This window comes from Electrophorus electricus, chromosome 20 (genome assembly GCF_041902795.1).
Source record: "Electrophorus electricus isolate QZ-2024a chromosome 20, ASM4190279v1, whole genome shotgun sequence".
NCBI classification, from domain to species: Eukaryota; Metazoa; Chordata; class Actinopteri; order Gymnotiformes; family Gymnotidae; genus Electrophorus; species Electrophorus electricus.
In genome coordinates, this window is record NC_137516.1 from 16799948 (window position 1) to 16872036 (window position 72089).

Here is a 72089-nt window from a genome sequence, read left to right on the forward strand (position 1 = left end):
AAAATTAATCAAATACTACTCTCTAAATACTTGTGAATAAATGGGCAAAGGTTTCCATGGACACATTACAAAATCTTGTAGAAAGCCTTCCCAGAAGAGTGGATGCTATTACAGCTGCAAAGCAGTGACTTCATTTTATTGTCTGGATTTAGAATGGGATGTCATAAAAGTGGCTGTAGCTGTAATGTGTAGGTGTCCCAATACTTTTGTCCATATAGTTTATATAAACACACACACACACAGGAAGGTAGTGACAGGGACAAACACACATAGAAGGTAAATATGCAAATACAAGGTCCAAAGGCAATAAGGCTCTTTGTGTTACAAAATATTACTTTGCTTCAGAGCACATTGTGATTGCAGGAAGCGATATCATAAAAACAGTTCCTTACATGAATACATTTCATCGGTCATAACAGTTTCCCCTGCAGAGAGCCTCATAAAAACACAAAGTAGAAAAACAGGAGGGTCTTTATTCATCATGGAGAGAGCACTCCTCATCCTCACCTTAGTATCAGGTATGTGAAGGTTCAAGAGGAAATACTCATAAACACATAATCATATAATCTATTGAAGGAAAATTGTTAGAACTGTAAAATATGATCTTTTAAATTTCATTTACAGGTATATTTTGTGAAGACCAAATTGGACCAAAAGAAGAAATCTTGAATATTGCATAGGAAGAGTCTGTAAAACTCAGCTGTTCATATGAACCAAGCAGTGAATATGTTTATCTTTACTGGTACAGAAAACATCCTCACCAAGCATCTCAGTTTTTAGTGCGGAAAGGTGCTCGGTTATGGAGTGGATCTGGGTCTGCCCCACCTGCTCGGTTCCAGTCAACAACAACCAGAACCTCCACCATTACAAAACAAAACTTTGGCAGATTCAGCTCTTTACTACTGTGCTCTTAGAGTAGGGGCCCAGTGATGCAAAGTTTCTGAGAGGCTGTAGAAAACAATACTACACAATCTCCTTTGTATTTGTACATCAAACCACAGCTGGTTACAAACAAGGAAACCCATTACAAGCATGTGGTAACACAAAAAAACTACTTAATTCTAGTGTTCATTGATAGGTCAGGATTTTGATAGTTCCCAACTCACTCTCATTCTTAAGTTCCATGCGAAATGTTATTGATTATCTTCATATTGATATTCAGTATTGTTACTGCTATATCATCATTCAGCCAATGACAATGTATTTAATAGAGTGATGCCAATTTTTTTTTTGTTTGTTTGTTTTCTTAACTAAACTATATTTGCAGGAACAGTCTACAGTACAGTGGTGTTGTTAATATCCCAGTGCTATGTATGGATGTGATGGATGTGTATCTGGAGTATATACATGAATGTGTATCTGGAGTATCTATATGGATGTGTATCTGGAGTTTCTATATGGATGTCTATCGGGAGGTTTCCCACAGTGAGTGGATTTCATAACCTCTCTGTGTTCCAGTCCTCCCCTCTCCACACACCAATTTAATGTATGTGTGTGTTTGTTTGTTTGTTTGTGTGTTTGTGTGTGATCTCTCACACCAAACTCTTCTCCGTTAAATCAGCATTTGATTCAGAAGGTCACTTGCAGGTGCAGAGCAGTTTATATGAATGTTTTGAATGCACACTGGGGTGAGGTTTAATCTGAGTAAGTTGCAAGTACCATGTACCTTGGTATTTGCTTAAAATAGGAAGTAGCCTATGTTCAGTCCACAAATCATACCAATTTAATCATTTTGGTGAGGATTATTTAAATATTGTGATTACTTCCTGGTTTTGTGTACAATGGTACTCCTCTATCCTCCCACAGAGAAGTTGCTGTTGGCTACATTTTTTTACACTAGTCCAGAATGAGCAAACCAAACATTCACACTAGAGAATGCTTCTAGCACTTTTATGTTGAAGTCATTGCTTGGATGGAAGATGTGGTAGTTAAACTTTGTATTGTGAGAAGATTAAAACCCCAATTTTGAAATATGAAAGATAATATTTAGTTGCCTGTTTTCTGATGGACAGGTAATTAACAAAGCAATCTAAATACAATTTTTTGTTTGGCAGCTTTAGCAAGAACATCTTCATGGGCATATCTGCCAACACAATTACCCATTTTCCAAATGTCAATGTCATATCCTCAGGTTTTTGAAAAATTGTAGTCTTGCTAGTGTGAAAAATATCTAATTGCTACCAGCATTGTAAGATTTTTAATCAAACTAGTTTACAGTTGGTGCACTAGTGAGGTGAAGAATGCAAAAAATTAAATCCAACTCAGCAGGCAATGAGAGTCAGCCAGGATGGTAGAGAAAAACAGATGAACTTCACAGACACCATTTGTATACAACAATGGAGCCACAAGAACAACTTAATCCTTAAGTTAGAATTCTTCTTTATTCCTTCTTTTCTCCCCCCTCAGGGAGTTCTATCCTCCAGTGATGATTTTCTCTTATTTTATTATCTGGAGGAAGTGTCATTCCTCCAATCATGGTCCTCTTTCTTACCTTCTCATCTCTTATCAACTCCCCCTTTCTTGAAAACAAACCTCATAGTGTATTAATATCTGTTTGATCATCACTTTTCTCTTGTCATTATTTATAATTAAATTTAGGCCCAGGCCCTATATTGGGCATAGCAGATTTGAGCCTATGTGAGTGTGCTGTTGTGGGGTGTGTGTGTGTGTGAGAGAGAGAGAGAGAGAGAGAGAGAGAGAGAGAGAGAGAGAGAGAGAGAGAGAGAGAGAGAGAGAGAGAGAGAGAGAGAGAGAGAGAGAGAGTGAGTGAGTGAGTGAGTGGGAGTGAGTGAGTGAGCATGAGTGCATATAATGTTCTACTGTATCTGTTTTCCTGATTTAGGCCTCAGGACTAGCAGAGTTATTGCATAGAACTTAAGCCTTAGGCCCTGGGCCTCTTTTCATATTTATATTTGATATTTCCCTTTCTTGGAAAAAAAAAGCTAATTGTGTATTAATATTAATCATCACTGCTTAATCTTCTTAATCATCACTATTTGTCCTATAATTATTTAAGATCCAAGTAATTAAATTTAGGCCCAGGCCCTCTATTGGGCCTAGCAGATTTGAACCTATGTGTGTGTGTGTGCGTGTGTGTGTGTGCTTGAGAAAGAGAGACAGAGAAGATAGTAGATAATGAATGTAGATAACCACCAAAACCATTTGACAAAATACACCAGTCCTCAATAAATGATCTAATTTATTATTAACAATATTCACAATAAACCATTATTGCACCAGGCAATGTAGTCTGATAACAAGCCTTTTTTGCCAAGCAACACAACAACAAGGTGACGCTTTGAGGCAAATAGGATGTGGGGAAGAGGCACAACAGACATTTATCAAACAGACATTTATTGTTTACACACCAGCGATACGTTTAACACAACACGCTCGACTTATATATATTTCAAACACCAGCAACGCATACTACAACACAGGAGACATATATACACACAAAACAATTACACATAATTCAGAACAGGTGGACGACATGAGAGGACCTGGCAACAGATGAACACACGAAGATGTTTCAGGAGAGGGAGGGGCCATAAAGTGACAAACAAAGATTAGTCTATTCAATGAAGGACTGCATTAATCCAAAATCCATTTATTGTGGCAGTGAGGTTTGCAAATATTGAGAATGGCTTCCAACATGGCCCAGTCAATCAGCCTTTTTGACTGAACTGTTTGTTTATAGCATCCAAGAACAATTAATTTTTAGTTTATTATTTATTTTAGAACATGTATCAAGTTTTCAGGCATCATGAAGTTACTTTAGTGATGAATATCATATATTTTGAGTGTGAATGAGGGCCATATTCACATCCTGACCATATGCTTTAGTTTTTGGTAGACAAAAAATAGTCACGTTATCGAAATGGTAACTTTCATGAGTTAAGAATGATTAATCATTAATAAATTAGTTAAAAACAGGGCATTTCCTTGTTAATCAGGGTGGTGCTCCAATGAACCATATCAACTGTGATTTATTAAAGTGTTAAAACCGCTACACATGGTTCAACTATAGTGTACATCGCATATACATACAAATCAACCAAACACTGCAGAATCTCTAGAAGATAATGTGTATATTCAGATTAATCTGAATTACAAACCATGGTTCTCCAGTGAGTTCAGGAAACCAGATACAGCCAAAGAAGAGAGATGCAGGAGTGGTGACCTCAGTGGATACAAAAAGACCAACTATACACTCAATAAGCCAGTGAGGACTGATAAACATAAATACAGAAAACACTGGAACAGCAGGCATGTGTCCTGTACTTAGGGATTGTTTAATCTACTGTATAGATATGTGTATATTTTATTAATAACATTATGTTCAGTTTATAGCATGTGCTGCCATGTTGTCTGTATTTATCATACTTGCACTGTCTGCTGCAATTTTGTATCAAATGTCATATAAACCTATTTTTCATTCTGTAATCATTTCAACACCTCTGCTGAGACAGACTGACACATTTGTATTCAACAGTATTTTAGCACATATGCAGAGCTTCTATGTGTTTTCATGATTTCCTAATTACCAGTTCAGTGTTCAATTGTTTGTGGTGGAATTAGTTGATACTATAATTACTGTTCTGTGCTGTGTGAAGATAATGATACAGACCAGTCTTTGTCAGTGTTTGCTCGTGATACAGATTAATTCTGTAAACCCTCCAGAAGAGGGCAGAGTTCATCTAGAAACTGCAGGTGATGTGACACTGGGTCGGTCTAAGGGAAGCTGAAGAAAAGAAGAAACTGTAGCAGAAACTGAACCTGCAAATCAGTCATGGCATATATTGGTGGACAATGGGTTCTGTTTCTCATTTTAGGTAAGATGCACATGATTACTGGACATTCTGCATTAGATCAACATATAACATCAACATAAAAACTGGGGAAGGTTTCAAATAATACAGAAGGGTATTCACTTACTAAACCAAACTAACCCTAAAATACAGCCCTCTTGTCTTTGACTCTCTTCAGCAGGTTATAGTTCTGGAGAGGGAATAGGACCAGTGTCTTCTACTGTAAACGTCCTACAAGGAAATCCTGTTACCCTCTCCTGCCTGTACAATGGATCTGCTGCAACTGATTCTCTGCTGTGGTATCGTCAGTATTCCAAATCCAGACCACAGTTTCTATACTTGGTTGATGAAGCTAAATTTGAACAAAAAGCTGAACCCCCAGTACCAGGAATGTCTGCAGTAGTAAATGAGGACAAAAATTGTGTGGATCTGAAAATCTCCTCTGCTGCAGTATCAGACTCTGCACTGTACTACTGTGCCCTGCAGCCCACAGTGACAGGAAACCCAGCTACACTGTACAAAAACCTATGTGAATAAACTTCATTGTGAATGCCTGTGGAGATGTGAATACATTTCTTGGTTTGCTTTAATGCAAGAAGAAATTTACAGCCATTGAAGGATTTCTTTAAAAACAAAATTGTGTTTCTCAAATATCAATAAAACTAAATACATAATACATACTAAATAATAATGATACATAATAGAACTAAAAACTTACAGATACCACAAGTATTGTATTCAGATATTTTATTTATTTTAACAAAAAGAAAGTATACATTCTATGGGCATGCATATATATATATATATATATATATATATATATATATATATATATATATATATATATATATATATATATATATATATATATATATATTAGTTTAGAATGGGATGTCATAAAAGTGGGTGTAGCTGTAATGTGTAGGTGTCCCAATACTTTTGTCCATATAGTTTATACATTGCCTGGCCAAAAAAAAAAAGGTCACCACTTGCATTTAACTAAGCAAACAGGTTAGAGACTCCCATTGGATAATTACTGCATGGGTGATTATGTTTCAGCTGGCAACAAGTTATTTAACCCTAACAGATGCAGTGAGTAGCTTCTCCTTTGTTAAAGAACCATGTCGAAAGACATGCAGGTGTAGTGACCTCAGTGCATACAAATGGATGAAGTATAAACTCAATAAGACAGTGAGGACTGCAAAGCACAAATACAGAAAACACTGGAACAGCAGGCATGTGTCCTGTACTTGGGGATTATTTAATCTACTGTATAGATATATGTGTATATATGCTCTATATTACTGTGCCCTGCAGCCCACAGTGACAAGAAACTAAAGTAATCTGTACAAAAACCTCTGACTGAGTTAAACAACAATAGTCTCACCAAAACTTTAATGTTACCTGACATTTTACATATATTACATGAAAATATTCTTAACCAATTTTTTCAATTAATTCAGTGTTTGAATAGTTAAGATTCAGTTTCATGAGTTATTTCACTTTTATTGGTCTTAATTGTTACATCCTGCATGGAAGATGCACCATTTAAACACCACACACACTGCACTGAATCACCAGACACTTAAGATGTTTTTATGCACGCTGGTGGCAGGAGGCTCAGTGGTTAAAGTACTTGCCTGTTAATCGGTTGGTTGCTGGTTCAAGCCCAAAACTATTAAGTTGCCACTCTTGGGCCCCTGAGCAAGACCCTTAAGTGTTGGGTAAATATATGTTACTGCAATAAAGATTTCATTTTGCAAACTTTTACACCTGACCTCATGTGTCTTTACCTCCTAGTGCCTTGATTCAAGAATAATTGGAGTTACAATCACAAAAGTTTCATTTACTGAAAGCCATAACATATGGATTTTATGGCCACTGCCATATTGAGTCTTTTGTGTGTATTTTTGCATTCTCATTTTTATTTTACAGGTTGTTCAGAAGATGTTGCAACAGGGGGCTGATTCCTATCAGTTAGGACTGACAGCTGTGACTAGTCAGCGGGTTTGTTGTCTATTAGTTACATACTCATGTTGGGTTTGTACTGGTCCCCCATGGTATCTTGAGTGATAGAGTCCACATGGTCATGGTAGATGCAAGGTTTGATGTGGGCTATGAGCCTGTACACACAACTGACCTTTTGATTTGAGGTAAAGACCATGATATACTCTTGGGTTTTTATATTTCAAACGGATGTTTCTTTTAATATCATTCTTATGCCAGACAAATAACAATGTCAGTTCAAAGTGTGGTGAACATGATGAGATCAGTTCTTTCAGTTGTACTCCAATGATTTGCTGTACACAGTTGTGTTCATGTACTCAGGTGAAGAACATTAGTAGCTGAAGTAAAGGATCTGAGCACTTTACATGTATGTGACAAGCAACAGATGCACTAATGATGCAGCAATAAGAACTTTGTCCTTTTAAAATGAATTACTTTTATAGCAGCTGTAAATTCCTTAAAATATCTAATAGTTTGCTATATTCAAATTATTTTATCCTATGTCTAAACTACTAAGAATTAAAAGTGATCTCTCACACCAAACTCTTATCCATTAAAACAGCATTTAATTCGAAAGGTCAAATTCCTGGTGCAGAGCAGTTCATATGAATGTTTTGAATGCACACTGATGTAAGGTTAGCCTTTCACTGAACAACTGTAAGTACCATGTATCCAGGCATTTCACTAAAATAGGAAGTAGCCTATGCTTGATCTACAAATCATCCCCATTTAATCCCCATCCCCATTTTAAACCTAAAGAACAGAGTTGCAATGTACTTATTGCAAAGTACATTGCAACTCTGTTCTCATCGCTAATGTTGGGACACACCCAGTGTTTATAAATCACACTGTAATATTGATGCTGGTGCAATGTCATTTATAATCCACATTAGATCAACAATACACCCACTGCTGATTCAGTTTGATCATATTCACAATGGAGACACAATTCTTCTTGATTTACATTATGGCATCAGGTACTGGCTATTGATTTGGTTGAATAATTTGTTTGAGAACCACAGATTCAAAATTAAATTATGTTTATTGCATTTTCTAACAGGTGTGTTTTGCGCTGATCAAATCGGACCAAACCAGAAGCAGAATACTGAGGTTTTTCACAAAGAGGGACGATCTGTTACACTGGAATGTTCATATGATTCAACTAATCAATATGTTCTTCTTTACTGGTACAGACAGTATCCTAACAAAAAAACACAGTATTTACTGCGTAAACCTGCTCGGTCAAGTACACTTGCTGAGGACAGATCAGACCCACGGTTTTCATCAGCTACCTCTTACACATCCACTCAGCTCACTATTAGTGGACTAACTCTGGCAGACACAGCTCTCTACTATTGTGCTCTACGCACCCAGTGATATAAAGTCTCTGAGAGCCTTTACAAAAACTAATACACAATATTTGCTTTGAACCCGAGAAGCAGCTAAACCACAATGCTTGTTAGTTACACCTGGAAAAAAGGGTTGGGGTGGTATAGTGGTTAAACATCATAAAAAGATCTTTGAACAAACATATTTTTGTATGACATGCTTATTATTTGAAATAAATTGGTGTGAGTGAAGTTACCAGCAGAAGACATCAGGAGAAGCATAACGCTGTTCACTAAGGAATAATAAAAAAAACAATATCTATATCTATATCTATATATATATATATATATATATATATATATATATATATATATATATATATATATATATAGTGAAAGAACAGTGTGTAAGATTTAGGGGGATTTATAACCAGGAATGAAATATACAAAACAAGTTTTCATTATTGTATAAACACCTGTAAGTATGAATAATTGTTTTTCTTTGAATGAGTTCTTAATATCTACATATGGAGCATGTTGTCTTCCAGCAGATACCACATGGACTATTTACAGTAGTCCAAAATGGACAAACCAAACATTCAACAGACCCTTTATTGGGCCTAGCAGATTTGAACGTGTATGTGTCTGTGTTTTTTTGAGAAAGAGAGACAGAGAGCGTGAAAATGCGAGTGCATGTCACGATCTATTGTGTCCATTTCCCTGATTTAGGCCTCAGGACTAGCAGAGTTATTGCTTTGAACTTAAGCCTTAGGCACTGACCTCTTTTAACGCACAGCTGTGGGGAGGAGCGTCATAAAGCTTTATAGAGATAAAAGGATGTAAGAGTAAAGAAATATCTCAGATTATCACTCTGACAAGACCACTCATCATGTTCACCATTACACTCCTGTGTGTTTGGCTTTCACAGGGTGAGTTTAGACTAAATTGTTTAAATTATACTAATTTCATCAGTGTAAGTGTAGAATATGAGTTAAATTATGTGTTGTTTTAAAAGAGCATCGTGATAGTCAGACTTATGTAACTATGGCATGAACTAAACCTGTTATCTTTATGGTCTCTTCTCTATGACAGGTGATTCTATGGTAGAGCCAATAGATCCACTTTCCCTCAAAGAAGCTGTGTTTCAGAGTGATAATGTTACTCCCTCCTGCAGCTACAAAGAGTTCAATGGTACTGTACAGAATCTCCACTGGTGCCGGCAGTATCCACAATCCAGACCAGAATTCCTCCTTTATATCTTACCAAGTGGAACTAAAAGTGAACCTCTCCCACCGCGTCTATCTGCCAGTGTTGATAAAAATCTGAAACAAGTGGATCTGTTGATATCCTCTGCTGCAGTATCAGATTCTGCACTGTACTACTGTGCCCTGGTGCCCACAGTGACAGGAAACCCAACTCCACTGTACAAAAACCTCCCACACAAAGAAAGTTTTAGTAGAATAAACTAGTGTAGGTACACAACTGAGATTTGGATGCCTTCCCCAAGCTGTGAAACTTTGACATTTGCACATTTCCATAGAGGACTTGAACAAATTAATTATACGCTGTATAGCTGAGCCATTTTGGCAGACATAGAGCACTCTGTCATGGAGTCAGGAGTTGTATTCTCCACATGCTCGGTTCCAGCCGGCAACTACCAGAACCTCCACTGAACTCACTGTTACAAAACCAACTTTGGCTCATTCAGCTCTTTACTACTGTACTCTTAGAGTAGGGGCCCAGTGATGCAATACTAGACAATCTCCTTTGTATTTGTACATCAAACCACAGCTGGTTACACACAAGAAAGCCCATTACAAGTAAATGGTAACACCTGCAAAAATTACTTCATTCTGGTGTTTGTTGATAGGCCAGCCTGTTGTTACATCAATGTCAATTGTTGTTGTAATGGTGAGCAGTAAGGAGGCAGACGTATATGCGGAGAAGAGCGAGATTTATTATGGGCAAATCCAAAATCAGAGTCATTAGGGCAGTCCAGGGTCACAGAGCCTATACAGAGTGGACAAGGATACATAATCAAACGAACAAAACACACAGAGGCAAACAGAGAAAACAAGATATAACAGAAGCTAGGAAACAAAGGCTAGGATAACAAAAGAGGCTAACAAACGAAGGCTTTGAAAGAGATGAGCTTTCAATTATCGAGACATTAAACCAAAGACAATGAACCTAACACAAGCGCAACCAGCAAATAAACATAAATGCGCAGATCAGATTCAAAGAAACATAATGAACCACCAAGAGCAAAGGCACAAGACAGGGTTTAAATACATAAACTCAACAAGACTAGAAATGAGGGACAGGTGTGGAAAATCAAACGAGGGGCGGAGAAAACGAAACTATGGCATGGAACTAAAATACACAAGACAGGGAAAAGCAGGGAGGGACTAATCATGACGTATTATTTATTATCTTCATATTGTTATTATGTATATTTAATATGTCATCCTCAAAGTCTCAGGGAGACATTTTTGAGAAAGTTAAATTGATTCCTCAACCATGTTTTTTTTTACTTAATTAAGACTATACTCTGTGAATGAACAGTCTATAGTGATATTGTTAATATTGCCGTTCTATATTATACATGAAGTTCCATATTCTACAAGAATGTATATCTGGAGGTTTCTGCTTTAATATCAGTAAAAAGGCATGAATATAAATATCAGAAACAGGATTGAATACAACTGCAAATTATTATCAGATGTGCAATAGAGAGATACATTGATTGTTTTAGCTGTTATTTGCTTTTGGGCAATTAGCATACTTTTATCATTCTAAATTAAATACTGATAATATCAGATTTTTGAGTTATTATGTGGGTTATCTGATATTCCTAACTGTAATCAAATGTCCCCAGTAATCTAAACTCTAATGAACAAAAAAATCTAAACTTTGAATTTCAAATAAGCAGAAATAGACTAAACAAACCAGAGTCTACATGTGGATGGTACAGATAATTTAGGTTTGCTACTGGACTTCCTGCTCTCTCATTGGTTACTTAAAGGAAAAGGAGGAGGAGCTGAAGTATGATGTACAGAAAGAATGTCAATGTGAGACTTCTAAGTTACTTCTAAGACAGACGGCAAAGTATTACACAATGTTTCTCTGTTTATTTATGCTTTTAACAGTACTCACAGGTAAGACTTGGTTCCATTTACAATATATCACTTACTTACATGTTTATATATTACAAATGTTTACATGTAAATATGTATTGTTAAAATATGATGTTACAGATATTTTGTTACCTTCAATATGAACCTGTTGGAGAAATCATAAATCTGCATTGTATCAGTTTGTGTGAGTAACTGAAGATCTTTTTCAGGTGACAGCACACAGAACAGCATCACCTCTTTATCTTCTGCAGTCAGTTTTAAAGAGGACCAAACAGTTACACTCTCCTGTAACTACAGCTACACTGGGTCTGCGGAAAATCTGCAGTGGTATCGCCAATATTCCAATTCATGGCCTCAGTTCCTTGTTTTAGTGACTGAATATGGACAAAATCAAACAGCTGATTCTGATCCTCGTCTGTCTGCTCACATTCATAAGAGTGTCAAGCGTGTGGATCTGCAGATCTCCTCTGCTGTAGTATCAGACTCTGCACTGTACTACTGTGCCATGGAGCCCACAGTGACAGGAAACACAGATACACTGTACAAAAACCTCCCACTACAGAAATAAAAACTTAAATAGGTATGATATGTTCAGAAGAGAGAACGCTGTATATTTAAAATGAAGGCGTCATCATATATCTAGGTGGCCTATAGTAACATATCATCATCATTGGTGTCATAAAGCTGTAATGGGAATCTTGCATGTAATCTCGCATTCAACAACTGAGAATGATATTAGACTGATTATATGCATCAAATACTTTTTGCTAGTCTATTTCCCAACTGCATTTCTTTAATGGACAAAATTATTTGTATGATATAATTAGATCCACACTACTTTAACTTAATAATGAGAATCTGCTTTAACATAATAATGAAAATAGTCAGCTGAGCTAATGAACATTTTGATGTATCAACAGAACACATTCCACTATCACCACACTATGATGATAACAAACTACCACAGGGGGTTAGACTTTATGAAGATTTGCATTGTTACTGAAACTGAACTGCACAGTGTGAAGGAGAATCAGAACATGCAGTAATACTGTACAACTAGAGGAGGGACCAGTGTCCTGTGACCCTGTTCATCAGCTAATGTGAGAGCAGAGCTGTGTCATGCTGCTCTCTGTTCTTTCTCTCCTAACACTTCTTCAGGTACAGTGAGTGACTTAAGCCTTCCCCTGCACCATAATCAACTGACAATTCATCAAATATAAATCCATTTTAAAAGGAACTAAAACCTTTCACCACTTTCATGTGGAGATCAGTTGGAGATTCATGTGATTTGACAGGAGACAGAGCAACTGCTGAGCATCAGCAGTTGGTTTGCTTTAATACAACAAGAAAATTAAAGCCATTGAATGAAGAGAACTAAGGATTTTCTAAAAAAAAAAAAAAAAAGGTCACATGTATAATTTAAAGGTTAAAAGTACAGATACCACACATAATATATTCAGATATTTTACTATTTAATTATTTTTATTTAAACTATTTTAACTATTTAAATAATAAATAAATATATTCTAATAGCATGCACCTACATTTATTCACTGAGAATATAAAATTCTGAAATGTGAAATTGTAAGTAAGACACCTGCCATAAGATGGCAGTGCTCTATAAGTTTCAGCACCTTTAATATTGCCAAAAAGTGATATTTTAAATCAGTACTTTATCAAAATCAAGGCACCATAAGGAGAACAGATTAATTTATTGTTTATCCCTTATATGCGCCAACGCCCCCTAGCGGTTCCGCAAACGGGCATACTCAAATAAATTACTTGATAAAATCGAACAGTACATTTATCAATATAACATTTCTTAGGACTAATACAAGTTCCTACTTACCGATCTTCAGCCGTCTACATGTATCCGTTCGCCAGAAATTGCACGCTGAAGACATCGTGTTTTTCGGGTCAAATTTCCACAAAAACGTGCCTGCCCTTTTATGAGATGAGCGCAAGAACAGCATCAGTGACAGTATTAAATTATATTGGTAACATTTTTTATTCAATAATTCTGAATTATATTCAGCAGTATTCACATTTTTAGACCATTTTAATGGTCATTGTATGTTACGTTGGCTTGCTTTGTTTTAGTGCATTTTTATGTTCAGTTTCGTTTTCGTTCCTCTCATTAAATGTTTCAGTTTGCATATTCACCCCAGTTCCATTTACCTTTCATTTAGTAACAAAACAACTGTTATGGCCACATCTAGGCAGTAAGGCAAAGAGTGATTATATCGCAGAACAAATGGACAATGGAATGAACAATGGAAATGAGGAAACGAGGTAAAAAAACTCATTTGTTGCTGATTTGAACATAAAGCAGGAGTGATACAAATGGAACAGCTAATGGAATTAGCATCAGGAGTGCCCCAGAACAAAATAAAACAAAACCCTTTAAAAGAAAGAACCCACTAGCTAATCATGTACAAAAGAAGCACAAACCGTTTCACACTGACTTCCTAACACATAAACACAGGACAAAACCCACACCCAATAAAAATGGCAGACACTCCCTACCTTCATTAGGATCCATACCAACATATACTGGGCACTATTTACGAATACATACCAATTTATATATATATATATATAACATCAGCCGACGTAATAAGGCAAATACAAGGTCATACACAAGTTCTTAAAGTAATTACACATGAATGAATGCTAAACCGAACACAACACAAACAATCACGAACAAGATCATCCTCCACCTGTCTCAGCCTCAGCCTGTCCTGTCCTCCCAATCTCGTCTGGAAGAGTTTTTTTTTTTTGTTAGTTTTTTATTTTTATTTTTTTTTTTTTTTGTAGAGCAGGCGGGCGACGCAGGGATCTGGCACTGAACGGAGCGGAGTTTTGATTAATCTTGGTGCAATGTTTGATTGGCCAAAGCACAAAGGAAAATCTATCTGAAATCTGATGAATATCTCTACACACACACTGTAACGCTCTTTACATCAAATACACTCTAGGCTATGAGGAAGCAGAACAAGACATCAGAGCCCACGGTGTACAGTAGGCGACAAATAGAGAAATTCTGATGGTATTCCAAGGATGCTTATTCACATGAATCTCAGTCTCGAGGGTGCATATCCTACATCAGTCAACCTCAAACACCATAGATGCATTACTCATGAAAACAAAGAAATGTATGTTTATGTAAACATGTACAAAACAGGCTCCTACATGTCATACTATTTATATCAATGCAAACAAACAAACAATCATACAAACAAACAAAAGCATGCATGCAAATTCAAGGTACCAAGAGCCAATAAAGAGCTCTTGGTGTTATAGAATACTACTTTACTTCAAAGCATATTGTGACTGCAGGATATGATGTCACAAAAAAAGGTCCTTACAGGAGTACATTTCTACAGTCTCTCATTACAGTCTCTCATTAGAGACTTACAGCAACACAAAGTTAAAAAAAAAAAGTGTTGAGTTTTACTCAACATGGCGAGAGCACTACTCATTCTCACCCTAGTATTAGGTTTGAAATACAAACTTAAAGAAGAAATACACAAACACAATCATTTAATCAACTCAATGTAAATGATTAGAATAACTGTAAAATATGATTTTGAAATTTCATTTCCAGGTATATTTTGTGAAGATCAAATTGCACACCTTGATATTGGTTGTTGACTATGACTGTGTGCTCTATGTCTACACCGTATGTCTGTACTAAATCAAACGCATATCCACCATGTGTGTGAGTTCTCTTATATGTTGGGTGAAACCAATTGATTCTAACATACAACAGGCCAATCTCAGAGGATCTTGGGCACTATGAAAGTGAATATTCAAATCATCAACAATAATGTTGTTGGCTCTTTTTCTACAGTGACTATATTACAGAAGAAATCTGCAGACTCGTTAATAAATTCTGAATAGGGTCCTGGTGGCCCTATATATCGCTGTGCCACACTGGGACCAGAGCATACTACAGCATCGGACATTGTCTTCACTAACTGACATACCTCTGCAAAATTATTCTTAGTAAACTCTGACCGGCGAAGGCATATATCGTTAGCTCCTATGTGACTGACAGAGAACAGATGCTTGTCTAAGACCTTACATTTTAATGTAGTTCTTTCGATGTAGTTTTTGATGGTAGAGTAGTCTTCAATGTCTAGTGGAAATTGCTGATTTCCAGGTAGAATGTAGTTAAGCCAACCTCTGAGTGTGCACCCACAAAAAATGCATGACATGCTCTGCATATAAGGGGTAATACTCCACATATAAAAGATAATAAAAGATAATGGTTTCAAATTTTGCATATATGTAATCCCATGCAAACCACTCAGTGCATACAATATATTTATATATTTCCACATTTTCTTATAATTAGTAATACATTTTGCAAGCTAGCAAAATATCTGATAAGAATAAATCAAATCAATAAAACAAATCAATAAATCAATAAACTTTTTAACATTTTATTTTAACAGCCCTGTCATCATTTTAATCAGGTAATGTGAGAGCAGAGCTGTGTCATGCTGCTCTCTGTTCTTTCTGTCCTAACACTCACACTTACAGGTACAGTGAGTGAGCTAAGGCTTGCACTGCATCATAACAAACTGATAATTCATCAAATATTAAAGGAACTGAAACCTTTCGCCACTTTCATGTGGAGGTCAGTTTGATAATTTTGTGATTTGACAGCAAGTAGAGCAACTGTTGAGCATTTGTACTGGGCTGCCTGCTCTCATTGGTTACTAAAAGGAAATGGAGGAGGAGCTGAACTATGATATACAGAAAGAATGTCAATATGAGACTTCTAAGTTACTTCTAAGACAGAAGGCAAAATACCACACAATGTTTCTCTGTTTATTTATGCTTTTAACAGTACTCACAGGTAAGACATTTGTTCCATTTAACATATATTCTTTATTTGCATGTTTATATATTACTAATGTTTACATGTAAATATGTATGTATTGTTAAATATTATGTTACTACCTTCAGTATGAACCTGTTGGAGAAATCATAAATCTGCAATGGATCAGTTTGTGTGACTAACTGAAGATATTTTTTCAGGTGACAGCACACAGGACAGCATCACCTCTTTATCTTCTGTAGTCAGTTTTAAAGAGGACCAAGCAGTTACACTCTCCTGTAACTACAGCTACACTGGGTCTTCGGAAAATCTGCAGTGGTATCGCCAATATTCCAATTCATGGCCTCAGTTCCTTGTTTTAGTGACGGAATATGGACAAAATCAAACAGCTGATTCTGATCCTCGTCTGTCTGCTCACGTTTATAAGAGTGTCAAGCGTTTGGATTTGAAAATCTCGTCTGCTGCAGTATCAGACTCTGCACTGTACTACTGTGCCCTGCAGCCCACAGTGACAGGAAAACATCATTCACTGTACAAAAACCTGTTTGAATAAACTTCATTGTGGATGCCTGTGGAGATGTGAATAAATAGATGCGAATTCTTGGTTTGCTTTAATGCAAGAATAAATTTAAAGCCACTGAATGAAGAGAACTAAGGATTTCTAAAAAAAACCCCAAAAAAACAAACAAAACTTGTATTTCTCAAACTTCAATGTACACATAATACATACTAAATAATAATAATAATACATAATGGAACTAAAAAGGTTCAATTTAGATACCACAAATAATGTATTCAGATATTTTAATTATTTAGAAAAAGAAATATATATTCTATGAGCATGCAACTATATGTGTTTATTCCCTGAGAATTTGAAATTCTGTAAAATTGTAAGTAAGCCACCTGTCATAAGGTGGCAGCACTCTGTAAGTTTCTGCATGTCTAATATTGCCAAAAAGTGAAGTTTTAAATCATGACCGTGTTAGAATGAAGGCACCATAAGAAGAAAGGGGGTGATATCAATTAATTAATTGTTTATTCTAAAATAATGATAATGTATATAATGCTCACACTTCCCTGCAAACATTCTTGGTAAAATGCAATGATGATGAAGAGCAACTATTGTATATTGTTATTTAATTTGGAAGACGTGTGAATGAAGATTCTGCACACACACACGCACACACACACACACACACACACACACACACATGCTACTGGCTCCAGTTGTGCTTTTTCACCTGACTGTTGAAAATTGTAGCATCTTAAAAAGCAGTTCCATTGTTCACAATAATTAATTTAATGAATAACAATGTAATTATTAGACAGCTTCCAAATCCTTCCCACAGTTTTATATTGCATATTATTACAGTACCGTGTGCTCCATTAATTTAAAAAGTTGAAAAATTAGTTGTAAAAAAAGCTCTAAAATTAATAAAATACTACATTCTAATTACTTGTAGATGAATTTCCATTGAGACATTCCAAAATCTTGTAGAAAGCCTTCCCAGGAGAGTGGATGCTATTATAGCTGCAAAGTGACCAACTGCATTTTAATGTCTATGGATTTAGAAGGGAATGTCATAAAAGTGGCTGTAGCTGGAATGTGTAGGTGTCTCAATACTTTTGTCCATATAGTTTATATAAACACACACACACAGGAAGGTAGTGACAGGGACAAACACACACATAGAAGGTAATTATGCAAATACGAGGCACGAGAGCCAATAAACTGCTCTTTGTGTTTCAAAATATTACTTTACTTCAAAGCATATTGTGACTGCAGGACATGATATCATATCAGATAACAGATCCTTACAGGAGTAGTTTTTCTCAGTCATTACAGTTTCCACTGCAGAGAGCCTCACAAAAACACAAAGTAGAAAAACAGGAGGGTCTTTTTTCATCATGGAGAGAGCACACCTCATCATCTCCTTAGAATCAGTTACGTGAAGGTTAAAGAGAAAATTGCCATAAACAAAATCATATAATCCATTCAAGGAAAATTGTTAGAAGAACTGTAAAATGTGATCTGTTAAATTTCATTTACAGGTATATTTTGTGAAGACCAAATTGGACCCAAAGAAGAAGTCTTGAATATTGAGAGGAAGAGTCTGTAAAACTCAGGTACATTGATTTATTTTAGTATATTATTGTAACGATTCCAAAACATGGACCGGAACGAAGGAACAGACGAGGGGTGGCAAAAACTAATCTAAGGAACGAAACCAGGAAGTGCAGGTAAACAGAGGACAGGGAAACCATGATACCAACGAGGGACACCAGGATAGCAGAAACTCCTTACAATTATTAGCTTTTGTGAATTTACCTTATTTTGTCATTCTAAATTTAATAATGATGATATTGCACTTTTGAGTTAGGATGTGGGTTAACTGATATTCCTAACTGAGAACAAGTGGATTTCAAGAGAAACATTTTGTGATGAGCAGTATGAGGTGGTGTAAGGGTGGAGCTCTGTACCGCTTGGAAAAATACATGAATTTCATTCATCTTTGTCTTTCACTCACTTCACATGTCCATCATCATGCTGCTCTTTGCACTTTCTCTCCTACTGACACTTTTAGGTGAGTTTACCTATCATTTGATTTACATTTATGTGTATTTATATACAGATTTGTATCTTTTTTAACATAATACATGTACAGAAATCGAAAAATAATTCAACATAAATTTAAATTAATTTGTGTGACAATTTTGTTGAATATTGATTTAAAAGACTACAAAATATTTTTATTTTTATTTTACCCAGGGGAGATCTCAACACAGAAAATCGATGCACTAGAAACAGTAAAACGTGTCTCAGAGGGTGATCCTGTTACTCTCTCCTGCAAGTACAGTGTCAGTGGTAATAATTATGCTCTTCAGTGGTATCTCCAATATTCCAGATCTAGACCAGCGTTTATAGATTATATCCTCCCTAGTCAAACTGACAGAGACTCTGTTCTTCCTGGTATGTCTGTAAACCTTGATAAAAACCAAAGCCGTGTGGATCTGCTGATCTCCTTTGCTACAATATCAAACTCCGCACTGTACTACTGTGCCCTGGCGCCCACAGTAACAGGAAACCCAGCAATGCTGTACAAAAAAACCTCCCACCGTGAAGGTATGATTACATGCTCATAAATTAAAGCTCTGTAGTTGTTGGGTCATATAGTTGCTTAGAGAATTTCAAAGAGATGTCATAAATAACACAAAATCTAAATCATAAATTTAAAGCTTTGGTATTTGTTAGATAATTTTTCCTTACACTATTGCTGATTTCCTTGCAGATGTGATTTTATTGTAGTCACTCCATAGCTATGAATAATCAGCTATTTTGTGCTACTCTTTTCCCTGATTCTATTTACCTTTCTGTTCAGGAGAAAATATGTCTGTATGACATCATGTTCAGATATGTAGGTCTTACATTAATATAATCATGAAAATATTTGGCAGATCTAATAAATATTTTGATAAAATATTTTAAAATATTGTTTCCTATCAACTTGCTGATGACAGAAATCTACCAATAGAGGGCAGACTTTATGTAGATTTGCAGAGTTAGTGAAACTGAAGTGGGCAGTTAGAAAGAGAACCAGATTTGAAGGGTTTTAAACTTGCACAGTAAACTCCAGCAGTGTTTAAGTCATATAACATTGCAGTCCAGCCTTTGGCTGTTGCATTGCAAGTCAAACACCAAATTTACTAATTTTCTAAAATAATTCTAAACTGTCTGCTGCAGAATCAGTTTCTGTGTCATGCTACTTTCCTAAAGACACTATTGAAAGGAAGATATGCCAAACTGCACAGAAACTGCACAATACCATAAAGCTGATGATGAAATATTTTTAAACCTACTGAGTTTCCTCAATTATAACATGACAGTTTAAATTGTACCCTTCTGTATAATGCTGACACCTTTACCAATCACTGGTTATGTAAAACTTCTAGAAGATAATGAATGTAGATGACAACCTTTTAACTATGTTTATTATGTCCTGTGATTAACCCACCAATTCCAGTGTCTAAACACCATATGACTGCATGACCACCTTTACCAAATACACTACTCTGGGGTGAAGGTAAAGGTCCAGTCACTGACTGTTGCATTTATCATGGAGACTCCAGCGTGGGAGCCTCCACTCCAAGTCTTGCACTGCTGTCATGGCAACAATTGCAATCAATTACATGACACACTTTGACCTGCTCCAGGAGCAAGAGAGAGAGAGAGAGAGAGAGAGAGAGAGAGAGAGAGAGAGAGAAATAGAAAGAAAAACATCAAGGGCCAGTCATAGTAACTCTGGCCATATATCAATTACATGATACACTTTGACCTGCACTAGGAGCGGGAGAGAGAGAGAGAGAGAGCGAAAAACATCAAGGGCCAGTCATATAACATACATAAAAGGTTTTAGAATTTTTATATAACATATAATCCAATGCATATAAATCAGAACATACAGTGTCTTTACATACCCTGATAGTTAAACTGTCTCTGCATACAGACTGATCATCTTATATTTTGGTTAGTATGAGGGGCATATTCTTAATTCTGATCAAATGTTACTTGAGAGAAATATATTGTTAAATAATGTTACTACTCTCAGTTAAAACTCAACAATCTCAACAAAATCTTATTGAAAAACAGAAGTTATTAATCATTGTTATATTTTACATGAAAATATTCTCAACCATTTTGTTCAATTCAATACAGTGTTTGTGAATATTTAGGATTCAGTTTCAAGATATATTTCACTTTTATAGCTTAATTGTTAAATCCTCCATGGACGCTCTCCCATTTAAAGACCAAGCACGCTGCACTGAAGTACAATGAAGCACTAGACAAGAGGGTTTTATGGAAGCTGGTAGCAGGAATATTCAAGTCATACACAGTCATACACAGTATAACTCGCAGTGAAATGGTTGCCGCAGTAAAGACTTCATTTTGGAAACCTTTCCACCAGTCTTGTCATGATGCACCCTGTTGTCCTGGTGTCTTTGTTCAGGATTATTTGGACTCATCACAATATACTTATTCAGTGAAAGCACTAAATGTGTTTCACTTGTATAGTGAAAGCAATGAATCCAGTTCTTAATACATTCAAACACCACAAAATGAATGTAAAATAAAGCGTGTTTGTTGATTAAGAACTTAATTTCTACAACCTCAACACACATGTGCATGCAAACACACACAGACACGCACGCACACACACACACACACACACACACACTACAGGTGGAGTCTTTACATGTCTACTTAACAGAACACACACCCGACTTTTTTGATTTGAGGAAAAAACAATGATGTACTTTTGAGTTTTTTATATTTGAAACTGATGTTTGTTTCAACATAGTTTAGAATGTATTGTGAGTTTCAGATTTCTGTGTTTCTAGTACAAACTGCTGTTTTTTGCATTTGACAAGTAAGTAACACATTTTAACAAATATTTATAATTATCAGTATATGTAAATATTAGCAAAATATTTCTAATTGTTCTTGTGACAGACATGTATTCATTTCAGTTCAAAGAGTCGTGAACATGCTGAGATTAGTTCATTCAGTAGTAGGTGTATGATTTGCTGTACACAGTAGTGTTCGTGTATTCAGAAGATGAAGAAAATGTGTAGATAAAGTAAAAGAAAACTTTACAGGTATGTGACATGTAAGAAATGCACTAATGATGCACCATTGATAACTTGAAGAATGACTTTTATCATAGCTGTGAATTCTTTAAATAATATCTAGTGGTTTGCCATTTTTTAAATTATTAGATGCTGTCCCTGTGTCTTTGAACTAGTAAAAAGTAAAAATTATCCCTCACACACAATTCTTCTCTGTTAAATCAGCATTTGATTCAATGGTCAAGTGCAGGTGTAAAGCAGTTTATATGAATGTTTTGAATGCACAATGATGTAAGGTGAGGCTTAATCAGGCTAGTTGTAGTTATTTGTACCTGGGCATTTGATTAAAACAGAAAGTAGCCTATGCTCAATCTACACATCATACCCATTTTGGTGAATTTATGGTGAGGGATATTTGAAGATTCTGTATACTTCCTGGTTTAGTGTAAAATAACTCATGATGGACACGCCCAATATTTGTAAATCACACTCCAATGTTGATGCCAAGCACAAGTGTAATGCCATTAAAATGATCCTCATTAAAACAACAGCTTATACCCACTGCTGATTCAGTTTGAACAAATTCACAATGGAGACACAAATCCTCTTGGTTTACATTATGGTATCAGGTACTGCCTATTAATTTGAACAATTTGTTTGAGAACCACAGATTCAAAATTCAATTAAATATGTTTATTGCATTTTCTTACAGGTGTTTTTTGTGCTGATCAAATTGGACCAAACCAGGATCAGGATACTGAGGTTTTTCATGAAGAGGGACAATCAGTTACACTGGAATGTTCATATGATTCAACTAATCAATATATTGATCTTTACTGGTACAGACAGCATCCTAACAAAGCACCACAGTATTTATTGTATAAACCTGCTCGATCAAGTCTGAGTACTGGGCACATATCAGACCGACGTTTTTCATCAACTAACTCTGACACATCCACTCAGCTCACTATTAGTGGACTAACTCTGGCAGACACAGCTCTCTACTATTGTGCTCTTCACACCCAGTGATATAAAGTCTCTGAGAGGCTTTACAAAAACTGATACAATTCATGTTTGCTTTGAACTTGACGAGCATCTAAACCACAGTGGTGTTACTGAATGTATTAAACACCTGGGGAAAAAAAAAGGGTTCTGGTGGTTAAACAAGATAAAAAAATGTTCAAACAGACATGTTTTTATATGAGTCACTTCTTTGAAGAAATAAAATTCTGTCAGCAGAAGACAACAGTGGAAGCATAACATTGTTCACTAAGGAAAGAAATATTGTAAATAAAGTTAGACTATTAATACTGTTAAAACAGAATTAGTATATATTGTTAAATGGACAGCTTATAAGGGGGATCTATTGCTAGGAATGGACTATAGTATACAAATTGGTTATGTTAGAAATTCATTGGTAGAAATAATACAGCAGGAGAAGCATAGTACTGTTCATTTAAGGAAAAGCAGAAATATTCTAAATAAACCTAGACTATATGTAAGAGAGTGAATTTATTTTAGATTGCTAAACATACAGTCACCCAATACAAGGTGTAGGGTGAGTGTTAAACTTCATTAGAAACAACCACCCTACACCCACACTGGCCACTTGTAATTATATGTGATGCTGTGCTCAGTTTACAAGCCACTACTCTCAGTAGATGTAGCACTGACATGGTAGTGTTACTGTGTGTTGCACTGTTGAAAATGAGTGTAGTTCCTAACATGCAATCAATCACATCAATCAATCAAAATATATTTATGTAGTGTTTTTCACAACAGGAGTTTTCACAAATCAGCTTCACAAATATCTGTGTCCAAGACTGCAGTACACAAGCCAAAGGCTGCTGTGGCAGGAAAAACTCCTTAAGAGTGTGAGGAGGAAATCTGGAGAGGGATCAAGACTCAACAGGAAAGCCCATCCTTCTCTGGATGATACTGGACACACAAAAAAAGAACAAAATGAGCAAGAAGAAACCCAGAAAATCAACAGCAAAGTACATCAGAAAAACAAAAAGCAGAAAAGCAGAGGATATTGTTATTTGTGTGTCAGAAAGGATTATGGCAGTATTCTAAAACCACATAACATAAAAATTGTATTGCTAACATGTGAAACTGTCATGCAGCCCGTCAGAACCTCCATGAACTACATGCTCCAGAATCCTCCAGGGAGATGATCATCCCCAGAATATTAGTGCCTGCACCTGTTGCCCATTTATGTAGCCTATTTATACACTTCATACTCCTTTTCTCTTTGTTAAGTCTTGTCAAGTAGCTCCTAGTGCATATTGAGCATTATTTTCCTAACTTCTGTGTTTTGACAATTGCTTGTGTCTTCTTCTATCTTGGATATTCCTATTTGTCCATGTTGCATTATCCATGCCTGCTCCTCGGCCATGGATTGGATTTGTCCTTTTGGATTTGTTTGCCTGGACTGTGCTGATAATAAACTGGTTTGTTATCAACAATCTGCAAGCATCTGATCTGTCTTTCAGTGTGACAGAAACAAAACATGTCAGGGCTTGATAGAATCTCATTGTGATGAGCAGTATGAGGTGCTGTAAGGGTGGAGCTCTGAACCTCAGTAGAAAACTTCATGAATCCCATTCAGCTTTGGCTTTCACTCACTTCACATCTCCATCATCATGCTGCTCTTTGCATTTTCTCTCCTAGTCACAATTTTAGGTGAGTTTATCTTCATGTCAAAAGCCATTTCCCATAATTTATAACAAATCAAAAATTCATTTGGCAATCTTTTTATTCTTATACAAGTACAAATGTCTGTCTTTTTTTAGGCAAGATCTCAACACAGAAAATTTATCCACTTGAGACAGTAAAGCATGTGTCAGAGGGCGATTCTGTTAATCTCTCCTGTAATTACAGTGGGAGCATTGATGTTCTACAGTGGTATCGCCAGTATCCAACTTCTAGACCAGACTTTATAGTTTTAATCTACGAACATGACACTGAAAAAGAGTCTGATCTTCCTGGTGTTTCTGTAAGGGTTGATAAAGACCAAAGCCGTGTGGATCTGCTGATCTCCTCTGCTGCAGTATCAGACTCTGCACTGTACTACTGTGCCCTGCAGCCCACAGTGACAGGAAACCCAGCTACACTGTACAAAAACCTCCTACTACACAGATAAGTTTAAATAGGTATCCCATATTTAAATATGTATCTGAAAAGTGATGACTGAAATGTTTTATAGTCACTGTAATGTGTCATAATGTGATTTGTTCTAATAAAACATGTCAGTGTGATTTAGAGAAACATGAAAACCAAACAAAAGAAAAAAAGGGACTTTTTTTTTTAATTGGGACTTTAATGACATTTTTAAAATAATCTAAATAAAAAATTGTGAAAATATCAGAGTCAGTAACATTGTTGGTAGGGTGTTGAATTGGTAATGGTGTTAAAATGTTTTTAAAATTTTGACTCTTTTGTGTCACTATATTACACAAAACCATTTAACATTGCTTTCAGGACAATGTATTTTTATGATATCATGGGTAGACATGCACTATTCATTTTAACATAATGACAGTAGTCTGTTCCTCTGCAACACTCTGAAGCATCAACATAAAATATTATTCCTCTTCATCACACTGTGATGACAGCAGTCTCCCAGAGGAGGGCAGACTTTACACAGAATAATTTTCTACACTGTAACACACTGGCTAAAAACAGTAGTGTCAATAAGGTAGGACACTACTCAAAATCAAGAAACTTGAGAAAAATAATTTTTACACTTAGCTCAAACCAATGAAATCATTTCAATTTAAATAGATAATTTTAACCCTATATACAGTATATGTATCCACATTCAGTGTTATGGTGTCTAATTAATTTACAGTAGAGTAATATCAGAATCATTAATCTTTACCTGTTCAAGAGTTAAAGAGTATCCACACATCAGAGCCCCCACTACCAGTAGACCCAGAGTATCCACACATCATGTACAGGCACAAGGCAGAATTTATGTTCTGGGCTCAGACTCTCCACCTGCAGGGTTCATGGCCACCATGATTCCCTCCATGATTAGACACACAAGTTTGTCTGATAAAAGTAAAAACAATATACCATGCTCAAAAAGCATGCTTTTATTAAGAAACACCCTCCCGAAAAACTGCAAGTTGTTTTTATGGTTATAGTATATCATAGCACATAAACATAGCAGACATACAGTCCTCCTATTTCTTTTTCAGGAATATATTTCTCTTCTCAGTGCCTAAGCTGTAATATTACCTGTTATCAGAGCTACAAAGCTAATGTGCTGTTCTCAGACCTGTGGTTTAATTTATCATTCTTCTTCCTAGAATTCCACTAACAAACTCTGAGTGACTGCAAAGATGTTCCATTATGAAGCCTAATGGTTTAACATACATGTTTTATCAGTATTAACAGTCATGCAGGCTAGGATTAAGAATAACCTTCCCAGTGTATCAGTGCTGTGTATCTACATTTATTCTGTGACCTATAGTGACCAGAGTGGATAGAAACCAGGGGATCTGGACATCGTGCTGGTGAGGCAAAAAGGCTCCTCTGATAAAAGGAAAAATAATATACCATGATCAAAACATGTTTGTCTACTCAGACTCCCTCCAGACAAACTGCAAAAGCTGAGTTTGGCATGGTCATAGTGGGTCATAGTACATAAATACATACTAAATAAATGATAAACTAACAATCTCATGTAAGCCTACTTTAAATGAAAATGGCTACATATTGAGTGCAGAATTCATTCAAACACTATTGAATGGATGTAAAACACATCAGGTTTTTGGTTAATATGAATTTGAAGACTAACATTAAAAACAAAATTTAATTAAAAATAAAGCACAAATATAAAAATAGATAGGGTGCATAAACACAAATATGACTTTGTGAGTGTCACCCTTAAAATGGAATATTCATTATTGTTTCATGCTTTACAAGAATATAATCTTATACTAATGATTCAGTCAGATGTTTTGTTATCACTAGAGGTGTTTTGTCATGGTACGCCGCCCCCTGCAAAACTCTCCGTCTGTAGGTGTGTGTGTGTGTCTGTTGTCACGCCCTCTCGTGTCATTCACCTGATACTTGTTGTATGTAACTGTCATATGTATATAAGTCTCAGGTATTATTGTTGATTTGTCTGTGTTTGGAAGATAGCAGGTGTGCTAAGTGTTACCTGTTAAATAAACATCTGTTTCATTGTGCCTCCTCCCCGTATCCTTGTACATTTCCAAATGTGACATATTTGATACCGTTGCGTTGTATAGCCCCAACCTTAATATACCTACACACATCCACACACACACACACACACACATACGCACACACACATCTCCATAACAGTATACAATTTTCTCCTCGATTTCTTTCTTCTGGAGCCCAATAAATGTTTATTCCATTAACAACTAATTGGTACTAAACACTCTATTATACACAAATTAGCAAATTAAATGAGTAATAATATTTTAGAATTAAAGAGTCTATGAACAGACAAAACATCATGCTATTTGTCATTAAAACAGGTTTTGCATTAGTTTGATCTTTGGATAATGTGTCATTTACATAAATGTAGAAATGTCAGCTATGAAAATTGAATTTCTATCTCATTATTGTTTTAATGTTTGTCAGAACGCCCAGTGGAGCTGTTCTCCAGGACAGGAAGTTCCTGTTGTAGTTTTCATAACTGCACTCAGAGCAGAGAGACTCACAGTAGCACATATCAACATTAGAGCAATAACAGCTTAAACAGACTACTGATTCAGTTTGATCATGTTCACAATGGAAAGATTCTTCCTAATTACTTACATTATGGTATCAGGTACTGGCTATGAATTTGGTTGAACTTTTTATAGAGATCGACAGTTTCTAAAATATTTTAATTGGCTGTTTTTGTTTTTTTTCTCACATTGTTCTTACAGGTGTGTTTTGCGCTGATCAAATTGGTCCAAAACAGGATCAGGATACTGAGGTTTTTCGCAAAGAGGGACAACCTGTTACTCTGGAATGTTCATATGATTCAACTAATCAACATGTTGCTCTTTACTGGTACAGACAGTATCCTAAAAAAGCACCACAGTATTTACTGTATAAAGGTGCTCGATTAGCTAGTAATAATCAACGCACATCAGACCCACGTTTTTCATCAGTTACCTCTGAAAGATCCACTCAGCTCACTATTAGTGGACTAACTCTGGCAGACACAGCTCTCTACTATTGTGCTCTTCACACCCAGTGATATAAAGTCTCTGAGAGGCTTTACAAAAACTGATACAATTCATGTTTGCTTTGAACTTGACGAGCATCTAAACCACAGTGGTGTTACTGAATGTATTAACAGCTGGAAAAAAGGCTTCTTGTGGTTGGGGGGTTAAGATAAAAAGACCTTTGAACAGACACATTTTTGTATGACATACTTATTACTTTAAAAATGTCAAATCAAGTGAAGTCATTGACAGCAAAACACTGTTCACTTAAAAAAATAGAAAAACAAAATAATCTAAATAAACACACTGTATATTTAACATCATAAAAGAAATTGAACAGACCTTTTTCAAAGGGTCACATATTACTTTAAATAAGCAAAACACGATCAGTATTGACACAGAAGTTAAAGCAGTAACTTTAAAAGTAGTAAATTGTAAAGTCTATTTTGAAATAAATGATAGGGGTCCTGCACTACAACACACTGTCTGACTAGGGATTAATTTATGTGATGTCTCAAGGTGTTTAGCCATTCTGCTGCTTGGCCTTGTCAATGACATAAATGCTTTCAGATTTAATTTAATTAAAATGTGCTCAAGATCAACTTCCCAAAAAAGTGCCTGGACGATGCATGAATTCAAAAATAACCAAAAATGCAACAAATGTACCAAAATGCAACATCCCTCATATGTGTTTTGACTCTGCACTACCAGTCCAGTCCACGTCTATAGAGAGTCCTGACACTCTTAAGTCATTACGGCAGGCATACAATTGAAGTGAACTTTAGCTAGCTAGCAGCATCGTGAATGCATTTTGTTGTTGTTTTGCTTGGAATTAACTCTTGAAATGAACTCAATTGCAATTGTTTTCCCACATTTGGAATCAAAACTGAAGAGCACTATAATGCTCTAGAACAGCCTTCAAGACACTGCAAGTCACTGCAATAACTTCAGTCACATTGCAAGGTCAGGGTTCATATTAATAGGTAGAGTTAAGAAAAACAGTCAGTCTCTGTGGTTAATGCCATTTCAAAGAGTTCAAATAGACTTTCTCTTGTGCATGTAATAATCAAACATGAACTAATTTGAAAAGCATTTCATACTAAACTTCCGTTGTGCAGCTTCCAAATAGAAACATACTAAAGCTCTTCCTTTTGGTCTACAGACATATAGAGGGAATGAAAAGGATTTTCTGAGCTGTCATTTATGATGTTAAAGGAGGGGTTTAGCATTGTACAGCCCAACTGAAGCAGGAATCCGTCTGACACATGCTCTCTCACAAGCTCCTGGAACTGCATTTATCTACCAATATGCATGCACCTGAGAACATGCTGGAGTTTATATTGATATTATTGTCATCAATTGAAGGTAAGTTGTAACCTGGTCATTAGTAAAACACATAAATTGAGCACATTTGAACAATTTAAATACTTTTGTAACATTTTGTAAGACTTTTGTGTAAAGCACAGGGTTAGACATACATCACTAATTTATAATATTATTTTCTCTGGCAGGTTACCATGGCTCAGATGAAATCACCCCATACGGTGCTGTAGTGACTGCCAATGTGGGTGACAATGTTATACTGTCTTGTAATTACAGCAGTTATGTGAGCAGTCTTCACTGGTATCGGCAGTATTTGAGGTTACCTCCTCAGTTCCTTATATTGGAATATTCAGGGTCCATATCAGAGGCAAACCCTCCAGTTCCAGGAATATCTGTCACACACAGAAAAGAATCTACCAGTGTGCACCTGAACATCTCTTCCACTGCAGTATCAGACTCTGCACTGTACTACTGTGCCATGCAGCCCACAGTGACAGGAAGCTTAAGTTTGTTGTACAAAAAGCAATCCATTTTGTATAAGAATTTTTTTCAAATTAGCTACCATTCTTAAACTTGCAAAGATGTTGCAGAAACATTGGTTTTCTTTTTTGAATTAACATTATGCATTACAAATGTTTATGTTGCCTATATATTTTATGTTGCAAATAAACAAATTGTACATCAGTAGCACATAAATTATGCACAATGCGCACAATGTACTCCTCGCACATCTGAATGAGTAACGTTAGTAACAGTAAGATAAATATTACCCATTTTACAAGGTGAATCCAGCTAATGTCACAAATCTCAGAAAACTCAAATAACAGATGTCATAATACAGTACACCAACAGCGGTGATATTTCAACAACTATAAACAGGTCTGTCAATGCTGTTCCAATGTCAGCAATGAGATACTGTAAGGCAATACTCTGTTAGTATTGCACATTTTCATATTAGAGAGCATTAAATGTGCTTTACACAGGAAAGAAAAAAAACTAAAGAAGATAACGACATAAAAATAAGACCAGAACACTGGATTAAAATAAAATTAATTCAAACTGTATTAAAACAACAATCTGCAATGCTACACTAAAGGACAGCAGACAAGGTTTAATCTAAATTTAATCTGGAAAAATATCTACATTTGGGGAACATTGTGTTGTGTGTAGCATGAAAACTAAATACTGCTTCAATGCATTTCATTTAGCGCTAGAGAATAAAGCCAAAGGCATATGAAAGCAGGGCTGGCTGGGCAGGTATGCACATGTAACAAGGCTGGTGTTGTGCACAGAATTAATTTTGAGGCGTACAAAAGATCTTCTTAAACCAAAGACCAACATCATTGGTCTTTGGCCTCATCATTACTCCTGTCACACGTAGCCACGTGCATCACTCAAAAGTTTTAATCACAATTATAATCCAGCGATCTAGAGAGAATAGGAGCTCTGATGCAGGAGGTCCTACAGTGTTTTAAACATAATTGAATTGTTCTCTCCTAAAAACGCTTTTAATTGCTGTAATATATGTAAGTACAATATATTTGGTCACCTTTCCTGTGGGGAATGAGGTGCAGTCACATCATACTGTACCTATAAGAGCCCTCAGGCAAGATTCCTCATGTGACATTTGCCTACCTATGTATCATGGTTGAAATTGTAAGTCCCTCCGATTAAGAGTGTCTGCCAAATGGAAAATGATATGATGTCAGTTATTAATTATGTCAAAGATACACATGGTGGTACAGAGACAACATTATTGAAAATTATCAAATTATCTTTTATATTATCCTCTGATCAAGGTTACGTTTCTTTGATGCTTCTGGTTGATCTGACTGCAGCATTTGATACTATAGCTCACACTCTTCTACAAAACAGGTTTGAAACCTTTTTTGGGTTCAGAGGAAAAGCCTTTTCTTAGTTCAGCTCCTAAGTAATTGCTGAGAACAGTCAGTTTGTAATTGTAAATGGTTTGTCTAGACAAAAGGAGGTTTTTCACACTTTTGTCATTTGAACCTGATATCATAACGCAGAATATGCAGTCACAAAGTAATTACAGAAATCAGAGCAGGAGTGCTCTCAGTATGGAGTCATTATTACCAAAGCATCTATGAATTTTTTTTTACTCTTTATCTATAAATTTCTTAGCATGTGAATGTGCTTTGCTCATCATCTAATCATATATTTATAAACATACTTGATTTGCTAAAATGAAAGTAAAGAGCCCTTACACACACACACACACACACACACACACACACACACACACACACACACACACACTGCTGCAGGGAAGAACCGTATCTGCAAGCTCCTGTGCACAGATCAGCTAAGAATTGATGAACTGATGAAATGATGAACTCTGGGCAGTCGGTGTTTTCATGATTTGTTTACATGTACTAAATAACACTAAATAATAAAGTTATGAGTTCTCTCCCTGAGTAGATTACAATTTTCATGAGGGGAAAAAAGGACAATTCAGTGCATTCCAAAAAAACTGGAATATTATAAATCCAGAGTTTCCTCCCTTTCTATTTCTAGTAGTTTACACCTGTAGGAGGAGACTGGTGTACTTGGGTGAAAAGCACCATCCCCATCTCTCATTATGTCTACACTATCAACACCATGACGTACATTGCTCTGCTCTCTGGCTCTGTTTATCACAAGTATGTGTAGCTAAATTGGTCTCTCAAAAATATTTTGCTGTGTTTTATGCATGCATCTGTAGGTGATGGACTTTGCAAAGATGTATTTGAATATGCCAGAAATAAATTAGATTTAGTGGAAATTCTTTTTCACTGATTTGTGATTAATACATTTTTAAATGCAATAATTTTTTTAATGTCTTTATAGCTGGTTTGTCTCAGTCAGTGACGCCACTGAACAACAGAATAAGAGTTCATGCACTTGAATTTGAACCAGTTATTCTCTCCTACAAGTATGATGGCAATGTACAAAATCTTCAGTGGTAAATCTTCAGAATTCTGGATCCAGACCAGAATACTTGTTGATGATCTTTCCCTCAGAGAACAGTACTGTAATACATGGATCCCCCCGATTACCACATCCGGATGCTGAAGTGAAGATAAAACACAAAATAGTGCATCTGCTGGTCTCCCCTGCTGCAGTATCGGACTCTGCACTGTACTACTGTGCCCTGCAGCCTGCAGTGACAGGATACCCAGCTACACTTTACAAAAACCTTCTACTTCAGACATAAGTTTAAATAAGTATGATATATTCAGAATATTTGGCTGTCCATCTGAAAAATTAAGGTTGAAATATTCAAAGTCACTTTATGTCCTTGTGAAGTTTTCAACTGTAATGCAGCACATGCTAGGAAGATTCCACATAAAGCATCATGCTTTATTTCAATGTGAGAGAAATGAAACATGACAGGACTTGAGAGAATCACATTGTGATGAGCAATCCTAGGTGGTGTAAGGGTGGAGCTCTGTACCAAAGTAGAAAATCACGAATCCCATTCAGCTTTGGCTTTAATTCACTTCACATCTCCATAATCATGTTGCTCTTTGTACTTTCTATCTTAGTGACACTTTTAGGTGAGTTTATCTTCATAGTTTCATTTTGATTAAACATAAGAAACAGTCATCATTTGATTTAAATTTATTCACATTTGGGTAAAACGTTCTATGTTCCAGTTTGAAACAGATCAACTGATTTTATACATGCTATTCTTTATTTTCCTTTTCATTCCCAGCTGAAGTGTCAACACAGGAAATTAAGCCTCTTGAACCAGTAAAGCATGTGTCAGAGGGTGATCTTGTTACTCTCTCCTGCAGTTACCGTGCAAGTACTGGTGATGTTCTTCAGTGGTATCGTCAGTATCCCACATCTAGACCAGAGTTTATAGTTTCTATCCAGCTTCATGAAGAAAGTAAAGCCTCTCATCTTCCTCGTCTGTATGCTGTTATTGAAAGAAGCAAAAGCCATTTACAGCTGAACATCTCCTCTGCCGCAGTATCAGACTCTGCAATGTACTACTGTGCCCTGCGGCCCACGGTGACGGGAAACACAGCTACACTGTACAAAAACCTCTTCCCACACAAAGAGAGCTTTAGTAGTGCAGGGACACAACTAAGATTTGATGAATGTATGAAACATCATTGACACATTGTTAAAGTAATTTGTCATTAACATGTGGAACATATACATACACTTACTATTAGTAACATTTACCTTGCTGCATACATTTGCTCTATATTTACTGGTCACTTTATTAAGAATATATAGATTATTGATGCTTGTTAAAGAGAAACAATTAAACTTTAACCCAGCACTAAGTGTTAGTGCAACTGTTGACTTCATGTTATACGTAATTACAATTGTAATAAAAGGATTTCTACATTCTAATTATTACTTACATATTCATTTTATCATATGTCTAATCATATGTGTAACGGTGAGTGGTAAGGAGGCAGACGCATGTGCGTAGAAGAACGAGATTTATTAGGGGCAAATCCAAAGTTGTAGTCGTCAGAGCAGTCTAGGGTCAGTATACCAACATGGAGATTACGGGGATACATGATAAACCAAAAGCACACAAAGGCAAACAGTGGAAGCAGGCTATAACAAAGAGGCTAGGATACACAAATAAATAGGAATAACATCCAAGGGCTACGATATTACATACAAAGGCTAGACTTAACACATGGGCTTAGATTCACACAAATCAGCTCTACTTACAAACATACAGTGAACAGCTAAAACACAGGGAATGAGACAGGGTTTAAATAGATGAACTTAACAAGACTAGAAATAAGGAACAGGTGTGGAAAACCAAACGAGGGGTGGAGAAAACGAAACTAAAATACACAAGACAGGGAAACCATGGAAGCGAGGACTGAGCAACTGTGATAATATGACTCTATTTAGCAATTCAGAGCAATGCTGTGGGCAGTGTATTATGCACTGTGTGAAGATAAATGGTTTCTCTTTTGATAGACAGTAATTCTGTATATCCTCCAGAAGAGGGCAGAGTTCATCTAGAAACCCTGAAACTGCAGGTGATGTGACACTGGGTTGCTCTAAAGGAAGCTGAAGACAAGAAGAAACTGTAGTAGAAACTGAGTCTGCAGTTTAGTCATTGTATGTCTTAGTTCAAAGTTCAAAGTTCAAAGAGGTTTTATTGTCATTTCAGCTATATACAACTACACAACAAAAACGAGACAATGTTCCTCCAGGACCATGGTGCAACACAAAAACAACAGTGCAAGAGACATGCTACACAAGTGCAAACAGTCCAATATAGTGCAAAATGTCATTAAATAAACAATAATAAATACAGGACAGGACAAATACAAAATGAGTAGACAAAATGAGTAGCGGTCAATGGAGAGGGAATAGGACCAGTGTCTTCTACTGTAAACGTCCTACAAGGAAATCCTGTTACCCTCTCCTGGCTGTACAATGGCTCTGCTGCAACTGTTTCTCTGCTGTGGTATCGTCAGTATTCCAGATCCAGACCACAGTTTCATTACTTTGTTGATGAGGCTAAATTTGAACTAATTACTAAATTATTATTGTAAGTTGCTTTGGATAAAAGTGTCAGCTAAATGCTGTAAATGTAATCCCCAGTACCAGGAGTGTAAGCAGTACTAAAGGAAGGGGACAATTGTGCAGATCTGTTGATTTCCAGTGCTGAAGTCTCAGTCTCAAAAGTATCAAAATTTTCTCATGTCATATATCGTGCCATACGCTACATGAAAATATTCTTAACCAATTTCTTCAATTAATTCAGTGTTTGAATATTTAAGATTCTGTTTCTTAAGTTATTTCATAAGTTATTTCACTTTTATTGGTCTTAATTGTTATATCCTGCATGGAAGATCCACCATTTAAACACCAGGCACGCTGCATTGAAGCACCAGACACTTAAATGGTTTTATGGAAGCTGGTAGCAGGAATATTCCTGCAGTAAAGTCTTCATTTAGCAAACCTGTCCACCAATCCTGTCCTGATGTGTCCTTACCTCCTATTGTCTTGATTCAAGAATATTTGGACTTATGATCAAGTTTCATTTACTGAAAGCCATACAATATGGATATTACAGCCACTGCCATATTGAGTCTGTTCTGTGTATTTTTGCATTCTCAGTCTTATTTTTTTCAGGTTGTCCAGGAGGTGGTGTTTTGACAGGAATGGTGACAAGAGGCTGATTCCTGTCACTTAGGACTGAGAGTTGTGACTAGTCAGCAGATTTGTCAGCTATTAGATAAATACTCATGTCGAGTACGCACTGGTGTCGTGAGTGGTAGACTCCAGGTGGTCATGTTAGCTGCAAGGTTTGGCTTATGAGCTTGTACTTAACACCATTTCTACTTAGTTGTTTTAGATGGGACTGTAAGTCTTTGTATTCAACACTATTTGTAGGAGGTTCTTTGATGGGCCCATTTTTGGCTTGTATTTGACACATGCATGAAGCCTTGAGTCATTACATTTGTGGGTTCTTAGAGCTGGAATCATGAGCAGTCTTGATACAGGTATGTGAAGATCACTATGAGAAACATTGTGGGTTCTTATGCCTTTTCTCTTGTTTTTACCTTGTTAGGGCGTTAGTGAAGTTGTGTTGTGATGTTCTTTGTTTTATTTATTTATTTTAGGGAAGTAAATGTCAGAGGTTGGTTTGTTTGTTTTGTTTGTTATGTTGGATTAAATCCACCCTGATATTATGCTCCAAATTTGTTTATTTATTTGTGATTTGCTTCTTAAATTCTGATGATAAAACTAATTGAAAACCTACTGCAGTTCTGTGTATCCATTTTTATTCTTTATGTTGCAAAACCGAGGCATCATAATATAATATTTTCACATAATCTAAACAATGTCAAAAAGCAAGTTTTTTTATTTCTTCAACCTCAACACACACACTGACACCGGTAGGGAACCTTTACATGTCTCCATGACAACACACACATCTGACCTTTTGATTTGAGTTAAGGAACATGATGTGACCTTGTGGTTTTGGATTTGAAACTGAAGTTTCTTTTAATAGCATTCTTGTCCCAGACAAATAACCATGTCAGTTCAAAGTGTGGTGAACATGATGAGATCAGTTCATTCAGTAATAGTCCTATGATCTGCTGTACACTGTAGTGTTCATGTATTCAGATTAAGAAAATGTGTAGATACAGTAAAGGATCACTGGTGCAGTGCAGTTCATATGAATGTGTTGAAAGCACACTGATGTAAGCTGAGGCTGTAAGTACCATGTCCTCTTTCTTACCTTCTCATCTCTTATCAACCCCCCCCCCCCCCCTTTTTTTTTGGAAACAAACCTCATTATGTATTAATATCTGTTTGATCAACACTGTTTATCCTATAATAATTTACGAAAAAATGTAGGCCCAGGTCCTCTGTTGGGCCTAGCGGATTTGAGCATATGAGTGTGTGTGTGTGTGAGAAAGTGATAGACACAGAGGGTGTGAACGCGACTGCACGTAACAATCTATTGTATCCGTTTCCCTGATTTAGGCCTCAGTACTAGCAGAGTTATTGCTTTGAACTTAAGCCTTAGGCCCTGACCTCTTTTATTATTTGTATTTAATGTTTGTTCAGACCTGGTTTCACCTAGTGTATACAAATAGTGTAGGCAAACTACACTGTACAAGTATGAGTTAAGTGTCAAATGATTTAAAGAAAACATCCCATAAACAAACATTCCCCCCACAAAAACACTTGCCAGGACACAAAAAGAATTCAAGAATTCATCAGTAAAGGTGCATAAAGGCTGTAGTCACAGTACATTTTGGTAAACGTCCTCGCAAAATTCAGATATGCTCAAAATGCCCCCCTCCCCCCAATAAAAAGACAAACTTTTGACAAATGGAAGATCAAGCTTAGATGCCTTTGTCAATGTTTAAAAATATCTAATTGCTACTTGGTATCAAACTAGTTTACGGTTGATGTACTAATTAGATGAAGATCACCTAAAGGAATTAGAGAATTCAGCAGAAAAGGTGCTCAAATGTTGTGACTGTAATGCAAAGTTGTGGGGAGGAGCTTCATAAAGCTTCATAGAGCTAAAAGGATAAAAGAGTGGAGAAAGATCTCAGAATATTATCACTCTGACAAGACCACTCATCATGTTCACCATTACACTCCTGTGTGTGTGGCTTTCACTGGGTGAGTTTAGACTGAACTGTTTAAATTATATGAATTACATCACTGTGCAGAATGATTGATAAATCATTCTGTGTGGTAAAAGAGCAGAGTGTGTGTTAGACTTGTTACTTGTTAGAGCAGCGTGATAGTCAGACTTATGTAACTATGCCATGAATTAAACCTGTTAACTTTATGTTCTCTTCTCTATGGCAGGTGACTCTATGGCAGAGCCAATAGAACCACTTTTCCCCAGTGAAGCTGTGTTTCAGGGTGATAATGTTACTCTGTCCTGCAACTATAAAGAGTTCAGTGGTACTATAGAGAATCTCCACTGGTACCAACAATATCCACAATCCAAACCAGAATTCCTCCTTTACATCTTTCCAAGTGGAACTAAAAGTGAACCTCTCCCACCACGTCTATCTGCCAATGTTGATAAAAATCTGAAACAAGTGGATTTGCTGATCTCCTCTGCTGCAGTATCAGACTCTGCACTGTACTACTGTGCCCTGGTGCCCACAGTGTGAGGAATCCTAGCTACACTGTACAAAAACCTCCTACTACACAGATAAGATTAAATAGGTACAATATACATGATGTATATGATTTAAATATGTATCTGAAAAGTGAGGACTGAAATGTTTGATAGTCACTATAGTATGTCATAATGTGATATATTCTAATAAAACACATCAATGTCTTTTAGAGAAGCATGAATACAAAATCAATAAAAATGTTAAAAATAGGATTTTTGTGAAGTTTTATTTGTATGATATCATAGGTCGACATACACATTTTAACCCTCTATATAATATATGTATCCAAATACAATTGTATGATGTATAGTTAAATACACTTTACCTGTTCCTTGTTGTTAAAGAGTCCCAGAGTATCATCAGACCTCCACAACCAGGGCTCATGGTCACCATGATTCCCTCCATGATTAGACAAATAAATCAAATACAATATACCCATGCTCAAAAAACATGCATTTCTGCAAAAACATCCTTCAGAAAACCAGAGTGGCAGCACTCTGTAAGGTTCTGCTTGTCTAATATCACCAAAAAGTGAAGTTTTAAATCAGGACTGTATCAGAAGGAAAGCTCCATAAGGAGAATGGGGGTGCTATTAATTAATTTATTGTTTATTCTAAAACAATGAAAATGTATATGATGCTCACACGTCACTGCAAACATTCTTGATAAAAATTAAATTACATTAGTTTTCTTTTCTGATGAAGAGCAACTAATGTATATTGTTATTTAATTTGTAAGAAGCATGAATGAGGGTTTTTGTACACACACACACACACACACACACACACACACACACACACACACACACACATTACTGGCTGCAGCTATGCTTTATCACCCGACATAACAGTTTAAAAATATTGTCCATTGTTCTTCAAAATTATTTTAAGGAATAACAATGTCATTTTTAAACAGCTTCCAAATCTTTGCCACAGTTTTAGATTGTATATCATTACAGTACCATGTGGCCCATTCATTTAAAAAGCTGAGAATAAATTTAATCAAATACTTTTATATAAATATTTGTGGATCAATTGGCAAAAATTCCCATGCACACATTCCAAAATCTTGTAGAAATCCTTCCCAGAAGAGTGGATGCTGTTACAGGTGCAAAACAGGGACATACTCCTTATTAATATCTATAGATTTAGAATGGGATGTCATAAAAGTGGCTGTAGTTGTAACGTGTAGGTGTTCCAATACATTTGTCCATATAATGTATACACACACAGTATACTTCCTATGCTCAATCTACACATCATACCCATTTTGGTGAATTTATGGTGAGGGATATTTGAAGATTCTGTATACTTACTGGTTTAGTGTAAAATAACTCATGATGGACACGCCCAATATTTGTAAATCACACTCCAATGTTGATGCCAAGCGCAAGTGTAATGCCATTAAAATGATCCTCATTAAAACAACAGCTTATACCCACTGCTGATTCAGTTTGAACAAATTCACAATGGAGACACAAATCCTCTTGGTTTACATTATGGTATCAGGTACTGCCTATGAATTTGAACAATTTGTTTGAGAACCACAGATTCAAAATTCAATTAAATATGTTTATTGCATTATCTTACAGGTGTGTTTTGTGCTGATCAAATTGGACCAAACCAGGATCAGGATACTGAGGTTTTTCATGAAGAGGGAAAATCAGTTACACTGGAATGTTCATATGATTCAACTAATCAATATGTTGATCTTTACTGGTACAGACAGCATCCTAACAAAGCACCACAGTATTTACTGCATAAACCTGCTCGATCAAGTCTAAGTCCCGGGCACATATCAGACCGACGTTTTTCATCAACTACCTCTGACACATCCACTCAGCTCACTATTAATGGACTAACTCTGGCAGACACAGCTCTCTACTATTGTGCTCTTCACACTCAGTGATATAAAGTCTCTGAGAGGCTTTACAAAAACTGATACAATTAATATTTGCTTTGAACTTGACGAGCATCTAAACCACAGTGGTGTTACTGAATGTATTAAACACCTGGGAAAAAAAGGGTTCTGGTGGTTAAATAAGATAAAAAGATGTTCAAACAGACATGTTTTTATATGAGTCACTTCTTTGAAGAAATAAAATTCTGTCAGTGAAGTTGCCAGCAGAAGACAACAGTGGAAGCATAACATTGTTCACTAAGGAAAGAAATATTGTAAATAAAGTTAGACTGTTAATACTGTTAAAACAGAATTATTTTATATTGTTAAATGGACAGCTTATAAGGGGGATCTATTGCTAGGAATGGACTATAGTATACAAATTGGTTATGTTAGAAATACATCGGTAGAAATAAAACAGCAGGAGAAGCATAGTACTGTTCATTTAAGGAAAAGCAGAAATAATCTAAATAAACTTAGACTATAAGTAAGAGGGAGAATTTATTTTAGATTGCTAAATATACAGTCACCCAATACAAGGTGTAGGGTGAGTGTTAAACTTCATTAGAAACAACCACCCTACACCCACACTGGCCACTTGTAATTATATGTGATGCTGTGCTCAGTTTACAAGCCACTACTCTCAGTAGATGTAGCACTGACATGGTAGTGGTACTGTGTGTTGCACTGTTGAAAATGAGTGTAGTTCCTAACATGCAATCAATCACATCAATCAATCAAAATATACTTATGTAGTGTTTTTCAAAACAGGAGTTTTCACAAATCAGCTTCACAAATGTCTGTGTCCAAGATTGCAGTACACAAGACAAAGGCTGCTGTTGCAGGAAAAACTCCTTAAGAGTGTGAGGAGGAAATCTGGAGAGGGATCAAGACTCAACGGGGAAGCCCATCCTTCTCTAGATGATACTGGACACACAAAAAAAGAACAAAATGAGCAAGAAGAAGCCCAGAAATCAACAGCAAAGTACATCAGAAAAACAAAAAGCAGAAAAGCAGAGGAAATTGTTATTTGTGTGTGAGAAAGGATTATGGCAGTATTCTAAAACCACATAACATATAAAAATTGTATTGCTAACACGTGAAACTGTCATGCAGCCCGTCAGAACCTTCATGAACTACATGTTCCAGAATCCTCCATGGAGATGCTCATCCCTGGAATATTAGTACCTGCACCTGTTGCCCATTTATGTAGCCTATTTATACACTTCGTCGTCCTTTTCTCTTTAAGTATTGCCAAGTAGTTCTTAATGCATATCGAGCATTATTTTCCTGACTTCTGTGTTTTGACAATTGCTCGTGTCTTCTTCTATCTTGGATTTTTGCTTTTCTTGGATATTTCTATTTGTTCCTGTTGTATTACCCATGCCTGCCCCTCGACTATGGATTGGATTTGTCCTTTTAGATTTGTTTGCCTGGATCAATCTGCGAGCATCTGATCTGTCTTTCAGTGTGACAGAAGCCGCACATGTCAGGACTTGAGAGAATCATATTGTGATGAGCAATGCAAGGTGGTGTAAGGGTGAAGCTCTTTACCTCAGTAGAAAACTTCACGAATCCCATTCAGCTTTGGTTTTTCAGTCACCATCATCATGCGGCTCTGTAACTTTTCTCATAGTGTCACTCCTTTTAGGTGAGTTTATCTTGAGTGCAAGTTTTAATAATTAAGTAATTTGTCAATTTATGTTGAATATTTATTTATCTCAATGAAAATGTATGCTGAATACTGCAAATTCCAAAATATCAACAAATATTTTATTGAATTTTTAAAATCTTTTCCCAGGAGAGATCTCAGCAGAGACTCAGCAGAAAAGCATGTCTCAGAGAGGGATGGTTATTTTACGTGCAAATACAGTGAAACAAATAATGCTCTGGAGTGGTATCGCCTGTATCCCAGATCTAGAACAGGGTTTATAGTTTTAATTTCTCCACTTATTTATAGTACGGCCTCTCATCTTCCTTGATTATTCGGTGTAATTGAAAACAGCAAAATACATTTACATCTTAAGATCTCCTCTGCTGCAGTATCGGTCTCTGCACTGTACTACAGGTCCATGGAGCCCACAGTGAAAGGGAATCTAGATACAATCCACAAAAACCTCTTCCCACACAAAGAGAGCTTTAGCAGAATAAACTAGTGCAGGTACACAGATGAGATTTGGACGAATAGATGAAATAATGTTGACACATTGTCTTAAGAGATGGAACATAGATGTACATTTACCTCCCACTGTACCAGAAACATTTACCTTGCTGCTGTACATTTGATACATATTTACTGCTCACAGATACGAGTGCATCACAGTGAGAGCTGCTGTCCAGTTCTAATGCAGTAACATCTGTATGGAGTGTGGCACACAAACACCTTTGCCATTGTAACCGTATAACCAGACTCATGTTGTCTCTGCCATTGTTCATCGAACGATTGTTCATCGTTTGATTATTACATTAATACATGTCTGTCTGCGTCGAGAGAGGTCTCTGCATCCTACTCCTTGCGCTGCGGCACTTGGGTCATCACAATTGGCTTGTATGAATGCAACAGGAGAGGAATTACATATTTTAAAACATGGTGGAAATAATTTAAATAATATCAGTTCTGCTTAATAGAAAGGTAAACCGTAAAGGGGTTCACACAATTCTGATAACTTTGTTGATGGAAAAAGAACATTATAAAACAAATTATTTTGGACTAAAGGGAAGATAACTTGCAAGTAAGAAATGTTCTTTAAATGTAATGTTTACAACATAAACAACTATAAAGTTACAAAGCCTGTTTGTGATTAGGCTTTTCTGTGATCCAGTTTAACCCAAGAACCACCAAAAAGACTTAAAGACTGCATAATAGAAATTAAACACAGATAGTGATACATAAGAATTCACTTTGAAAGCACTGTATGAGTCTGTTGTTTGAGCCCCACAGAAAGCAACAAACAAAGGATCTACATCATTCAAATGGCACTATGAAATCCATCATATCATTAAACACAGGAAACAAAGAATTAACTGGCACCCGCTGGAGTCCCCAAGAGTCTAACTCTACTTGACAAAAAATCTAAACTTTTGATCAGAAATACACTAAACAAACAAACTAAACAGACTCTACAGAGTCATGTGGATGATCTAGATAATTGGGGTTTTATTCTCGGCTTCCTGCTCTCTCATTGGTTACTAAATGGAAAAGGAGGAGCAGCTGAACTATGGTGTACAGAAAGAATGAGAGACATCTAAGTTACTTCTGAGACAGAGGGCAAAGTGCAACACAATGTTTCTCTGTTTATTTATGCTTTTAACGGTACTCACAGGTAAGACTTTTGTTCCATTTAACATATATTCTTTATTTGCATGTTCATATATTACATATGTTTACATGTTGTAAATATTTATGTATTGTTAATATTATGTTACTACCTTCAGTATAAACCTGTTGAAGAAATCATAAATCTGTATTGGATCAGTTTTTGTGATTAACTGAAGATCTTTTTCAGGTGACAGCACACAGGACAGCATCACCTCTTTATCTTCTGCAGTCAGTTTTAAAGAGCACCAAACAGTTACACTCTCCTGTAACTACAGCTACACTGGGAATACAGCCAGTCTGCTGTGGTATCGCCAATACTCCAATTCATGGCCTCAGTTCCTTGTTATAGTGACGGAATATGGACAAAATCAAACAGCTGATTCTGATCCTCGTCTGTCTGCTCACGTTCATATTAGTGTCAAGCGTGCGGATCTGCTGATCTCCTCTGCTGCAGTATCAGACTCTGCACTGTACTACTGTGCCCTGCAGCCCACAGTGACAGGAAAACATCATTCACTGTATAAAAACCTGTGGAGATGTGAATAAACTTTATTGTGGATGCCTGTGGAGATGTGAATAAATGTCTTTGTTTGCTTTAATGCAAGAATACAATTAAAGCCATTGAATGAAGAGAACTAAGGATTTAAAAAAAAAATTAAATGTAAATGTCAAACTTACAGATACCACAAATAATATATTCAGATTTTTTAACTATTTAACTATTTCTATATAAGCTATTTAAATAATAAATACATATATTCTAATAGCATGCACCGATATTTATTCAGTGAGAATATGAAATTGTAAAATGTTAAATTGTAAGTAAGACACCTGTCATAAGGTGGCAGTAGTCTATAAGTTTCAGCATCTCTAATGTTGCCAGAAAGTGAAGTTTTAAATCAGTACTGTACCAGAATCAATCCACCATAAGGGGAACAGGAACAGGAGAACTGATTAATTAATTGTTTATGCTAAAAACAATGAAAATCTATATAATGCTCACATATCTCTTCACAGCACACATTTTTGGTAAAAAAAATAGAAATGTAATGATTTTAGTTTTCTGTTCTGATGAAGACCAACTAATGTATATTGTTGTTTATTTAATTTGTAATAAATGTTAATGAAGATTCTATAAAACATAATGAAACATAAATGAAGTCTGTTGAATAAAAGGTAGTCATTCTAAATTGCCTTTATGGTTTGGATGTAGAGCAATACTTTTGTATAAAAGCAATAAGATAATAACCCCTTAGTCTTCCTCCAGCCAATGGCTAACGCACACCTGACTTTTTTTGATTTGAGGTAAAAACAATGATGTACTTTTGAGATTTTTATATTTGAAACTGATGTTTGTTTCAACATAGTTTAGAATGTATTGTGAGTTTCAGATTTCTGTGTTTCTAGTACAAACTGCTGTTTTTTGCAATTGACAAGTAAGTAACAAATTTTAACAAATATTTATAATTATCAGTATATGTAAATATTAGCAAAATATTTCTAATTGTTCTTGTGACAGACATGTATTCATGTCAGTTCAAAGAGTCGTGAACTTGCTGAGATCAGTTCATTCAGTAGTGGGTGTATGATTTGCTGTACACAGTAGTGTTCATGTATTCAGAAGATGAAGAAAATGTGTAGATAAAGTAAAAGAAAACTTTACAGGTATGTGACATGTAAGAGATGCACTAATGATGCACCATTGATAACATGAAGAATGACTTTTATCATAGCTGTGAATTCTTTAATAATATCTAGTGGTTTGCCATTTTTTAAATTATTGGATGCAGTCCCTGTGTCTTTGAACTAGTAAAAAATAAAAATTATCCCTCACACACAATTCTGTTAAATCAGCATGGTCAAGTGCAGGTGTAAAGCAGTTTATATGAATGCACAATGATGTAAGGTGAGGCTTAATCAGGCTAGTTGTAGTTGTTTGTAGCTGGGCATTTGATTAAAACGGAAAGTAGCCTATGCTCAATCTACACATCATACCCATTTTGGTGAATTTATGGTGAGGGATATTTGAAGATTCTGTATACTTCCTGGTTTAGTGTAAAATAACTCATGATGGACACGCCCAATATTTGTAAATCACACTCCAATGTTGATGCCAAGCGCAAGTGTAATGCCATTAAAATGATCCTCATTAAAACAACAGCTTCTACCCACTGCTGATTCAGTTTGAACAAATTCACAATGGAGACACAATTCCTCCTGGTTTACATTATGGCATCAGGTATTGCCTATTAATTTGAACAATTTGTTTGAGAACCACAGATTCAAAATTCAATTAAATATGTTTATTGCATTTTCTTACAGGTGTGTTTTGTGCTGATCAAATTGGACCAAACCAGGATCAGGATACTGAGGTTTTTCATGAAGAGGGACAATCAGTTACACTGGAATGTTCATATGATTCAACTAATCAATATGTTGATCTTTACTGGTACAGATAGCATCCTAACAAAGCACCACAGTATTTACTGTATAAACCTGCTCGATCAAGTCCGAGTACTGGGCACATATTAGACCGACGTTTTTCATCAACTACCGCTGACACATCCACTCAGCTCACTATTAGTGGACTAACTCTGGCAGACACAGCTCTCTACTATTGTGCTCTTCACACCCAGTGATATAAAGTCTCTGAGAGGCTTTACAAAAACTGATACAATTAATATTTGCTTTGAACTTGACGAGTTCAAATAAAACATGTCATTTTCTACACTGTACCACACTGCTTAAAAACACTAGTGTCAATAAGGCAGGACACTATTCAAAATCAAGAAACTTGAGAAAAATAATTTTTACACTTAGCTCAAACCAATGAAATAATTTCAGTTTAAATTGATAATTTTAACCTTATATACAGTATATGTATCCAAATTCAGTGTTATGGTGTCTAATTAATTTACAGTAGAGTAATATCAGAATCATTAAACTTTACCTGTTCAAGAGTTAAAGAGTATCCACACATCAGAGCCCCACTACCAGGAGATCCAGAGTATCCACACATCATGTACAGGCACAAGGCAGAATTTATGTTCTGGGCTCAGACCCTCCACCACCAGGGCTCATGGCCACCATGATTCCCTCCATGATTAAGCACACAAGTTTCTCTTGATAAAAGGAAAAAAATATACCATGCTCAAAAAGCATGCTTTTATTCAGAAACACCCTCCAGAAAAACTGCAAAGTTTGTTTTTTGTTTTTTTTATGGTCAAAGTGTATCATAACACATAAACATAGCATGAATACAGTCCTCCTTTCTTTTCAGGAATACAGTACATTTCATTTTCAGGAATATATTTATCTTCTCAGTGCCTAAGCTGTAATACTACATGTTATCAGAGCTACAAAGTTAATGTGCTGTTCTCAGACCTGTGGTTTAATTTATCATTATTCTTCCTAGAATTCCACTAACAAACTCTGAGTGACTGCAAAGCTGTTCCATTATGAAGCCTAATGGTTTAACATACATGTTTTATCAGTATTAACAGTCATGCAGGATAGGATTAAGAATAACCTTCACAGTGTATCAGTGCTGTGTATCTGCATTTATTCTGTGATCTATAGTGACCAGAGTGGATAGAAACCAGGGGATCTGGACACCATGCTGGTGAGGCAAAAAGGCTCCTCTGATAAAAGGAAGAATAATATACCATGATCAAAACATGTTTATCTACTCAGACTCCCTTCAGGCAAACTTCAAAAGCTGAGTTTGGCATGGTCATAGTGTGTCATAGTACATAAATACATACTAAATAAATGATAAACTAACAACCTCATGTAAGCCTGTTGGTGATTAGTCTTGCATTTTAAAAGTGCATAGTGCTTTAAATGAAAATGGCTACATATTGAGTGCAGAATTCATTCAAACACTACTGAATGAATGTAAAACACATCAGGTTTTTGGTTAATATGAATTTGTAGTTAACATTAAAAATTAAGTTTAATTAAAAATAAAAAAGCAGAAATATAAGAATAGATAAGGTGCATACACACAAATGTGACTTTGTGAGTGTCACCCATAATATGGAATATTCATTATTGTTTCATGCTTTACAAGAATATAATCTTATACTAATGATTCAGTCAGAGTTTTTGTTATCACTAGAGGTGTTTTGTCATGGTACGCCTCCCCCCCGCCCCCCGCAAACCTCTCCGTCTGTACGTGTGTGTGTGTCTGTTGTCATGCCCTCTCGTGTCATTCAGCTGATACTTGTTGTATGTAACTGTCATATGTATATAAGTCTCATCAGTGTTTGGAAGATAACAGGTGTGCTAAGTGTTACATGTTAAATAAACATCTGTTTCATTGTGCCTCCTCCCCGCATCCTTGTACATCTCCAAACGTGACATATTTGATACTGTTGCTTTGTATAACCCCAAACTTAATATACCTACACACACACACACACACACACACACACACACACACATGCACACAAACACACCCACACACACCCACACACACACACACACACACACAGACACACACATCTCCATAACAGTATACAATTTTCTCCTCGATTTCTTTCTTCTGGAGACCAATTAAACTTTTATCCCCTTAACAACTAATTGGTACTAAACACTCTATTATACAGAAATTAGCAAATTAAATGATTAATAATATTTTAGAATTAAAGAGTCTATGAACAAACAAAACATCATGCTATTTGTCTTTAAAACAGGTTTTGCATTAGTTCGATCTTTGGATAATGTGTCATTTACATAATTGTAGAAATGTCAGCTATGAAAATTGAATTTCTATCTCATTATTGTTTTAATGTTTGTCAGAACGCCCAGCGGAGCTGTTCTCCAGGACAGGAAGTTCCTGTTGTAGTTTTCATAACTGCACTCAGAGCAGAGAGACTCACAGTAGCACATATCAACATTAGAGCAATAACAGCTTCAACACACTACTGATTTAGTTTGATCATATTCACAATGGAAAGATTCTTCCTAATTACTTACATTGTAGTATCAGGTACTGGCTATGAATTTGGTTGAACTTTTTATAGAGATCGACAATTTCTAAAATATTTTAATTGGCTGTTTTTTTCTCACATTTTTCTTACAGGTGTGTTTTGTGCTGATCAAATTGGTCCAAAACAGAATCAGGACATTGAGGTTTTTCACCATGAGGGAAAACCTGTTACACTGGAATGTTCATATGATTCAACTAATCAATATGTTGATCTTTACTGGTACAGACAGTATCCTAACAAAGCACCACAGTATTTACTGTATAAAGGTGCTCGATCAGCTAGTAATTATCAACACACATCAGACCAACATTTTTCATCAGTCACCTCTGACACATCCACTCAGCTCACTATTAGTGGACTAACTCTGGCAGACACAGCTCTCTACTATTGTGCTCTTCACACCCAGTGATATAAAGTCTCTGAGAGGCTTTACAAAAACTGATACACATAATAATTGCTTTGATCCTGAGGAGCATCTAAACCACAGTGGTGTTATTGAATGTAGTAACACCTGGAAAAAAGGCTTCTTGTGGTTGGGGGGTTAAGATAAAAAGGCCTTTGAACAGATACATTTTTGTATGACACACTTATTACTTTAAAAATTTTATCAAGTGAAGTAATTGACAGCAAAGCACTGTTCACTTAAAAAAATAGAAAAACAAAAATAATCTAAATGAACAGACTATATTTAACATCATAAAAAAAAAAACTGAACAGACCTTTTTCAGTGGGTTGCATATTACTTTAAATAAGCAAATCAGGATCAGTGTTGACACACAAGTTAAAGCAGTAACTTTAAAAGTAGTAAATTGTAAAGTCTACAAATCTTTTGTGAAATAAATAATAAGGGTTCTGCACTACAACACACTGTCTGACTAGAGATTAATTTATGTGTTGTCTCAAGCTGTTTAGCCATTCTGCTGCTTGGCTTTGTCAATGACATAAATGCTTTCAGATTTAATTTAATTAAAATGTGCTCAAGATCAACTTCCCAAAAGAGATTAAAGTGCCTGGACGATGCATGAATTCAAAAATAACCAAAAATGCAACAAATGTACCAAATGCAACATCCCTCATATTTATGATCCCATGTAAATCAGTAAATGCATACAGTGTATTTACATAGTTCTACAGTATATCTTCATTATCTCTGCTTTATAAGGTGATTATAAAGTTCTCTTCATCATTATTCTGACTAGTATATTTTGCAAAGTGAAGGATAACCAATATAAAAAATGATCAAATGGCACTTGAGAGAAACACATTGTGATGAGCAGCGTGAGGATGCATAAGGGTGGAGTTCTGTACCTCAGTAGAAAAGTACATGAATCCCATTCAGCTTTTGCTTTCACGCACTTCACATCTCCATCATCATGCTGTTCTTTGTATCTTCTCACCTAATGACTCTTTTAGGTGAGTCTTTTTAACATTATACATGTACAGAAATCAAGAAATAATTCCAAATAAATTCAAATTATTTTGTGTGACAATTTTGTTGAATGTTTATTTTAAAGACTACAAAAGATTTCTCTTTGCATTTTTATTTTACCCAGGAGAGATCTCAACACAGAAAATTGATCCACTAGAAACAGTAAAACGTGTCTCGAGGGTGATCCTGTTACTCTCTCCTGCAAGTACAGTGTCAGTGAATAATCAGCTATTTTGCTTCTTTTCAGGAAGAAAACATGTCTGTATGATATCATGTTCAGATGTATAGCTCTTAGATCAATTACTTTATGTAGATTTGAACTGGTACTGAAACTGGACAGTAAGAAAGAGAACCAGATTTGAAGGATTTTAAATTTACAAAGTAAACTTCAGCAGGGTTTAAGTCATATAACATTACAGTCCAGCCTTTGGGTGTTGCATTGCAAGTCAAACACCAAATTCACAAATTTTCTAAAATAATTCTAAACTGTCTTCTGCAGAATCAGTTTCTGTGTCGTGCTACTTTCCTACAGACACTATTGAAAGGAAGATATGTCACACTGCACAGAAACTGCACAAAACCAGAAACCTGATGATGAAATATTTTTAAACCTCCCGCGTTTGCTCAATTATAACATGACATTGTAAATTGTACCTTTGTGTATAATGCTGACACCTTTACCAATCACTGGTTATGTAAAGCTTCTAGAAGATAACGAATGTAGATGACACCTTTTAACTATGTTTATTATGTCCTGTGATTAACCCACCAATTCCAGTGTCTAAACACCATGTGACTGCATGACCATCGTTACCAAACACACTACTCTGGGGTGAAGGTAAAGGTCCAGTCACTGACTGTTGCATTTATCATGGAGACTCCAGCATGGGAGCTTCCACTCCAAGTCTTGCACTGCTGTCATGGCAACAATTGCACCACTCCAGCTTGGATTGGTTAAACTGAAAAAATAACTGAGATCAAAGGGGAAGCTCCACCCACCTCACAGTAACTCTGGCCATATATCAATTATATGGCACACTTTGACTTGCTCCAGGAGCGAGAGAGAGAGAGAGAGAGAGAGAGAGAGAGAGAGAGAGAGAGAGAGACAGAGACAGAGACAGAGACAGGGAAATAGCACGAAAAACATCAAGGGCCAGTCATATAACATACATAAAAGGTTTTACACCATGTATATAACATATAATCCAACGCATATACATCAGAACATAATATCTTTACATAACTCGACAGCACATAAGTGTCTCTGTATGCAGGCTGATCATCTTTTATTTTGGTTAACATGAGGGGCTTATTCTTAGCTATGTGACTTGAGAGAAATGTATTGATAAATATCATGTTACTACTCTCAGTTAAAACTCAACAGCCTCAACAAAATCTTATTGTATAACAGAAGTTATTAATCATCTTGTCATACTTTACATGAAAATATTCTCAACCAATTTATTCAATTCATACAGTATTTGAATATGTAAGATTCTGTTTCAAGATATTTTTTACTTTGAATCATTACATCTTGCATGGAAACTCTACCATTTAATCCACCAAGCACCGAAGCCCAATACATTTACGGCATTTAGCTGAGACCTTTATCCAATGCAACTTGAGCAATTAAGGGTTAAGGGTCTTGCTCAGGGGCAACCTGGTTGTGCTGGGACTTGTACAAACAACCTTCCAGTTACAAATCATGAACCTTAACCACTGAGCTACTACTTATACTAAGACACTTACAACACTTTCATGGAAGCTGGTAACAGGAATATTGCTGCAGTAAAGCCTTCATTTTAGAAACTTTTCAGAAGTGTTGTACTGATATGCTCTGTCGTCCTGGTTCAGGATTAATTGGACTCATCAAAAAATACTTATTTAGTGAAAGCATTGAATGTGCAGTTCATAATACATCCAAACACCACGGAATTAATGTAGAATGAATGTTTATTAAAAGTCCTTAGACGTGTGATTCTCTTGAGCTGCATTTCTCCAACCTCAATACACACACACACACACACACACACACACACACACACACACACACACACACATCTGTACATCTCTTTACATGTCAATGGATCAATCTGCGAGCATCTGATCTGTCTTTCAGTGTGACAGAAGCCGAACATGTCGGGACTTGAGAGAATCGCATTGTGATGAGCAGTGTGAGGTGGTGTAAGGGTAGAGCTCTGTACCTCAGTAGAAAACTTCACGAATCCCATTCAGCTTTGACTTTTCACTCACCATCATCATTTTGCTCTGTAACTTCTCTCATAGTGTCACTCCTTTTAGGTGAGTTTATCTTGAGTACAAGTTTGAATAAATAAGCAATTTGTCAATTTATGTTGAATATTTATTTATCTCAATGAAAATGTATGCTGAATACGGCAAATTCCAAAATATCAACAGATATTTTATTGAATTTTTAAAATATTTTCCCAGGAGATCTCAGCAGAGACAATTGATCCACTTGCACCAGAAAAGCATGTCTCAATGAGGGATGAATTTATTATTACGTGAAACAAATAATGCTCTGGACTGGTATCACCTGTATCCCAACTCTAGACAAGCGTTTATAGCTTTAATTTCTCCACTTATTTATAGTAGGGCCTTTCATCTTCCTTGATTATTGTCTGTAATTGAAAACAGCAGAAGACATTTACATCTTAAGATCTCCTCTGCTGCAGTATCAGACTCTGCACTGTACTACTGTGCCATGGAGCCCACAGTGAAAGGGAATCCAGATACAATCCACAAAAACCTATTCCCACACAAAGAGAGCTTTAGCAGAATAAACTAGTGCAGGTACACAGATGAGATTTGGACGAATAGATGAAATAATGTTGACACATTGTCTTAAGAGATGGAACATAGATGTACATTTACCTCCCACTGTACCAGAAACATTTACCTTGCTGCTGTACATTTGATACATATTTACTGCTCACAGATACGAGTGCATCACAGTGAGAGCTGCTGTCCAGTTCTAATGCAGTAACATCTGTATGGAGTGTGGCACACAAACACCTTTGCCATTGTAACCTTATAACCAGACTCATGTTGTCTCTGCCATTGCCGTGATCTCTCCCTCACTAGGAAAAACCAGACTCCATTGCCAAGCCTCTTTACTCTGCTCTCCTCACCCTCTACCCCAGCCAACCAGCTCACTCTCAGCTGGCTGGTCCCTTTAGGCAGAGGACTGGAATAGCACTTGTTGCATCCTTCCTCCAGGTGGCATCTGCTCTCATTCTCTTTGATGCCGTACTCGATTTCATATATTTAACAAAACAAAGTGATAGCAAAATAATAACAAAACTCACTCAAATGAAAATGGAAAATAAACAACATATTAAATACTAATTTATAACCTAATTTACAAGCTGCAAGCGAGACTTATGGTCATTTTCTCTCTCTCTCTCTCTCTCTCTCTCTCTCTCTCTCTCTCTCTCTCTCTCTCTCTCTCAATCCAACCCTAATCCAGTTTAAGGGTTAATACTGTAAACAAATGGTCATGTCAGTAACCATAATGCTGCTGTCAACCCTGTGGCCCAAACACTAACCCTGTTCCTGCAAAATATTTAGGTTTGAGCACACAGTCACAAAATGGGATGGAAATACGGTATGCGCCCATTCCCACTGATCACATGGTACAGCCTGCCATGTGCAGTGGGAGTTCACTGTTGATGGTTCATTTTATCGCAATTGTAACCATGCCCCCCCTTGTTAGCACACACCTACACCTGGTTTGTTGTTTTATGTATGTATTTAAACCCCTGTATGTGTGTAATTTGTTGTTGGTCATTGTTTGTGTAGCTGGTACATGGTAGCTGTTCATGTTCATTGCCTGTGCCCATGTTCATGCTGCACTGGACTGTTACATGTGAGTGCTGTTAATGTTTATTGTTCATCATTTGATTATTACATTAATACACGTCTGTCTGCGTCGAGAGAGGTCTCTGCATCCTACTCCTTACCCTGTGGCAATTGGGCCATCACAATTGGCTTGTATGAATGCAACAGGAGAGGAATTACATATTTTAAAACATTGTACAAATAATTTAAATAATATCAGTTTTGCCTAATAGAAAAGTAAACCTTAAAGGGGTTCACACAATTCTGATAACATTGTTGATAGAAAAAGAACATTATAAAACAAATTATTTTGGACTAAAGGGAAGATAACTTGCAAGTAAGAAATGTTCTATAAATGTAATGTTTACAACATAAACAACTATAAAGTTACAAAGCCTGTTTGTGATTAGGCTTTTCTGTGATCCAGTTTAACACAGGAACCACCAAAAAGACTTAAAGACTGCATAACAGAAATTAAACACAGATAGTGATACATAAGAATTCACTTTGAAAGTGCATAGTGCACTGTATGAGTCTGTTGTTTGAGCCACTACAGAAAGCAACAAACAAATGATCTACATCATTCAAATGGTACTATGAAATCCATCATATCATTAAAAACAGGAAACAAAGAATTAACTGGCACCTGCTGGAGTCCCCAAGAGTCTAACTCTACTTGACAAAAAAATCTAAACCTTTTATCAGAAATACACTAAACAAACAAACTAAACAGACTCTACAGAGTCATGTGGATGATCTAGATAATTTGGTTTTAATACTGGGCTTCCTGCTTTCTCATTGGTTACTAAACGGAAAAGGAGGAGGAGCTGAAGTATGATGTACAGAAAGAATGCCAATGCGAGACTTTTAAGTTACTTCTAAGACAGAGGGCAAAGTGCAACACAATGTTTCTCTGTTTATTTATGCTTTTAAGGGTACTTACAGGTAAGACTTTGCTTCCATTTAACATTTTGTCCTTATTTGCATGTTAACATGTTACATATGTTTACATGTTGTAAATATTATGTATTGTTAAATATTATGTTACTACCTTCAGTATGAACATGTTGGATTAATCATTAATCTGCACTGGATCAGTTTGTGACTAACTGAAGATCTTTTTCAGGTGACAGCACACAGGACAGCATCACCTCTTTATCTACTGCAGTCAGTTTTAAAGAGGACCAAACAGTGACAGTCTCCTGTAACTACAGCAACACTGGGTCTGCGGACAGACTGCTGTGGTATCGCCAATATTCCAATTCAGAGCCTCAGTTCATTGTTTTAGTGTTGGAATATGAACAAAATCAAACAGCTGATTCTGATCCTCGTCTGTCTGCTCATGTTCATAAGAATGTCAAGCGTTTGGATTTGAAAATCTCCTCTGCTGCAGTATCAGACTCTGCACTATACTACTATGCCCTGCAGCCCACAGTGACAGGAAAACATTCACTGTACAAAAACCTGTGGAAATAAACTTAATTGCAGATGTATGTGAATATGTGAATACATTTCTTGGTTTCCTTTAATGCAAGAAGAAATGTACAGCCATTGAATGAAGAGAACTAAGGATTTTGTTTAAAAAAATTGTTTATCAAATATCAATAATACTAATTAGATAATACATACTAAATAATAATGATACATAATAGAATTAAAGAGGTTAAACTTACAGCTACCATAAGTAATGTATTCAGATATTTCATTTATTTTAACAAAAAGAAGTCAACATTCTATGAGCATGCATCTATATCTGTGTTTATTCCCGGATAATTTGAAATTCTGTAAAATTGTAAGTAAGCCACCTGCCAGAAGGTGGCAGCACTCTGTAACGTTCTGCTTGTCTACTATTGCCAAAAAGTTTTAAATCAGGACTGTATCAGAAGGAAAGCTCCATAAGGAGAATGGGGGTGGTATTAATTAATTTATTGTTTATTCTAAAACAATGATAATGTATATGATGCTTACACTACTGCAAACATCCTTGATAAAAATGAAATGACGTTAGTTTTCTTTTCTGATGAAGAGCAACTAATATATATTGTTATTTAATTTGTAAGAAGCGTGAATGAAGATTCTGTACACACACACACACACACACATGCTACTGGCTGCAGTTGCACATTATCACCTGACCATTGAAAATTGCAGCAGCTTAAAAATAAGTTGCATTGTTTTAAATAATTAATTTAATGAGACACGGGGAAAACACTGAGGAAAAGAAAGAGTGAGAGCACCTGAACACGACCAAACACACTAAACTTACCACAGTAACCAACAACATGGGAAACCAAACACAGGGCTTAAATAACCAGGACAATTAGGCACTAAACAGACTCAGGTGAACATAGGAACAGGGAGAACCAAAACACGGACTGGAATAAAGGAACAGACGAGGGGCGGAGAAAACTAAACCAAGGAACAGAGCGAGGAAGTAAAGGAAAACAGTCACGACAGGGAGACCACGGAAACAGGGATGCCAGGAGGGTGGCCATTCGTGCCACCAACCACCCCATTCATGTCTTACAAATTAACAACTGCTTATTTGGCAGCTGTTCCTGAAATATTACACTCTCCATGTCCCTCAAAATTATTTCAACAGACTCCAGAGACCCACTGGGAGTAGCTGAGACACCCACATTTACACTGAACTGGCTACATGGATGGTACATAATGTAAAAAACAATGAAATATTATCTTGATTCAATGATCTTGTTCAATAAATGTATTAAAGGCATTAAACAAAAAAAAATAAATTAATCATGTGTAATCATGAAGATCAGCCTGTAAATCTGGAAATGATCAGATAAGCATTCCATCTGTCTAATAAATAAAAAAAATTCACTTATGACATCATAATTTACATAGTTTTGTGGATCATTATAGTTGAACAATGATTAAATGAGTCATGACTGAAAATTAAATTTCTTAGATTTAGCACAACCTATATCCAAAATACTAGTTACCAAGCAGATCACACAACACATGGGTTTGTCAGTCATTGCATTGACTACTGTATGAGTGGGGGGAGCTTGATATGGTGAGAGTAGACCATGTAGAGTATTGTATGTTTCAGGAGAAGCTGCCACTTTTGTGTAAAGCTCGAGATCTGAACTTACATTCAAGATGAACATCGTACTACTCTTCTATGTTTTCATACCTTTCCCCAGTATTGGTAAGTCATAATTAGTACACAAAACTAATAGCATTTGGAATTTTAATAAGCTAATAAAAGCAACATTTCTGTTTTTACAGCTGAACCTGCAGACAGTGGCATTAGACCAGAAAACCACACCATATCTATAAATGAGGGCAGCTATAGCACACTGTCCTGTACATATGATGGATCACCTTATAGTCTACACTGGTATAAACAGAAGCCTGGATCAAGACCAGAGTTTCTGCTGCTGATTATGGTAACAACAGAGCATGTAACTAAAGCTGAACCACCTCACCCACAACTGGCTGTCAAACTTCACAAAAAGGATAATAAAGTGAATCTGCTGATCTCCCCTGCTTCAGTATCAGACTCTGCACTGTACTACTGTGCCATGGATCCCACAGTGACAGGAAATGCAGCTACACTGTACAAAAAGTGGTTCATATGACAGTGTTGCTTTAATCAATAGAGGGGGCTATTTGACTTTAATAATTACAGCTGACAAATTCTTAACAGAAGAGTATCAGTAAAACAAAAAAAAACCTTATAAACATGATTATTATTGAATGATAAATCTAATGCTTTTGAATTGCTCATTTCCTTACAAATGTGATATCATAAATAGGTGTTTAACACCCTACTATGAATAATCAACAATTTTGATCTTCGCCATTTCCTGCAGGTAAAAACACAAACTCATAGATTTTCATTACTAATTCTAAACTATCTGCTACAGAATCAGTTAGCTCAAACCAATGAAATAATTTCAGTTTAAATACATAATGTTAACCCTATATACAGTATATGTATCCACATTCAGTGTCATGGTGTCTAATTTACAGAAGAGTGATATCAGAATCATTATTCTTTACCTGCTCCTTGTTGCTCAAGAGTTCAAGAGTATCCACACATCAGAGCCCCACTACCAGGAGACCAAGAGTATCCACACATCATGTACAGGCACATGGCAGAATTTATGTTCTGGGCTCAGACCCCCCACCACCAGGGCTCATGGTCAACATGATTCCCTCCATGATTAGACAAACACGTTTCTCTGATAAAAGCAAAAACAATATACCATGCTCAAAAAGCATGCTTTTATGCAGAAACACCCTCCAGAAAAACTGCAAAAAGTTTTTTATGGTCATAGTGTATCATAGCACATAAACATATTACCCATGTGAGCTATGAAAATTTAATTTCTACCTCATTATTGCTTTAATGTTTGTCAGAAAGTCCAACAGAGTTGGTCTCCAAGACAGGAAGTTCCTGTTGTAGTTTTTCATAACTGCACTCAGAGCAGAGACTCACAGTAGCACATATCAACATTAGAGCAATAACAGCTTAAACACAATACTGATTCAGTTTGATCATATTCACAATGGAAACATTCTTCCTAATTACTTACATTATGGTATCAGGTACTGGCTATGAATTTGGTTGAACCTTTTATAGAGATGGACAGTTTCTAAAATATTTTAATTGGCTGTTTTTTTCTCTCACATTTTTCTTACAGGTGTGTTTTGTGCTGATCAAATTGGTCCAAAACAGAATCAGGATACTGAGGTTTTTCACCATGAGGGGCAACCTGTTACACTGGAATGTTCATATGACTCAAGTAGTCGAAATGTTTATCTGTACTGGTACAGACAGTATCCGAACAAAGCACCACAGTATTTACTGTATAAAGGTGCCCGATCCCGAAGTGATGAACACACATCAGACCGACGTTTTTCATCAGCTACCTTTGAAAGATCCACTCAGCTCACTATTAGTGGACTAACTCTGGCAGAGACAGCTCTCTACTATTGTGCTCTGTGCACCCAGTGATATAAAGTCTCTGAGAGGCTTTAAAAAAACTGATACACAATATTTGCTTTGAACCTGAGAGCATCTAAACCACAGTGGTGTTACTGAATGTAGTAACATCTGGAAAAAAAGGATTCTGGTGGTATAGTGGTTAAAGAAGATAAAAAGATCTTTGAACAAACATATTTTTGTATGACATGCTTATTATTTGAATTAAATAGGTGTAAGTGAATTTACCAGCATAAGACTATATATATATATATATATATATATATATATATATATATATATATATATATATATATATATATATATATATATATATATAGTTAAAAGGACAGTGTGTAAGATTTAGGGGGATCTATTACCAGGAATGAAATATACAAAACAAGTTTTCATTATTGTATAACCATCTGTAAGTATGAATAATTGTTTTTCTTTTAATGAGTTCTTAATATCTACATATGGAGCATGTTGTCTTCCAGCAGATACCACCATGTTGGCTGCATTTTTATTTACAGTAATCCAGAATGGACAAACCAAACATTCACTTTAGAGAATGCTTCTTGCACTTTTATGTTGAAATGGTTGCTTGGATAGAAGATGTGGTATTTAAACTTTTTGTATTGTGAGAAGATTAAGAACCCCGATTTTGAAAAATGGGAGATTATATTTAGTTGAATGTTTTCTGATGGACATTTAATTAGCAAAGCAATCTAAATATAATGTTTTGTTTGGTACCTTTAGCTAGAACATCTTCATGGGCATATTTACCAACACAAGTACCCATTTTCCAAATGTCAGTGTCATGTCCTCAGGATTGGAGGTCATGTCCTCAGGTTTTTGATCACTCAGCAGGTAAAGAGTTGGTGTTTAGGATGGTAGAGAAAAACAGAAGTTGAACTTCACTGACACCATTTGAATACAACAAAGGAGCCTCAAGAACAACAGAGTCCTTAAGTTTGAGGTCTTCTTTTATCCTTCTTTTTGCCATCCTGCAGTGATGGTTTTCTCTTATTTTATTATCTCTTAAGAAGTGTGATTCCTCCAGTCTTGGTCTTCTTTCTTAACTTCTCATTCTCTTATCGACCTCCCCTTTCTTGGAAACAAACTTCATTGTGTATTCATATCTGTTCATAATTTCTACCATCTAAGTTATTAAATTTAGGCCCAGGCCCTTTATTGGGCCTAGCAGATTTGAACCTCTGTGTGTATGTGTGTGTGTCAGAACGCAAGTGTGTATAGTGATATATTATCTATTTCCCTGATTTAGGCCTCCGGACTACCAGAATTATTGCTTTGAACTTAAGCCTATATAATAATGATAATAATAATGTTGACACATTGTCTTAAGAGATGGAACATAGATGTACATTTACCTCCCACTGTACCAGAAACATTTACCTTGCTGCTGTACATTTGATACATATTTACTGCTCACAGATACGAGTGCATCACAGTGAAAGCTGCTGTCCAGTTCTAATGCAGTAACATCTGTATGGAGTGTGGCACACAAACACCTTTGCCATTGTAACCTTATAACCAGACTCATGTTGTCTCTGCCATTGCCGTGATCTCTCCCTCACTAGGAAAAACCAGACTCCATTGCCAAGCCTCTTTACTCTGCTCTCCTCACCCTCTACCCCAGCCAACCAGCTCACTCTCAGCTGGCTGGTCCCTTTAGGCAGAGGACTGGAATAGCACTTGTTGCATCCTTCCTCCAGGTGGCATCTGCTCTCATTCTCTTTGATGCCGTACTCGATTTCAAATAGTTTAACAAAACAAAGTGATAGCAAAATAATAACAAAACTCACTCAAATGAAAATGGAAAATAAACAACATATTAAATACTAATTTATAACCTAATTTACAAGCTGCAGGGAGACTTATGGTCATTTTCTCTCTCTCTCTCTCTCTCTCTCTCTCTCTCTCTCCCTCTCAATCCAACCCTAATCCAGTTTAAGGATTAATACTGTAAACAAATGGTCATGTCAGTAACCATAATGCTGCTGTCAACCCTGTGGCCCAAACACTAACCCTGTTCCTGCAAAATATTTAGGTTTGAGCACACAGTCACAAAATGGGATGGAAATACGGTATGCACCCCTTCCCACTGATCACATGGTACAGCCTGCCATGTGCAGTGGGAGTTCACTGTTGATGGTTCATTTCTGTTTTTGCACTTGGTTTGTTGTTTTATGTATGTATTTAAACCCCTGTATGTGTGTAATTTGTTGTTGGTCATTGTTTGTGTAGATGGTACAGGGTAGCTGTTCATGTTCGTTGCCTGTGCCCATGTTCATGCTGCACTGGACTGTTACATGTGAGTGCTGTTAATGTTTATTGTTCATCGTTTGATTATTACATTAATACATGTCTGTCTGCGTCGAGAGAGGTCTCTGCATCCTACTCCTTACCCTGTGGCAATTGGGCCATCACAATTGGCTTGTATGAATGCAACAGGAGAGGAATTACATATTTTAAAACATGGTGGAAATAATTTGCAAGTAAGAAATGTTCTATTAATGTAATGTTTACAGCATAAACAACTATAAAGTTACAAAGCCTGTTTGTGATTAGGCTTTTCTGTGATCCAGTTTAACACAGGAGCCACCAAAAAGACTTAAAGACTGCATAAGAGAAATTAAACACAGGTAGTGATACATAAGAATTCACTTTGAAAGTGCATAGTGCACTGTATGAGTCTGTTGTTTGAGCCACTACAGAAAGCAACAAACAAATGATCTACATCATTCAAATGGTACTATGAAATCCATCATATCATTAAACACAGGAAAGAAAGAATTAACTGGCACCTGCTGGAGTCCCCAAGAGTCTAACTCTACTTGACAAAAAATCTAAACTTTTGATCAGAAATACACTAAACAAACAAACTAAACAGACTCTACAGAGTCATGTGGATGATCTAGATAATTGGGGTTTTATTCTGGGCTTCCTGCTCTCTCATTGGTTACTAAATGGAAAAGGAGGAGCAGCTGAACTATGGTGTACAGAAAGAATGTCAATGTGAGACATTTAAGTTACTTCTGAGACAGAGGGCAAAGTGCAACACAATGTTTCTCTGTTTATTTATGCTTTTAACGGTACTCACAGGTAAGACTCTGCTTCCATTTAACATATTGTCCTTATTTACATGTTAACATGTTACATTTGTTTACATGTTGTAAATATTATGTATTGTTAAATATTATGTTACTACTTTCAGTCTGAACATGTTGGATTAATCATTAATCTGATTTGAATCAGTCCATATGACTAACTGAAGACCTTTTTCAGGTGACAGCACACAGGACAGCATCACCTCTTTATCTACTACAGTCAGTTTTAAAGAGGACCAAGCAGTTAGACTCTCCTGTAACTACAGCTACACTGCCAATACAGCCTCTCTGCTGTGGTATCGTCAATATTCCAATTCAAAGCCTCAGTTCATTGTTTTAGTGGCGGAATATCGAGAAAATCAAACATCTGATTCTGATCCTCGTCTGTCTGGTCACCTTCATAAGAGTGTCAAGCGTGTGGATCTGCAGATCTCCTCTGCTGCAGTATCAGACTCTGCACTGTACTACTGTGCCCTGCAGCCCACAGTGAGAGGAAACCCAGCTACACTATACAAAAACCTGTGGAGATGTGAATAAATGTATTGATTTGCTTTAATGCAAGAAGAAAATTAAAGCCATTGTATGAAGAGAACTAAGGATTTTCTAAAAAAAGAAAGTTGTTTTTGTCAAATTTAAACGTTAAACTTACAGATACCACAAATAATATATTCAGATGTTTAAACTATTTAACTATTTTTAGTTAACTATTAAAAATAATAAATACATATATTCTAATAGAATTAATTTTTAAATCAGTACTGTGTTAGAAAGTTCAATAAGAACTTTCATTAAGAATTAGAAAGATATGATATATTAATTAGTTTATTTAAAAATTTATAGTTTATGCATGAACCCTTTAAAATGTATATCCTGCTCACACTTCACTGCAAATATTCTTGAAGAAGAGCAACTAATGTTGTTATATTGTTATGTTGTTATTTATCTAGTTTGTAACGTTTGAATGAAAATTCTGTAGAACATAAAGAAGCATAAGTGATGTCTGATGAAGAAAATGTAGCCATTCAAACTGTATTTATGCTTTAGATGTAGAGAAATACTTTTGAACAAAAACATGACAATGTCTTTCAGATCACACTGTAAAGATTCAGTGTTGGTAAAAGTCAAAAAGATTTAGCAGAGAAAGATTTGATACTCATGTTGACACCTCATCAAATTAATTTAATTCCTCATCAAGTCACTGAAGATCCAGAAACTCTGCAGTGTACTACTGTACTGTGAATGCTGTTCAGAAGCCTGAATCTCTGAATGTCTACATGTGTGACATATGTGTCTGATGATATATTTGGAAGCTCCAAAATGTTAAAGAAATTCAATACTTTCTACAATTGTATAATGGTCTGTCCAAATTTGTTGAACTAGGAGAATGTGCTTGATCAACACAAGAGGGCAATAGTGAATTGAGAATTACAGGAGGGCAGCTGACTATTAGCTCAGAGGTCGGGCTCCTAAGAAACAGTGCAAATCAAGACAACGTTTTCAGAGCAAAAACACTGAGCTAATTTTCATATTCTTAGCAATATAATACTGGACTAAAAGCAGTACACTTTAGTACAATTTTCTTTCTGGTAAGAGAGTTGAACACTGGAGTGAATGGTTAGAAAAGAAGACAAATTGCATTACTGTAGTCATTCTTTTGCTGCAGTTAACACTTCTTAGTTTTTCAGTCTGCAGGGGATGTGACTATATTTAACAATCTGAGGAATTAATGACTGCCATTGAAGGAGATGCAGCAGTTTTAAAGTGTGAGTACAACACTGAAGATCAATCACCATGTCTCCTCTGGTACAAGCAACAGAGGCATGGATTTCCAAAGTTTGTTCTAATGAACTTAACATTTGGACAAGGGCACACCGAACTTGAGATTAAAGCAAAATTTAGTGAAAATCTGGATTCCAAATCCAGTTCTGTTCCTTTGAGGATTCAGAAGATGCATGTGATTGACTGCTGTGTACTACTGTGCTCTGATGTCCACTTTGAAACATCAAACAGAGGAATCACTAAGCCTAGCTGGATTAGTCAGTGTATGAACCACAAATCTTTAGCACTTTCACAGGAGAAAACATCCTTTACTTCAATGTCCATCTGAGCAATACGACCTCACAATTCTTGAATAATATAAAATGCCATAATGAAAATATGAGAGCCACAAAATAGAGTCTTATAAATCCACACAGTCTTCATGTCTATATGATGGCTTATATATACATGCAAGGACAAGTGTCATTATCTCATTGACCTTCAGTGGCTCAGTGAAAAACAGTATACTGGGGTTCAGTTTACATTTACTGTGGCTGGTCTAAAATGAGAAAGTCGTGGTGTAACAGATACACATCCTGTGTGGGTTTCCAGGGACGTATTTCCTCAGGTGAAGTGCTCAGAACATACATCACTATTACACAGAGAATCCTCACAGAGCTGTGCTCCAAAATGGCTCAACTATACAGCCTACTGCACATGTGGAGATACATACTACTGACAGTCACTGTGGCATCAGGTCATTCATGGTTATCGCAAAACTAATATTCATGTCATTGAACATGAAGATGGTAATGTCTTTATTTACCTTCTAAATCTGTTTAAATATAGTTTTTTCATACATTTTTCTTTCCACTCTTCCATAATACAGGTGTGTATGCAGATACGATTGGGCCGAGCAAGGAAGACACAAACATTGTAAAGTAAGAAACTAAAACTGTGACTTTCACATGTTCATATGAGTCAACCAGCACTTACATTTCTCTGTACTGGTACAGACAGGACAGGACAGGTAACATAGCACCACAATATTTACTGCATCAAGGTGCAAAGTCCTACAAGGGTCAGAAGAGCACTCCTGCTGACCACTGGCTTGAGGCAACAACAACAGAAAGCTCTACTGAACTTACTACCAGTGGACTACTGCTCACAGATACAGCTCTGTACTACTGTGCTCTCAGAGTAGTTGGCCCAGTGATACAAAGTCTCACACAAGCTGTACAAAAACATTGAAAGAGATAAAATTAATTAAACCACAGAAGATTAAAGTTATTTCTTTATTACACCTACCAATCTGTTACTCAAAAACAGATAAAGTTAGTGGCAACACCTGCAGGTGCAAAAAATAGACCTCATGAGTCAACAGTATCTCATGAGACATTTCAAACAGAGAAGGGCAAATCAGAATTTTTGGGTATTACAACTTCAGGAATATTTAAGTTAAATGTTAAGATATCTAGAGATCTGGCTGTAATATTACACAGGTATTTTCCTCAACTTCCAGGAGATACAGCATCAACTGGCTACACAAAACCACCAACGTAAAATCACTATGGGAAGGTCACATGAGGAGGAACTGGACCAAAGGATTCTGAGAATTCTGTTACAGGTTACTCGCACTCACAGGTGAACAATTTGCCTGGGACACAAAGACATGGGAAAAATACAGGATCACATTCTTTCACGCACTCACTCTCACTCACTTACACACAGACACACACACACACACACACACACACACACACACACACACACACACACACACACACACTTGAAGGTAGTAACAAGGACAAACACACATGTGAAAGGTAAATACAAGGCACCAAGAGCCAAAAAGGAGCTCCTGGTGTTATAGAAAACTACTTTACTTCAAAGAATATTGTGACTGCAGGCTATGATGTCACAAAAATAGATCCTTACAGGAGTACAAATCTATTCTTCAATCTCTCATTACAGCAGTTTTCACCAGATGGATTCACAGCAACACAAACAATGTTCAATGCAATGGTTAAGGAAGAAATACACATAAACACATCATTATAAAATACATTCAAAATATGATCCTTGAAATTTCGTTTCCAGGTATATTTTGTCAAATTGTACCTAAAGAAGCCGTCTTGAATATTGCAGAGGAGGAGACTGTAAAACTCAGTTGTTCATATGAATCAAGCAGTGAATATGTTGAACTTCACTGGTACAGAGAACATCCTAACAAAGCACCTCAGTTTTTAGTGTGGAAAGGTTCTCGGGCATGGAGTCAGGATGCGTATTCTCCACATGTTCGGTTCCAGTCAACAACTTCCAGAACCTCCACTGAACTCACTATTACAAAACCAACATTGGCAGATTCAGCTCTTTACTACTGTGCTCTTAGAGTAGGGGCCCAGTGATGCAAAGTTTCTGAGAGGTTGTACAAAAACAATATTAGATAATTCCCTTTGTATTTGTACATCAAACGACAGCTGGTTACAAACAAGGAAACCCATTACAAGCATGTGGTAACACCTGCAAAAATTGAAAAAAAAAATATTTAATTCTGGTGTTCTTTGATAGACCAGGCTTTTGGTACAGCCATGTCAATTGTTATTTATTTATTATATTCAAACTGTTATTATGTATATTTTCTTATTTCATCATTCAGGGAGACTTTCATGAGAATGATAAAGTGACTTTGTGAATGAACAGTCTCCATTGATACTGTAAACCTCTCTGTGTTTCAGTCCTCCCTTCTCATTCTCTCTGATAGGCAGCTCTTTACCTCCTTCTGCCCATCCTGTTACATCAGTATATTTACTGTGATAATACCAAACACTATAATACTTCTGGGCAATGATAATAAAACCATAATCTAGCCTGTCTACTCGTGTTAGTTATGCCCTTTTTAAAGATCCCACTATTAAACATTACTATTAAGCATCATAACAGTTCTGTGATAATTTGCACTGAATATGTGACATGAGAAGTTTGTCTGCTTTTGGTTTTCTGCCAGTGAGGAGATTTGAATAGGTGGAGCTATATGTGCTAATGTGTAACTATGTGTCTATAACTGTTACGCTTCAGCAGGAACAGGCAAGAGGCAGAATGCAAATGCAGGAGGTGGTTTAATAAGTGAGGGTAACAAAATACGGAGGGTAAAATAAACCGAGGCAAGGGGGAAACACTGGGGCAAAAACACTACAAAAACAGAGCAAATGGAAAAGCAAGGGCGACGACAACAATGGTGAGCGTAATCAAGACACAACAGAACCTAACTTACCAAAATAACCAACAACCTAGGGAACAAAACACAGGGCTTAAATAACCAAAACAATCAGGCATTAAACAGATACAGGTGAACATGCGAACAGTGAAAACTAAAACAAGGAGTGGAATGTGGAACAGACGGGGGCAGAAAAAACGAAACCAAGGAACGGAACAGTGAAGTAAAGGAAACCAGACATGACAGGGAAACTGAAGAAACAGTGATGCCAGGAGGGTGGCCATTCGTGACAGTAACAGCCTGGCATTTACATGTAATGCTAGAAATCTGAATTCACAGTCCAAATAAACATGATACTCTTCTATTGTGTCTTCATTGCTCTCTCCAATTTGGGTAAGTAATGCACTTACACAGGACTTAAAGTGACAATTTTTTATTTTTTTGCTATTCATATTTTCGAGGGTTGAGCACTTTTATTATTGCATTTAATGATTTCAAAAGAGGTTATTACTTTTCAAGGAGATTATTAATTATTTTGCTTTTAGTCACAGGTCTGGAAACTATCAGACCAGACCAACCCACCATGTCTACAAATGAGAAACACAGCACCACACTGTCCTGCACATATGATGGATCACCTTTTAGTCTCCTCTGGTATCGACAAAAACCTGGATCAAGACCAGAGTTTCTACTGCTTATTGACGAAGATGACAGATATACTGTAAAAGCTGAACCACCTTACCCATATTTGTCTATCAAACTTCATAAAAATAACAAAAAAGTGGATCTGCTGATCTCCTCTGCTTCAGTATCAGACTCTGCACTGTACTACTGTGCTTTATGGCCCACAGTGACAAAAAACCCAGCAATGCTTTACAAAAACTGCGTGGGGAGTTAAAAGGCTTGTGGTGATATTATCTGTATTCTTATCTGAGGCTTGAAAATAAAACACAGACATGCTGAATTTCTATTGTATACACTGACACATCTAGTGTGAAGGCTATGGGATGTCTCTATCCACTTTAAATGCATTTACTCTATTCCATTTACATTTCGTTAAGTAACAACTTATTTTGTATGTGTGATGCTGGATGGGTGTGAGTTGCAAGTGTGGATATGGAGTTTCTTTTTGTCTCCATGATAACAAAACAGAAATGCACTGCAGCAAGCGTTCACAACAAAAAAGCAATATAACAGCTGGGAGAACGAACTCTGAATGCTTTAGACATGGCAAAGCAGCAGACAGTCTAGTGGTGCAGCAGATGAGTAATGCGGAGAGAACCTGTGGGCTTTATACAGGGAGAGGGAACAAAGAAGAAAAAGTTGAACATGATCAGTAATCAGCATATTGTGAATGGTACAAGTGCAGTGTGTGTGTGTGTGTGTGTGTGTGTGTGTGTGTGTGTGTGTGTGTGTGTGTGTGGCAGTCGGCATGTCCCTGGGCAGGGATGCCAGGTAGACCGTGACAGTATGACATTATTAGATATTCAGCATTCACATTATGAAGAAAATTAAAATATAACTGATAAAGCTAAAAATGATTCATGAATATATCTGGGTTTGTCAAGTAAAGTCAAGCCCAACTCAGTTAGTTGGTGCAATAAAGACTGTAATTAGGAAAACTGCTATTGTTGGTTGGTATCCATCTGTAGATGAGGTGTTGGAAAGTTTGAGTCACTGGCCAGGACACTATTCAAATTTTGATCATGAGGAAGTTTACTGTTATTAATCTAGCAATGCTAATAATTTATTGCAAGCTGTGGCTATCTAACAATTTCAAAGCACAAAGTAGACTAATATTTTGCCATACTATGTAGCAGATTAGCTTGCTAGATAGCAGGCCTCAACACTAACTGAATAAGACAGATGACACAGTAAGACACAGAATACACAGAAGACCACTCAAGTTACATGATTCCTTTGAAGATTTATAGGTGTCTCTCATGTCCTGCTAATGACCCTTCTGTGTGCAGTGCTGTGCATTGTGTATTTGTGTATTTGCATTGTGTATTTGTCATGTTATACTTTTTGTGAGGGAACAAAATTGGTCTCGACTACTATACATGTACTGCAGTGCGTTGATGCAGGTGCATAAAACGTGAAACCCAGGACCAGGACAAAGGAAAAAAATAACCACTCGACACTGAAACACACTACTCGAGTTCTGTTTTCTATAGTTTCCTGTCTCGTGACTTTGTTTTGATTTTTTTCCTTGTTTTCCTTTAGTTCTCTTCTCATTAGTTTCTCCTTTTTCTTATTTAGTTCTTGTTAGTCTGTGTATTTAATCGCCGTGTCTGCCTAAGTGTTTCTTCTGACATTGTTGTCGGATGTCTTACCTTGTTATTCTACTGAGCCTAGACTGTTTCCCCCTGCCTGATTATTGTTTTGTGTTTCTCTCCTTGCTCTGTTTCTTTGATCAGCCTGTTTTATTGTCTTCCTGTTAACTTTATGTTCTCTTCTCTATGGCAGGTGACACCTATGGCAAATCCAATAGAACCAATTTTCCCCAATGAAACTGTGTTTCAGAGTGATAATGTTACTCTATCCTGCAGCTACAAAGAGTTCAGTGGTACTGTAGAGAATCTCCACTGGTACCAACAATATCCACAATCCAGACCAGAATTCCTCCTTTACATCTTTCCAAGTGAAACTAAAAGTGAACCTCTCCCTCCACGTCTATCTGCCAATGTTGATAAAAATCTGAAACAAGTAGATTTGCTGATCTCCTCTGCTGCAGTATCAGACTCTGCACTGTACTACTGTGCCCTGGTGCCCAGAGTGTGAGGAATCCTAGCTACAATGTACAAAAACCTCCTACTACACAGATAAGATTAAATAGGTATAATATACATGATGTATATGATTTAAATATGTATCTGAAAAGTGAAAACATGTCAATGTCTTTTAGAGAAACATGAATACAAAATTAATAAAAATGTTAAAAATAGGATTTTTGTGAAGTTTTATTTGTTTGATCATGATTGGACATACACATTTAACCCTCTATATGCTCATGGTCACCATGATTCCCTCCATGATTAGACAAATAAATCAAATACAATATACCATGCTCAAAAAGCATGCATTTCTGCAGAAACATCCTCCAGAAAACCTGCAAAAAGTTTATTTATTTATTTATTTATTTAAAGATCTTAGTGTATCATACAACATCAACATTTTAAATGTAAACCTGTCATTGATGAGGCCTGTGATCCGTATATCTGCTCCGTGCAACACTGGAGCCACCAGAGAGACTTAAAGGCTACATAACAGAAATTTATCACAGGTAGTGATACAAAATAAAATAAAACAAACAATAATCACTTTGCTCTATGATTTGAGATTAGACCATTGAACACAGGAAACAAAGATTTCACCAGCACCCTTTGGAGTCCTCAGGAAACTAAAATCTACTACACAAAATATCTAAACTTTGAATCTTAAATTATCAGAAATGGAGGAAACAATGTGAGTCATGTGGATGGTCTAGATAATCTGTGTTTTATACTCGGCTTCCTGTTCTCTCATTGGTTACTAAAAGGAAAAGGAGGAGGAGCTGAAGTATGATGTACAGAAAGAATGTCAATGTGAGACTTCTAAGTTACTTCTAAGACAGACGGCAAAGTATTACACAATGTTTCTCTGTTTATTTATGCTTTTAATAATACTCACAGGTAAGACTTCCTTCCATTTACAAAATATACCTTACTTACATGTTTATATATTACAAATGTTTACATGTAAATATGTATGTATTGTTAAATATTATGTTACTACCTTCAATATGAACCTGTTGGAGAAATCATAAATCTGCATTGGATCAGTTTGTGTGACTAACTGAAGATCATTTTCAGGTGACAGCACACAGGACAGCATCACCTCTTTATCTACTGTAATCAGTTTTAAAGAAGACCAAACTGTTACACTCTCCTGTAACTACAGCTACACTGGGACTACAGCCTATTTGCAGTGGTATCGCCAGTATTCCAATTCAAAGCCTCAGTTTCTTGTTTTAGTGACTGAATATGGACAAAATCAAACAGCTGATTCTGATCCTCGTCTGTCTACTCACGTTCATAAGAGTGTCAAGCGTGTGGATCTGCTGATCTCCTCTGCTGTAGTATCAGACTCTGCACTGTACTACTGTGCCCTGCAGCCCACAGTGACAGGAAAACATAATTCACTGTACAAAAACCTCCTACCGGCACAGATAAGATTAAATAGGTATAATATATATGATGTATATGATTTAAATATGTATCTGAAAAGTGATGACTGAAATATTTGATAGTCACTATAGTGTGTCATAATGTGATATATGCTAATAAAACACATCAATGTCTTTTAGAGAAACATGAATACAAAAGCAGTACAAATGTTAAAAATGGGATTTTTGTGTAGTTTTATTTGTACGATATCATGGGTAGACGTGCACTATTCATTTTAAAATGACAATAGTCTGCTCATCTCCAACACTTTGATGCATCAACACAAAATATTTTTCCCTTCCATCTCACTGTGAAGACAGCAGTCAACCAGAAGAGGGCAGACGTTACATAGAATAATGTTCTACCTTAAAAAAAGCATGCATTTCTGCAGGAACATCCTCCAGAAAACCTGCAAAAAAAATTTTTTGTTTTGTTTTGTTTTTTTAAGCTCAAAGAGTATCATGCAACATCAACATTTTAAATAAATATTAACTAATAGTTAATATTAATATTAACAACCTCATATAAGCCTGTCAGTGATGAGGCCTGTGATCCTGCCCCATGCAACACAGGTGCCACCAGAGAGACTTAAAGGCTACATAACAGAAACTGAACACAGGAAGTGATACAAAATAAAATAAAACATACAATAATCACTTTGAAAGTGCATAGTGCACTGTATGAGTCTGTTTGACCAACTACAAAACAAAAATCCCAGATTACTTAGACCATGGCTCTATGATTTGAGATTAGACCACAGGAAACAAATAATTCACCAGTACCGTTTGGAGTCTTCAGAAAACTAAAATCTACCACACAAAAAAAATTTAAACTTTGAATCTTAAATGATCAGAAATGGAGGAAACAATGTGAGCCATGTGGATGTTCTAGATAATTTGTCTTTTTTGCTGGGCTTCCTGCTCTCTCACTGGTTACTAAAAGGAAAAAGGAGGAGCTGAAGTATGATGTACACAAAGATTGTCAGTGAGAATTCTAAGCTACTTATAAGACAGAGGGCAAAGTTTAACACAATGTTTCTATGTTTATTTATGCTCTTAACAGTACTCACAGGTAAGACTTTTGTTCCATTTACCATATATCCATTATTTACATTTTTATATATTACATATGTTTACCTGTTAGAAATATTTATGTTTTGTTAAATATTATGTTACTCTTCTCAGTATGAACCAGTTAAGGAGTAATCATTAATCTGTATTGGATCAGTTTGTGTGACACTGTTTAACTGACTAACTTAAGATCTTCTTCAGGTGACACTACACAGGATAGCATCACCTCTTTATCATCTGCAGTCAGTTTTAAAGAGGACCAAACAGTTACACTCTCCTGTAACTACAGCTTCACTGGGTCTGTGGACA

The 72089-nt window shown here is 36.2% G+C and overlaps 1 long non-coding RNA gene across 1 annotated transcript; it reads left to right on the forward strand.

Annotated features, from left to right (window-relative positions):
- Window positions 1-29204: 29204 nt before the first annotated feature.
- LOC145652673 (uncharacterized) lies at window positions 29205-56546 on the forward strand. Its single transcript, XR_014118938.1, has 3 exons — window positions 29205-29322; window positions 29469-29563; window positions 56516-56546. It is a non-coding gene; the product is annotated as an uncharacterized LOC145652673 (long non-coding RNA).
- Window positions 56547-72089: the final 15543 nt, after the last annotated feature.